Source organism: Vicugna pacos, chromosome 6 (genome assembly GCF_048564905.1).
Source record: "Vicugna pacos chromosome 6, VicPac4, whole genome shotgun sequence".
NCBI classification, from domain to species: domain Eukaryota; kingdom Metazoa; phylum Chordata; class Mammalia; order Artiodactyla; family Camelidae; genus Vicugna; species Vicugna pacos.
In genome coordinates this window covers 90107221-90179309 of record NC_132992.1, presented here as the reverse complement: position 1 = coordinate 90179309, position 72089 = coordinate 90107221, and the positions used below count along the sequence as shown (strand labels likewise).

General features: G+C 46.5%; 1 long non-coding RNA gene across 2 annotated transcripts; it reads left to right on the top strand.

Moving 5' to 3' along the window:
• Window positions 1-26027: 26027 nt before the first annotated feature.
• Window positions 26028-64058, top strand: LOC140697195 (uncharacterized). 2 transcript variants are annotated; one of them, XR_012074044.1, is made up of 6 exons: window positions 26028-26244; window positions 27037-27110; window positions 42886-42995; window positions 51737-51849; window positions 54939-55037; window positions 63751-64058. It is a non-coding gene; the product is annotated as an uncharacterized lncRNA (long non-coding RNA). The 2 variants fall into 2 exon arrangements; XR_012074043.1 differs by lacking the exons at window positions 42886-42995; window positions 51737-51849.
• The last annotated feature ends 8031 nt before the right edge of the window (window positions 64059-72089 follow it).

Here is a 72089-nt window from a genome sequence, read left to right as displayed (position 1 = left end):
GCTGATTTTTGGTTAGTTACGTTATTATTTTTATTTATTCAAGTGAATGCTTCACAAATTTAAATAATATACTTAAATATTTTCCTTTGTTTATCAGCTTTAAACATTACAGATACTGATGCTCCAGTCCTCATCACACAGACAAGGAGGTTGACACTCCTATCATAACTCTCCCTTCCTTCTGATTTTTGATCATTTCAGTGTGGCAGCTGATATACATTTTATTTGATAGCAATATTTTTCCATTTTCCCACAGCTGTGTAGTATTTGTTTAAATTAGTTCATTTAAATTAAATATGATAACTGTCACCAATTTTGCATAGTATCTTCTTCCTTTGTTTCTGGACTGGAAACAGAGTAACTTTTAATAGTTCCTTTTAAGAAAAAAAAATCATGGTGGAGGTAGGGTTTAACTCAGTGATAGAGTGCCTTGCATGCACACCACCCAGTGTTCAATCCCCAGCACCTTCATTAAAAACAAACAAACAAACAAACCTAATTACCACCCAAATAAACCAAAATTTTTTTAAAAGTAAATAAAAAATTTAAAAAAATATCATGGAAATGCTCTTTCTTTAGTTGTTTATGCCTCAAAATAACCATTTGCTCCATATTCTAAAAGAATGTTTTGAAGAGTGTAAAAGTGTTTTCTCACCTTTTCCTGAGGATTCTGTAGACATTCATCCGTTACACTGTAGCACTGAACATTCCGGGGAGAAGCCTAAAGGCAGACTGGTTTTATCCTCTCGTAGGTGAGTTGGCTTTCTTTCCCCTGGCTATAAGATTTCTTCTTCATTTCTGAGGTTTAATAACTCTAGTAAAATGTGCCGCTCTGTTCATGGACCTTCTTCAGCTTGTCTGGAAACTGCTGGTCCTTTTAACGAGCAGATTCACGTCTGTATCTCAAAAATACCTTCCTTATCCTACATCTTGGAACAATTTGAATGTTCTACCTGTTTTGCTCATTGATTCCCGTCACCAGTTTTGCATATATTGGCTCTCCTTTGCCATCTTCCACAGCCATCATCTTCTTTTCCACAATTTTAACCTTTGCGTCACCTGTGTTTTATTCTGTTCCTTGTTCTCAAGTCTGTCCTCCCTGTTCCTGACCATTATTGTGACAGAGTCTCTTTCCTATTTACTGCTTCCAAAATGAACTTTACTTATTCAACTATTTTACTTTTCTCTTCTACTTTTTCTTGCTCTTTGCCAATTTATTTTTTTTATTAATTCTTTTTACACTTTTTTTGGGGAGTGGTTATTAGGTTGATTTATTTTATCTTTTAGAGGAGGTACAGGTGTCAAACACAGAGCACTGTGCATGCTAAGCATGTGCTCTGCACTTGAGCTATACCCTCCCCCACCAATTTATTTTTTATTTTAGTCTCTTATCTTTCTTTTTTTAATAACTGCATCCTTATATTTCTACTTCAATCTTTTGTTTTGTAGAGGTTATTATTCCTTTTAATGAGACAGTGCTAAGGCACAGGTACTTTACTGAACACCAATATCTTTCTGAAGTATCTTTATCATCTCCTTTTGCTCTGCTGTGTTTCTTCTACTCCCAACCTAGGATTTTGGTGGAGATCCTTTGTCAGTTCTTAGTTTTCCTTACATTTGTAGATGGGACGTTTCTTCCAGATGAGCTCTATACTGCTGGCCTACGTGAAAGAGAAGGGCCAGGAGTGGGTGGTGAGTGAGGAGGCAGCTTGCGGTGGGGAGAAAGTTTGCTTGCTGATCTGCTGCACCATCATTGCCTTACTTTTTAAAAAATCTGTGGTCTCCTGACTTTGCCACACTGGGTATTGTGTTTCAACATATTCACTTAAGGCTAGTTCAATTTTCACTTCAAAATATTTCTCCCGGTTTTCTTGTATATGTTTATTTTTATTGCCATACAGTCAGTTTACAGTGTTGTGTTGATTTCTGGTGGACGCATAATGCTTCAGTCATACATACAGACATTCATCTTCATCTTCTATTTCAACCTGAGTTGCTACACGATATTGAATATAGTTCCCTGTGCTGTATGGCAGAAATTTGTTTCTTAGTTATCCCGCTTTATATTTAAAAATTGCTATTTACACATTTTTATTTGCATATTTCCAACAACATATCAGAACGCAGCGGAATGCTCCCTTTCCATAAGTCCCCTCCCCCAACATTAAAAGGAAAAACAAAACCAAAACCAAAACATAACTCCTGCTCATTTGACCAGTATTACAGTAAGTTTTATTTTATTTGTTTATTTACTTTTAGCTTGGGCTATTTAAAAGTGAAATGCTTTTTTCTTTTGTGTGTTTGAGTTCTCTGTCCATCTCCTTCACCTGCTATTTTATGGACTGTTTTTATCCTTATCACTTTATAGGAGTCTTTAAATAAAAAGAGTGGTATCTTTGTCACATTTGTTATAATGCCATTTGCTTGAACTTCATTTATTTATGGTACATTTTACTTTAGAATTTTGAAATTTTTATGCAGCAAAATTAACTTTAAACATTCTTGATGACTTCTCCTTTGCTTTTAATCTTAGGACTCTCTTCCTTATTCAGAGATTAGATAAATATTCAGTGATTTCTTTTAGATTTTTGAGAATTTGATTTTTAAAAAAATGCTTTATCCTTTATTTCACATGGACTTGTCTACTTGATTTTGTACTCTGTGTACTTAATATTATATTAGTCACGTACCCTGATGATTAACGATATTGTAAGGACTTTATTTTTCTACACAGTAATCTCTCAGGGGGCTGTGTCATCATTTATTTGACTCTATTATTGGTTGTTTAGAGTGCTTTCAAGGTCTGTATTATTTTAGGGTATTTTTTGGTAATTAAAAGAGAACTGCCAAATAAATATTTTTTCATCATTTGCATTCTTTCATTCCCATAAAAAGTATAATCACTAGGTCCAAAGTTACAAATCTCGTAATCTCTTGATACAGATGGTCTTCCGAATGGGTTCTCGTATGTTGTCACCTAAGTGACTGGTGATCTCATGTTGTCTTTTAACAATTTTAAGTCTGCAGAAGCTGTCTCTTCTTGGCAGCCATTTATTTTCTCATCACCCACAGAAGAAAACACTGAGGCCAAGGGACGTTCAACACTGAGCCCCCGACACTGACAGAGCCGGACACGGGGCCAGCCGGGGCGAGAGGCAGGTTTTGGGCAACGTAGCCCCACGTTCCTCTCTCTGCCCCTGTTTCTTAGTGGTGAACATTGACCGAGTGTCCAAAGGGGAAGGTGATTTTCAAGCCGAGACAGATCCCAATGCCTGTCAATAGTTCAAGAGAAATCGCAGCTGGCAGTCTGTGTGAGAGCAGAAGCGGCTGGAAAATTCCTGGAGAGGGAAGCCATCGTCTGCTGCCCCCAAAAGTACCTGCGATATTCAAGACATCTTTCAGCGGTTGCTTCTGAAAATTTTGTGAGGCAAAACCCCGAGAATTTGGCCTGGCTTTAATCAAATATTTATGACGCCCTCATTAGTCTCCAGTCCAAGGGTAGCTCAGGCTCTCATTTGAATTTCCGAGTGGTAAGGGGGTTTTGAAAGGAAATGTCATATTATATGCACTGTTTATACAGATCAAATATGCATGTGTTGGTTTTGCAGACTGGTGTCGGCGCTGCTGTTATTTACAGGGACGGTGATAATGAGGTGCAGCAGGAGCTCCCGAGGGGGTTCTCGGGGAGATCTGGGCTGTGGTGGCCCAGGGAGGCCACCTCACGGTCCTCGAGGCTTCCATGCGGCCGCTGGGACGTGAAGAGGTGTCTCTGTCCCTGCGCTGCCTGACAAGTTTGACTGGTGTGGGATGATGAGGCGACATTCACACCCAGCCCAGCAATGAGAAGGGGAGGAATATTCCAGGCAGAGAAAGCCACAGAGAGCAAGGGGTTTCTGTTCATTGAAAGCTCAGTCTGGCTGGAGACTGTGATGGGAGGGGTGGGGGTGACTGGAGGTGAGCAGGAACAGAAGGTGGAGGCTGGGATGCGAGCAGCCTCGTAGGCCCCAAGGTGGACTTTAGACATTTTCCTCGGGGCAACGGGGAGGCGTGTATGGGTTTTAAGCTAGCGAGTGACATCATCTGGTTATGTCTTAAGAAGATTACTCTGGCTTCACTGCAGAAAAAGGATTGTCAGGAAGCGAGACTGAGGCAGAAAGACAAGTCAGGAGGCTGTTTTGGAAATCTTGGAGACAAATGATGAAGGCGTGGAGCTGAGGGGCAGAGAGGTGGATGGTCATATTTAGGTTTTAGAATCGACATGATTCAGCGGCTGTTTGTACGTGTGGAGTGAGGAAGAGGGAGCCTCAGGGTTGACTCTGCTTGTCAGTTTAGGTGATGGTGCTCTGGGGACCTACAGAAAATGCGGGAAGCCTGTTTGGAAGGGATGATGATGAGTTTGTCTCAGAGAATCTGAGTCTGAATTGACTGGCCGCTGTCCCAGTAGAGATTCTGGGTCGACAGCTGGATGCAGTGATCCGAGACTCCAGGTTAAAAGTGGGAACGTATACAAGGTGACTGCAGGTTTGGAGGCTGGAAGTTGAGAGTAATTTTTAATCTCAGGGTTTCTATTTTCTCTGAGAGGAATAAGGAATCTGCTGCTGGTGAGCCTACGAATCTTGGAAGGCAGAGAGATGTGTGGTGAGAGCTGGCTTTAGAGGATGCAGAGATGAGAGACACTCAGCATCCTTGTCTTTAAGGAGCTTGCACTTCGGTTGAGGCTATAGGTGGGTGAGCAGATCATGAGACCAAAGACTAGGAGAGAAATGGCAAAGGGGGGAAAAGCAGACTACGGGGGGCACCCAACCCCACCTGGAGGCTGGGTGGTGGGAGGCGGGAAAGGACTCTTTAGAAAACAGAGCAAGACTGATGTTTGATTTGAAACCTACAGGGCGAGCAGCTGCTACCCCGGTGGAGGAGGTGTGGGCATTCCGAGGGAGGAGGCTGTGCGCACCGGGATGTGAAATGCAGAAAGAACATGGAGTCTGCTCACCTTGGAAAGTGCGTCACAGCACCTGACTCAGCACCCAGGAGTCAGTAAGGGCTCAGTGTTTATGGGGAAGGAAGGAGGGATGAAGGGAAAGAAAGAGAGAGGGAGGAAGATGAGACAGGGAAGAAGGAGGGACAGAGGAAGGACAGAAGGAAGGGAGGGAGGAAAATGAACTAAAGGCTTGGCTGGGATGAAGGACAGTGAGACAGGGAGCTGCAGGGTCATGATGATGGAGGGCCTGGGAAATTGAGGTCAGGGGTTTCGACTTGACCTGAGGTCAGGGGACCCTTGAGCAGCGGTATCCAGAGCGGGGCGGGTGAGCTCTGCGGGGCTTGCCCACCCTTTCACAAAAGGGCTGGGGCTCCTCAGACCACTTCCTGAAGAAGGGAAATGTTTAGATTTTGCTGACCTGTGTCTCCAGGTCTTTGATGCAAGTTCAGCAAAACCAGGCTTCGGTGAGAGCTGAAGGTCTAAAGCAGCTGTCACGAGGAAGAGGCTGAGGCTTCCCAGGTGTGTGGTGGGAAGGACTCCCTCGGGCACCGGTGGCTCCACACCCTCCTTTCTCAGCTCCCCCACCCACCCCGCTCCCAGGGAGGGCCCTGGCAGGAGAAATACAACAGAAATGGGAAAATGAAGAACACGCGGAGCTGGGTCCCTCCCTGGGGCCCAAAGGGGTCAGAGCACGCCCACCCCACCCTGGCTGCCTTGTTGGGGGGGTCTGGGTTGGGGGATGCCCTGGCGGGAGGAGAAATGTGCTAGAAAACGTCTTTCTCCCCACTTCTCTTGTCTCTCTTCGTCTTCCTTTGTATGAACACACGCAGTGAGGGGCAGCGTGGAGCGAGGGTGCCTTTTCCTAGCTGGGCCCTCCTTGGGCAGCAGAAAGGACGTAAACTTTGGAAACAGGTATCCCTGATTTTTCACCCCAGTTTTACTGTTCTTACCAGCATGTGGCTCAGAGCCAGTCATTCCACGTCTCTCAGCATCCTGTTCTTAAATAAAAGCTGGTCCTTTGCTCCATCACAGTGTGGCTGTGAGGATGCACTGCCTAGTGTTTGGTGGGCATTTAAGGAATATTCATTCTTGTCTCCCCGATCCTGAGAAGTACTTTTGAATCTAGGGATCCAAGAAGGTTCTAGAAAGAGGATCAGGAAAGTGGAACTTTTAGAAAGGGAGCAGTTAAGGAGCCTGGATACAAGTTTGAGCCTCGCTTATCTGTGGGGAAGAGGCATCAGAAAGTGCTTCAGTATCTTGTAATAAACTATAATGGAAAAGAATCTGAAAAAAAATAAATATATATTTATAAAATATATATTCAGAAAAGAATCTGAAAAAAGAATATATAAATATGTATATATTATAAAGAATATATATATAAATATATGTTATATATATAAAACTGAATCACTTTGCTGTCCACCAGACACTGACACAGCACTGTAAATAGCTATACTTCAATTAAAACAAGTGAAGAAGTAAGCCACGCATAGGAATGAGGGGCTTGCACTTGGACAGAGCACCCCTGGGCTAGCCTCAGAGGGTCCCAGGTGTGATGGCAGGTGGACAGGATTGTGGGTTTCTCTTCCAAAAGAAGAGAGGGAACCCCTGATGGCCCACCCCCACCACCCCGTAATATATTGAGTTGGGTCCTGTCCTGTGGCTCCAGGCAGAGTGTCCCAGTTGCACAGAAGGAATAAAGGCTGCTGACAGTTGAATGATGTGCCCAAGGAGAGATTTACGACTGATCCAGGGACGCAGAGCCTGTGTCTGGTGCAGAAGGATGGAGCCGCGATCAGTTTGGGAGGGTGCGTCAGTTTGAGATCTGTTATCCCGCTGGCCATCTGCTTTGGGAGAGGTGACTCGTACGTGAGTCTTTCTGTTGGTTTCAGGATTAAGACACGCAGAATATATTCCGCGTGTTACTTTGTGTCATTAGGAATAATTCTTGTATAAACTGCATCGTCATACAGGTGTTAGTGTCACTAACTCCAGTGAACCCAACCGAACTCAGACCTCTGTATTGGGGTCTTCACTATGGTCTGGACACGTGGCCATGAGAATCAACAAAATACGAACAAATAGGAGAAGATTCAGCGCCTGACCTAGGGATCTGCCACCGTAGCTAGCAGACAGTTGTAAGAGTTTCCTCCCCAAGATAGCATAGTTCAATGTCAAGTGTATACAATTAGAAGTCGGTCCTCTGAGAGTCCAGAGGGACAAAGACCAATGAGTGTGGGCAAGATGGGAAGATTTCACAGTCGAAGGGATATTTGAGTTGGATCTGGGAGCAGGTGAGTGGAGGAGAATATTTTGGTGAAGAGTGGTCAGGGTCATGAGATTCCAGACCTGGTTGCTAACTCCATTTTCCCTGTAGACATATGTTGAGCACACGGGGGGAAGTTAGACTCATTATCGCTGGTTTCCGCGTCTGCAGCGTGTAGATCCAAGTCTCACTGTCTGCAGCCTCCTACTCCCCACCCCACGCTGGGAAGAGGGACTGATGCTGCAGCGGACCTGAAAATGCTTCAAAAAGTCCATCAGGCTGTCCGTGTGCCCAAGGTCTGGTGGGACTTCCTCTTGCTAGGCCACCCGGGTGCCACCTCAGGCCCATGAAGGAAGGTATCTTCATCTTTGCTCCACAAACCCACAGACTCTGTCCTTCACCTTCCCAATGTACCACCAATCTCATTTGGGTTCACCTTCCCTTGTGACTGGTTTAGAGCAGGCTGCACGTCTGTAAACTCCATGAAGACCAAGCTCTTATCTGTAGTTTTTAACTCTGTGTTCCTCAAGTCTAGCTTAGAATCTGGTGGGAGTTAGGAATCTTTAAGTCTGAGGTGAACGGATGAATGAGTGAGTGGAAGAAAGGATGACTGGATGAATGCAGGCAAGAGGTAAAGTTGACCCTTCCGAGCTACTTTTTCTTACAGATTTTGAAGATAAGACCACTGTGTTCTTTTACCTTAAAAATGTATGTATTCTTTATTTTTCCTTTACTTTCTGTAAGATGTAGAAAATTTCTACACATCCTAATACACTAGAAATTTTTTAAAGGGACATGCATAGAAAAAAATTACCCCTAATCTACTAAACAGGGGATTAAAATAGTTAATATTTTGATAGCATTTTCAATATTTCCTCTACATGTATCTGAATAGTTGCCTACTAATAATCAATAATACACTGGTCAGTGTATTTAAAAAATGAAATACAAATATTTATAAGGTTTGTTTGATATATATATATATATATATATATATATATATATATATATATATATATATACATACATATATATACATATTTATTTTACTTAGCATTATATCCTAAGCTATTACTATGTTAAGCACTTTTTTTTAAAGCAACTTAAAATTTCATTGTATGGCTATATAATTCATGAAACCATTCTTATTTTGTTGAACATTTTTAGGTGATATTCACCTTTTAAATACTATTAACAAAGAGAAAATAAATATATTGCAACCTAAATCTTTGAGGGCAATTTTGGTTGTTTCTTTCAAATGAAGTTTTAGATTTAGACTAATCAAGTTTAAGGCTTATGAAGTAAATTGCCAACTTATTTTTTTGAAAAAGTGCCTCAATTTACAAAATTTTTGGTAGTGAGAGTGCTCCTCTTAAAGTGTCATTTTAAGTCTGAAACCAAAATTCACAAGCAGGTTGGATTTAACTCTGAGTTTTACTGACTTTTATCCTCATTGCCGGTTCTTAAATACCGTCATTCGGCTACTAATCTTGATTGATTTCCATACATAACTCGTGCATACTTACTGAATTAGATTTTTGGAGACAGGTTTGTATCCATACATGTTCTGACCTCTTGTGTGGCTGAGAATAAATGACTTTCTTTTGCAGTCACACAAATAATAAAGAAGTGATAAATAAAGCCTGATGGACTTTTTGAAGCATTTTTGAAGCATTTCCTGAAGAGGTGTGGAGAAAAGGGAACCCTCCTACACTGTTGGTGGGAATGTAGTTTGGTGCAGCCACTGTAGAAAACAGTATGGAGAGTCCTTAACAAACTAAAAATAGACTTACCTACCACATGATTCAGGAATCCCACTCCTGGGCTTATATCCAGAGAAAACTATGATCCAAAAAGATACATACACCCCATTGTTCATAGCAGCACTATTTACAATAGTCAAGACATGGAAGCAACCTAAATGTCCATCGACAGATGCCTGGATAAAGAAGTTGTGGTATATTTATACAATGGAATACTACTCAGCCATAAAAAAGAATGAAATAATGCCATTCGCTGCAACATGGATGGACCTGGAGATTGTCATTCTAAGTGAAGTAAGCCAGGAAGAGAAAGAAAAATACCATATGATATCACTTATATGTGGAATCCAAAAACAACAACAAAAAAGAGACAAATGAACTTATTTACAAAATGGAAAGAGACTCACAGACACAGAAAACAAACTTATGGTTACCAGAAGGGTAAATGAGGGTGGAGGGATGAATTGGGAGTTTGGGATTTGCAGACACTACTACATATAAAACAGATAAACAACCAGGACCTACTGTAGAGCACAGGGAACTATAATCAATATCTTGTAATAGCCTGTAATGAAAAAGAATATTAAGCATATATATATGTATAAGTCAGTCAGTTCGTTTACACCATAAACTAACAACAGTGTAAACCGACAGTATTTCAGTTAAAAGAAGAAAGATACTTTTGCTAGGTCTGATTCTCTTGGGGCACGAATTTTGCTCACCAAATCTCTGTAGATATTATTTCATGATCGGTTATCATTTAATCTCAAAGAAGATGGAATCTACCTGAGTTTGTCCTTCCTAAGTCATCTGTATTACATGCTGTGTGCTTGTAGGACTTATTTTTTCTTTCTTCTTGTAATAATGTAAATTTCGCTAGTATTTGCCTCTCTTTGATTTTTTTCTTCCTTAAATAGGATCAGCCTTTCTGGTTAAGATGGTCTTGTCTCTTTTTAATCCTGTTGTCACTTCTCCGGTTGTTCTAACTTCTTACTCATCATCATTTTTAACTCAGATATTTGACACCTTTCTTGATGGGTGTTCTTGTTACCTTCTCTCACCTTTTTCTAAATTGTTTTCAGTTCCTTGTGTTGTGCTGTGGTTGTTGTTCTGAATTCAGTGCTCCCAGTCACTGATTTTATTTTTTTCACGGTATCAGTTCTGCCCTTTGCAGACCAGGGGCATCTTCAGCACTGGTCCAGTCCTTTCTCACCACACTCATCTCCTTTTTCTTCTCCTGTAGCTGTTTGCTTTGGTGTTGTTACTATTCATGACTTCCAGTTGGCTCCACTGGCTTTGCTCAATCATGCCCGACAGTTTTCCTTTAAAAAAAAAAAAGCATCAGGTCATTCTCTGCCTCCTGGCTTTTCATGGTCTGTTTAAGGTGATGTGGCTTTCCCCTCCTTTTGTTCTGCAGGGTTGTTCTTTCTAATAAGCCCCGTTCCCTGTTGACTCAACTTCACGTGAGGAGAGAGTTTTCCAGACTCTGTGTTGACCAAAGCCGGGATGTGCTCCCCCTATGTGCTCTCTGTCCCATTTGCCAATTTATAGATTATACATAGTTTAAGCTCCTCAGTACCAAACGTCCTCTATGCTAGTGACATGAGTAAACACAATAGGAATGGTGACACCACCTGTTTCTGATTAAGGATGAGCACGTGGCAGTCAATACGCCGAGTGCTATACATACATGAATTGTTCTTTTCTTTTTTTTGTAAATACTGGTTTATACAACATTGACTGCTTTCTTTACATATTTGCAGCAGGACTTCTTGGAGATTTTTTTTAGCTGAAGGATAGTTGCTGTACAAAATTATATAAGTTATAAGTGTACAATATTATGTAAGTTATAGGTGTACCATACAGTGATTCATGATTCTTCAAGTTTATACACCATTTATAGTTATTATAAAATATTTGCTATGTTCCTCATGGTGAACATTTTTGTAGCTTATTTTATCCCTAATAGTTTGTACCTCTTACTCCCCTACCTCTGTAGTGCTCCTCCCGCTCCCTCTCCCCATAGGTAACCACTAGTTTATTTTCTGTCTCTGTGAGCCTGCCTTTCTCTTTTGTTGTGTTCACTAGTTTGTTCTATTTTTAGATTCCATAGATAAGTGATATCATACAGTATTTGTCTTTTTCTGTCTGACTAATTGCAATTAGCATAATGCCCGCCAAGTCCATCCATGTTGCTGCAAATGGCAAAATTTTGTTCCTTTTTATGATGGCGTAGTATCCTCTTTATCCATTCATCTGTTGATGGACACTTAGTTTGCTTCCATACCTTGGCAATTGTAAATGATGTTGCTATGAACAGCATGTATCTTTTTGAGTTAGTGTTTTTGTTTTTTTAGATACATACCTAGGAGAGGAATTGCTGGGTCATACGGTGGTTCTATTTTTAGGCTTCTGAGAAATCTCCATCTTGTTTTTCACTGTGGCTGCACCAATTTTCATTCCCACTAACAGTGTAGGAGTGTTCCCTTTTCTCTACATCCTCGCCAGCATTTGTTATTTGTGGTCTTTGTGATGATGGCCATCCCGACAGGTGTGAGGTGCTGTCTCATTGTGGTTCTGATTTGCTTTTCCCTGCTAGTTAGTGATGTTGAGCATCATTTCATGTGCCTGTTGGCCACCTGCATTTCCTCTTTGGAAAAATGTCTATTCAGTTCTTCTGCCCATTTTTTAATTGGGTTGTTGGTTTTTTGATGTTAAGTTGTCGGAATGTTTATGTATGTTGGATATTAATCCCTAATTGGCCATATCATTTTATTCTCCCAATGACTCCACAGTATCTATTGTAGTAAATTTCCCAGATGAGGACACTGGGGGCTGGAAATGTGCATACCTTGACTGAGGTTGTCCAGCTGGCCAGGACTGCAGAATCTGGCTAAAGACTCACCATGGAATATAGGATGGGTCTGGTGCCATCATGGAAGGTGGCTCTGCACACCCAAGATGCCCGTTTTCACAGTCCCAAGGTCAGGCTCGGACTCAGTGAGCACACAGGATGTGTGCAAATCTACCATTTCCAGGAGGAGCCACTATCAGGACCATCCAGCCTCTATTCCTGCTTGATGTGCCTCAAATACAGAGCCCACACCTTCCAAGACCTGCTATGCGAACATCAGGGGCTCTTGGCTTTTGATCCATTTCTTTTCTGAGTGATGCAGTCTCTTAAAAACTAGAAAACAGTGAGCTGGGCAGGAAGGATGGGAGCCGCTGAACTCTCTGGGGCCTGTGATGTGCTCTGTACTGTGTGAAGTGCTTTACTGAATTAATCCTGTGAATACTCACAAAACCCCTGGGAAGAGGTGCTGTTAGTTAGTTGGAATTCCAGTTTTACAGCTAAAAACACTGAGTCAGAGCTGTCCTGATGCCTCTACCCCTTAGACACTAAGGACAGGAGGAGGGAAAGCAGCCATGAGGTTGCCTCTCAAAGCTGTGCTGATGTTAAGGTGAGAGGGAGTGAGAGAGCTCCTCGCTTCCTGCTTTGGCTGCATCTTGCATTCCTGTCCCAGGGACCCCTGAGGGTGGGCTCAGGGTCTTTCTCCCTAATCTCAGGCAGGCAGGCTTGCTTCCTCAGCAGCAGTAGGTCAGGGCCGGCCAGGGACGTCCATCTGTAGCTTTGTCCCCTGAGCTCTGCACCCAGCCTTGCTCCGGCCAGGTGTTGGCCCTGGGCTGATGGCAGGCCTCCTTGTAAGCGGTGATTCGGTGAGCTTTCGTGCTCCATCCTTCAGCGCCTCGGACTTCTCTTCAGTAAACTAGTAACTTTGCTAGTACTGCCCTTGGAGGGTGATGGTGAAGTCTAAGTAAAAATTATATTAAGCCCTTATCACATCATCTAGGTCAAAAATATCAGGGCTCCAAAAAGTTTATTGACTTTGCCATTATAATTATGTGTTCAGAATTATTGTAGTAAGAAGGAGCAGGAAATTCTATCAGATGCTGCTAGTTTGATGCCCTGTTACAAGGTGAACCAGCACAGACTCTTGTGAAAGTATATGTTGGTGAAACAAAATGAAAAGACAACCTACCTATTAGGAGAAGATATCTGCGAATGATGTGACTGACAAGGGCTTAATTTCCAGAATTTACAAACAACTCCTGCAACTCAATAACAAAAAGACAAACAACCCACAAAAAAGGGACAGAAGACCTAAACAGACATTTCTGCATCCTTACTGATGGCCAGTAGGCACGTGAAAAGATGCTCAACATCACTAGTTATCAGAGAAATCAAATAAAACCTGCAGTGAGGTATCACCTCACACTAGTCAGAATGGCCGTCATGAAAAAGTCCACAAACGAATGCTGGAGAGGATGTGGAGAAAAGGGAACCTCCCACACTGCTGGTGGGAAGGTAGTTTGGTACAGCCACTATTTTAACCCTATGGAGATCCCTTAAAAAACAAAAAATAGACTTATATATGATCCAGCAATCCCACTCCTGGGCATATATCCAAAGAAAACTCCAACTCAAAATGATGCATGCACCCCAGTGTTCATAGCAGCACTACTTACAATAGCCAAGGCGTGGAAGCACCTAAATGTCCATCGACAGGTGACTGGATAAAGAAAACGTAGTGTACATACACACACACACTCACACACACACCATGGAATACTATTCAGCCATAAAAAAGAATGAAATATTGCCATTTGCAGCAAAATGGTTAGACCTAGAGATTATCATACTAAGTGAAGTAAGGCAGTCAGAGAAAGACAAACATCACATGATATCACTTATATGTGGAATCTAAAAAATGATATTAATGAACTTATTTAAAAAACAAAACAAAGAATTTCACAGACATAGAAAATAAACTTACAGTTACCGAAGGGAAAAGGGAGGGATAAATCAGGAGTCTGGGATTATGAGATACAAAATACTACACATAAAATAGATAAACAACAGGGTCCTACTGTACAGCACAGGGAACTAGATTCAATAGCTTGTAATAGCCTGTAATGAAAAAGAATATGAAAAGGAACATTTATATAAACATATATGCATATATACATATAAAACTAAATCACTATGCTGTACACCAGGAACTAGTACAACATTGTAAATCACCTATACTTCAATAAAAAGTTAAGAAATATATATATATGTATATATATGTGTACATATATACATATAAGCACGCACACACACACGCACACACACACACGGGTGTGTGTTCATGTTGACTGTAGACTTGTGCTTGTGGACACGGGGAATCGGACGAGGGTGCAAAACAGCAGAGTCAGCAACATCAAAGCCAGTCGTGGCTTTCCCAACCTTCTTCCTTAGATGGTCCCTGCGACCATGGGTTGTCTTGCTCATTTATCTCAGGCTCTGCTTCATCCAAGCTCAACTCTTTCTGAGACCTAAGCACTCCGGCCACCCTGGGCCCATTCCCCCTGGGCACATCCCCCCTGGGCACATCCACCCAGGCACACCCTAAGGCAGCTCATCTCACTCATTCATTCATCCATTCATTCCTCCAACAGACACTTACTGAGCAACCTCCACATGCCAGGCCTGCCGCCAGGTGCCATCGATATGAAGATGAACAAGGTACAGGCCCCGCCATCTCTGTCCCCGTGGTCCCACACACCTGCTGCAGCCCGCAGGCTGAAACACTCTGGGCGACTCAAGCTCATCGAGGTGCTTCCTTGCAGAAGGGCCGGACAGGTTTCAGGTAACTTCCAAAGTGATACGCCACCTGTCCCACCAGGCAGCGTCTCCTGGCATCTTTCGTCAAAGCGCATAAAAATGCAGAGCCCGAAGCTCTCCTGTCTCTAAATCAGAGAAGTCACAGCGTTGGCCTCATTGGTCTGTTAGTAAGGAGGTTGGTCTCAGCTGTGTCACAGCCCTCTCCCACCCGATACCCCCTTTCCTCTGGATTCCTCCGGGTTTTCCTCTGTACAACCTGCGCCCATCCGTGCTTTCAGCGGCTGTCGGTGTAGGAGAGAACTCCGGTGTGACAGGCTCTTTCAGAGGGGAGATATTTTTAAAGATTGTCAGGATCCCGCCAGGAGCCCTCATTACTGAGAACTTCTAGGCTTTTCACGGAAACCAAGTTGGGTGCAAATACCTTTCTAGCGTGCCGTCCGCCCTGACAGAGAGTGTGCTATTATTACTCCAGGAGGTTACCGTCCCACTGGGTTTTCAAGATGATTCATTACTTTTTTCATGACTTGTATTTACTTTTCAGCACCTGTGAAAAAACACGTTGATATTTCAATACCTGCCCTCGTGGGCCGCCTGTTGTGGTGGAGCACTTGCTTTCCTTGAAGGCAATTTTTTTAAAAATAGGAAGTTATTTAAAAATTTAAAATCAAAAGTGAATTTATATCAGTCCTTTTAGCATCTGACTTAAACAGGTGTTTTTTTTTTAAACTTTCATCCTAATTGAGCATTTGGATTTAAATAGTTCAAAGATGTGATTTTGAATTTAAATGCACAATAAAAGAGACTGGATTCTATGGAAGTGAAAGAAATTTGCCCCCAGTAGATCTCACCTGGCTGAGCCCTCGCTTTTCCAAACATCCGCTGGGACTCTCTACATGGAAGCCCCGCAGACTGATGCAAACTCAGCATGGAGACGGAAAAATCATTTTCTTTCCCCCCCAATCCTATTTTCCCTCCTGTGTTCCCCTGGTCTTCGTGTTAACCACCTTTCCTGTCCAGTGTCCAGGGCAGACGTCCTCAATTCATTTGCAAGCTCTCCTGCCTTTCTGAGCTTCTTTATCACAGCATCCTGTCAGTTCTCCCTCCCTGTGTCCCAGGAGCCCGAGGTTCTCCAGGTGCGGATGCCCTGGCCCCATTTAGGGATCGAGGGTTGGGTCTGGTGATGGGTGTTTCGGGCACACGCCCAGGGTTATGCTGACACACCCCAGGCCATGAGATCTCTCGGGTCCTCCTCTTGGGAGCCCGGTCTCAGCGCTCCCCGCTTCTAGTTTGTTTTCCGAATGACCCACCTCGCCTCCTCGCTCCCCGCTCTGAACTCCTCCCTCTTTGCACTCTTTTCAAGATTTGGTCACATTGTTGCTTGCCTGTTACAAAAGTCAGTGGGACTCCATGCCTCTGGGATAGAGTCCAGAAAAGCTAGCCTGGCGTCCGGAGGCTCCAAGAGCATTTTCTAGAGTCCCACCCCGAAGTTTTCTCTCACGTGCCCTCTGCTTATTCATATAACATTCCCGTGCTGGCAAGAAGACAGCACTGAGGGCAGGTTGCACGGATGCAAATAGAGTTTCTAAGACAGGGGAGTGACCGTCCTGCTGATCAGAACACGTCGAGGTTAGGGACTCAGTGTGGGTATTTTAAATGACATCTGGGCCATTGGCATTCCCTGGGGAGTCACAGATAAAGTGATAGGACTTACAGGGAAGTTGGTGCAAGTGACAGTATGGTCCCTGGGGACCGCTGGTGTGCCAAGGAGTCTCGCACAAGACGTGAGAGCTGCCTTCAAGTATGTGAAGAAGGCTCGGGAAAGCGGGCTTCTGTTCTCTGAGGGTAGGAGGTGGGGCCAGTGGGTGGAATCCGAGAGACTGTTTTCAGCCTCATATAAAGCTGTCCAATCAGAGCGCCCCAAGGGTGGGTGGACTTCATCGGGAGGTGATGCCCTCTTTGTCACTGAAGATACGCAAGTGGGCATGATGTGGCCTCCCGGTCACTGACGAAGCAGACGGTGTTTAAACAGCGCCTGGCCCACTGCAATCCTTAGTTTTGTTGTTATTATCATTATTAGCAACATCATCCTCGTCGACTTAACGCAAGGGTTAGAGGTGTGTAAGGAGCACGTGATATTTAAGCCCTCCTCCGACAGTGGGACTTTGTGAACCTGCACAGAAGGTGGGCACAGTGGGTTACAGCCACGGTGGAAGAGCCCCCGGCTGTCTTGGAACCAGCAGCACTCGCCCTGCGTGTAAGCTCCCCTCGGAGCCAGCTCCATATTCAGAATGAATTTATTTTCGTGACCGGAAATAGCTTTTACACAATCTCCCCGTGCTGTTTCATTCCAGAGATTTACCCCTCACCTACCTTACCTGGTGTACTTCCTGAGACACCTGTGACCAACCTTTGCAACAGCAGGCACCAAATTCTGCTTGGAAGCCAAGTAGTGAGACCAATTCACAGAGAGCCACTGCCTTGCCCGGCAGCCGGGATGGACCAGGGAGCTCGCCACGCCATTTCCCAGCGCTGATGCTACTTACAAAACTACAAGTGAATTCTTAATAACACTCCAGCCTGCCCTTTTCTGAGGCATCGCTGTACACAGAGATCTTGTATTCTTCTGAATCTCCACATCCTGCCTGACAACAATTTTTATTAAAGGTGCAGCCAACATATCACAGAGTTAGAAAAACAAAACTTACTACATATGGTTGCCAATAATTCTGGCTTCTATTACTCCAAATATTCTTCTCCAAATTATGTCAGGATGATTGAGAAATTCAATGGTGAATGGATGGCTTTGCACACTTGTTTTCATTTCTGTTTCTTCCTTCATGATTTTGCAGCTTAAAAAATCTCTGGGTTATTGTTTAGGTACAATCTTAAAACTGAGAAATTATTGATCTCCTTGGAACTCTCGATGCACAGAAGTATGCGAGCACACCTACGTGTGTGTGCACACACACACGCTTATGTAGATTTCATAGTTGAAAATGGTGGACTCTGCCACACATCCAGAATTCTGTCTGTGTGTCCCCTCCCTCACGCCTCTCTCATCTCTCTTTCGCTCTGGAATACATACAAAACTTGAGATTACTTTTTTTTCCTGCAGAGCCCCATTTTCCTTTCTCCTTTCCCAAAGTTACCAATTTTCAGGCATTCTCTGTGAATCCTTTTAGTTCATGCTTTAATGTGTTATTGCATGTAAACCCATAAGAAACATGTATTTTTTTTGCTGTAAATAGTAACTAGATTATTTTGTGCCATTAAAAAAATTTGAGCTGAATGGAAGAACACGGTGCTTTCGTCCTGCTCCTGGCTTTTTACACTCAGAGGCAAGTTGGAGAGTGCCACGCAGGCTTACTCTCTTTTCCTTGCTCTGTAATACCCCGTGCAATGAGCACACCACATTTATTGCTCCGCCCTTTCGTTATTTTTCATTTTTAGCTGTCACGACAGAGCTAGAATGCACATCCTTGAGTATGCCACCTGGTACACATGTTTTTTGTAAGGCAGGGTTTTATAGAATTTAGGGGTTCAGGACTTGAAAGAGAAAAAATTGTTAATCTTTGCTTTTACTGACATTTACCGGAAATCGAGCGTTTCTTTCGACTGTGAAAGTAGGCAACAAACTCTAGGGGCATTGCCGGGGCTGTGATTTTGCTGTTGATGGGAACTGCAGTTTCAGACCACGCTGCAGCTGCTGAAGGCACCTCGGAGTATTGCTGAGAGCATCGGCACCTCACATTTACAGCAAGTAGGGGAATATTACCAGATTTTTATTTTAGGGGCTTAAGAAAGAACACTTCTATTACCATCTAAAAATTTGTTTTTTCAACATTTATAACTGCTTTCAGTATAATTGGTTTCCTTTACAATCCTTGTGTATATTTATTGTACACATTGTAATACTGTACATTATACTATACCACACATTATAATACTACATACTCTATATGTATAATGTACACATTGCATAATATATGCACATATGCATACACATAAACATATAATAAACACAGTATGCCTATAATAATGCATGTGCATGTCTGGGCATGCATATATACACACGATCACATATGTATATATATGTATGTGTGTGTGTGTGTGCACGCGCACACACATCACAAGACTGTCGACAAGGTCCGTGACAAAAAAAATGAACAAGCCCTTCTCCAAGGTGTGTGCTCTAGGACACAGTTCCTAGGAGGCATGTTGTTCACAATTTCCTCCCTGGGAGAAACTGGCAAGTGTGCTAATGAAGGGCGCTGCCTTTCACTTGACACGCCCGCTTCTCATGTTTGCCAATCTTTTGATTGGGAAAGAGTGTCTCGCCATTTGCATTTGCGCTTCCCTGATTCCTCAAGAGACAGAGCTTCTTTTCAAATGCTTATTGGCCATTTCGGTATCTCTTCTGTGAACTGAGCAGTACTTCTGTTAACGAGACACTCCTCAGAGATGTGAAGAGCATGGAATTTTGGAAGGTTTTTTTCCTTTCTGGTAAAATTGCACTTGTAAGCCACCTGGAAAGCTGTGTTTCCTACCAATGGTCTTCAAAGCGGGCTGTTTGCTCGTAGGGGCACCCAAACGATTCATCGTGGTAACATGTTCGAACTTCTATCTCTATTCGCTGCCATCCAAAAATATAAGAGAAAATTAAACTTTATTAAAACAACATACGTATTTGCTAATACTTACACATGTGTAATTTACTACATGACTTATCAACACGTAGACATATATTGGGAAGGCAGGCTTATTATTTCCAAAAAACATTCTGATATCGCTATTTAAGACAATGGGCACGATGATAAAAATGGTTACCTTTATTGATCACCTACTACGTGCCAGTGGCTTTGCAAGCATTATTCAGTCTAGCCCTCATGGTAACTCTATACAGTAGGCACAGTCAGTTTTAGCTAACCAGGAACCTGAGAATAAAGGATGTCACCCAGCTGGTCCCAATGTTGCTTTTAGTAGATTGTGGAAATAGGAATTTCATTTGTACCTTTGTTTTTCTGAGCCCATGGCTCAGTCTCTTTTTACCAAGCCTCCCTCCCTCCTTGACTCTCCCTCCCATCTGCTCTAGTCTCTGCTCTACCTCCAGTGCCCCAGGCAGCGCCTAGCAAGCTGTAGGATAGAAGTCTATTCTCATTTAATGAATGATTAAAGGAGAGAAAGGAGAGGGGAAGGGAAGGAAAGGGAGAGAGAAAGAGAGGGGAGAAAGAGCAGACACGGGGAATTCACACACACACACACACACACACACACACACACACACACACACACACACACACAGAACACAGGGAATTCACATGCCAGCGTGGGAAACAGAAGAGACAGTTGGTAAGTGGGACCCTCTCGGGCGTGTACGTAGCGTGGAGGAAGCATGGAGATGGCGTGGTTACCTTGATGAGGGCTGAAGCAGGAAAAGTCTCCTAAATGGGCCAGGTGGGAAGTCCACTCCCATCATGGAAGCTAACATTTATTAAGTGTTCTTGCACAACAGGAGAGGGAGTGGATTAAGAGACGGGGCACCGGGGCTGACCACAGTCTGGGGTCTCGCTCACGTGTTTTCACAAAGCAGGGAATGTATACCTGCAGCTTTACTGAGGCTCTAGAGTGGGGTCCCCCAAGACATTGCTGAGGGGATGCAGGGTAAAGCGTTCTGCTGGTCCCTTCTTTCTGTTTTGGAACCTGAAGCCATTGTGGAACTGGGCATTGAGGTTACTCTCTGAGCAGGCAACTGGGAGGAAGAGTTAAGGTTCTTAGCCAGCAAGCATCAGGCACCAAGCCAAGTTCTGTGTGGTTTGAAATGAGAGATACGAGACGACATGATCCCCTTTGCTTCTCAGGCTTCAACCCCAATAACCCTTTTGCACAGAAAGTCCCTAAGGCAGCACTCCTTCTGTGGCAGCGAGCTGGGGTGAAGGGTGGGGCAAAGATACTCATATGACAGACAGGACCAGCCCTTGGTTAATGATAACCCTTCAGGTAGACTTTCGTAGACTCTCATGGAGAGGGAATCCTCCAGAGGAAACAGCGGCTGACGACAAAGCACCAAAGGGGAAGTTTCGCATTGATGTACACAAACGATCCTAGATGTTTTGCAGAACAGACTGAGGACCCCGACCCAAGGGTAAGAGCAAGTCAGCCAGAGGGCGCAGGGCAAGAATGCAGATGAGCCCAGGAGACGTGCACAGGACTCGCTCCACACAGAGAAATCTTGGTGACACTGCAGGGGAGCCCCACTGACAAAGGAGGCAGGGCGGGGAGACCTCCTCTGGAGCCCGTGGTCCGTGTCTTGATGAAGTTGGTGCTGAGCGACCTGAGTGGGGAGGACACTCCGGGCTGTGAGCTCATTCATCCATAAGCAGTCCCGTGGGTGTGTTCATGAAGTGTCTAGTCACAGTAGCTGGGAGCATGTTTTGATAGATATATTTAGACCCAGCCTGAAATAGTGACCATGATTTTGGTGCCTGGATTCAACAGAAAAGGTGGTAGTTCTGTTGGATTAAACTGTGGGTTCCGTTTGATGGAAGGAGGGGTGTGGAAGCTCAAGAGGGCTCCCTTTGGCCGTGGGCATTGTGTTGCTCCCCAGACTGAACTGCGTGTTACATCTTGAGTAGGAAATACTTCAGTGCACTCTGAGCCCCACAGTCTTGGTGGTATCAAACTGATGCTCAAGATTTAAGAACCAGGAGCTTCATTAAAAGACAAAAACAAAAACAAAACAAACACTTTTGAGAGTAGCAGAGGCTGCTGCAGTGGCAAACCTTAGACCAGACAACCTTGACCCTGTGTGACCTTGAGGAGGTCACCTCAGCCTGCTCCTTGCCAAAAGTGAGTCTACTTGCTTTCCTTGCTCCCTGAAGACTGAGGAAAATAAGCGGGGTCGCTCATTGGGTTTCGGTTTTAGGTGGTGGGAGGAGCCTAGAGGAGACAGGACGATTTAATGATGAGATTTGCCAAAAGAAATTGGCTTCTTGCTCATTAGAAAGGCTTTGAAAATGGGGCTACTCTCAGTAGGAGCACTGCGGTTAAACCAATAACGCGAACATCCTATCGTGGCAAAGAGAATTGTTTGTTTTTCCATCCTTCCGCACTTTGATTTATTTTTTCCCCATTTGGTGCTAATTGGACTGCATTTGCAAAAATTGTTGTGACCTGTTATCCTGTATACTTGGCCTAAGAGACTCTTGAAGGGGCTGCGGAGAAAAAAGGAGGTGAAAGTTGATCTGACTTTTTTTTTAATGTTCACAAAACCGGAGGCAAAACAGTTCAGTGCCGTCCCAGAAAGGGGCTTAAAATAGAGCTGTTTTTCAGGACTGCTAGCGACAGCAGCCAGCTTGCTCTGCTCCTCCTGGTTTTTGTTAGTATTTGTCTTTTCTTCCTTCTTCTTCTTTTTCTTCTTCGCCTTTTTTTAAAATATACCTGAAGACAAGTAAGCAGCTGCTGTTGGCCATTCTGAGAAAAATGCTGATATTCTCCACCCAGCAGCCCCATGTAGCAGTTTAAAAAATATTCACTTAGCTTTAAAAATATGGTTTGGTTAAAAAGAGTTACATTCGCCTCATGCTTTTGCTGCAGCCAGTGTGAGTGTGACAGCAGCTGGGAGAAGGAGAGGCTTGCTTCCCTGTGGGGTGTGTCTATTATCGCACCGCATTACATTATATTTGGAGATAAAAGATCCTCTGCTGAGGGCAGCGGCGGGGACTCTGCTCACCGCATCCCTCGCAGGTGCCCTCGGAATTGCGTTATCTTCAGCTCCTGCCAGCTCGGTCGTGCCTGGCCGGGCCGGGGCTGATGGGGACCACCTCTGGCATGCGGATGCAGTGGGGAGGGGCCGGGAAGACCCCGAGTTCCAGGCTCCTCTCAACCAAGAACACTTTTGAAAATATTAAGAGATTCTATGAACTTACAGAGCAAGAGACCATAGTTGGAGTCTAGTACGTATTCGTGCTCATCATTCAATAAACATTCTGAGTTTTTTTGTTTTTTAACCAATCTCTGGATGGGATGCTGAGGACAGGGAAACTCACAAGGTATGGTCCCTGCCTTAGCAGCACTCACCGTCTAGATGGGAGACAGAAGTGAAAACAGATAGCCAGACAAATCTGGTAGCTCCTAGGGTAGAAGGGAGGAGATGCTATGGCGACTCCAAAGAGGTGTCTTATTCAGGGTAGAGATGGTAGGGGTAGGTCCTTCATTCATTTAGTATCTATCAAGCATCTAAAATTTATCAAGGTGTTAGGGAGTCTGAGGTGCTGAAAATAGACATGGCTGTTCCACGTTTATTTGAATCAAGTCCGAAATAAATGATGTCATCTCTTTCCCATCTCTCTGATGTACAGACGTACACAGAGAGACATCCCCTCACACAGTAGCTACAACCTCTGTACTTATGCAATTGTCAGTCTAGAAAGAGTGTGTGTGTGTTTGTGTGTGTGTGTGTGTGTGGCTGAAATCAAAAGGGTTTCTGGAGCAGTGGAGTCTCAGCTAATAGCTGATCAGGTGGTACTTAATGGAGAGGAAATGGGGACCAAGAACACACCTCATCCAGGAGGTGTGGGGTAGCTTTGGAGGACCCAGCGTGGTTTGGTGGGTCTGAGGCTCAGAGGCTGAAACAATCAACAGAGAAATGGAGGTGGAGAGGTGGAGAGACCAGCACGGCCAGCTCAGGAGCGATGGGCTGAGGGCTGGGGCAGGGGTGGCATCCCCTTGGTGATGGGGGAGGCTTTTAGGGGAGAAGTGTGGTCAGACCAGATCTCTGAGTTGGAATAATCACGTGTTCTGCTCTGTGTGCTAAACTTCATTGCTCCCCAACTCCCTTCATCCACACCTCCCTCCCCCCGCCACCCCTTGGTCTTGAGTTTCCCTTCAGACATCTCCTTTTTTGTTCCTTGCAAGCAGAACTAAGCAGGGCGAGGGGCTTCTCTGGGGCGAGAATGGGATTGAGCTGGGGGCTGCGTGACTGGCAGGTGCATCCTTGACCCCGATAACATCCACGACAAAAGCTGTCCAGACCTAAGCCCCACTGACTTGCCTTAGCGCCCTGGGAAGGCGTGGAGTTGAGTGAATGGGGAGGTGGAGGCAGGCGGAAGCACCGAGTGCCTGGCCAGCCTCTCGTCTTCCTCTTCCCTCCCCACCTAAGACCTCCTTGGCTTTCCTAGCTTGAGCTGCCTCGCCAGCCTGGCTCCTTCTGCTTGAATTGCCTCCTGGGTCAGAATGAACACAACTGGGGCTTCCTGACTTGAGTCGAGACCCAAGAGTCCAACAGAAAAGCAAGGGGACGAGAAGGAACTAAACTGGAAATGAGGAAAACTAAAAATCAAAGGGAAAAAACCCTACAAACATTAGGTTAAAATACTAGGGCAAAGAGTGCCTGCTGGGCAGGGCTGCCGCTGCCGCTGCCCCCTGCATTGGTCAGCAAATCGGCAGAGAATATGAAGCCAAGGGTCTCCTGACCTGTCTTGGTTGCATGAGTGCGAGTCTATTGATGACAACTTATAAATCATTGTTCAGATTTGCACACTGCTTTGTCCAAGCAGAGGTGGGCTCGGGTGCCCATGATGAGCCAGCTTCAGTCTGCTGGAAGGGACAGAGTCAGCCTGGGACAGTCAGAGGACACAGCAGTGTCTCACTTAAGGATGAGGACTTCTATGTGCTGAACAGAGCGAGAGTCCTAAGGAGCTGAGGCATTCAGATTTGAAGGGATGGGGATCTTCCAGGAAGAAGAGGACCTGAAAATAGCTCTGTGGGGGTCTGGCACCCAAAGATCTCAAGCAAGATGCTCCCAACTTCCCTTTCCCAAGTGGAGAACTAACTCAGCAGGTGACTCCTAAGATCAATGGAACCCCCACACTTGAGGTGTCCTGCTGCACGGGTGGTCCCCCTTCCTTCTGAGGTCTGCACGCGCCCCAAGGCACAGGGAGGTGAGAGCTTCCTGGAGGAGGAGGCAAGCGCTTATGGAAACAGGCTTCCCTTCTCTGCTCCCACGCACAGCTAATCCTGATTCAACGAGATTTTTGAATTCCTCTTTCATTACTCTGCAAACGGTTTTCTGCTCCCAAGTGTAATTCTGCTTAAAAACTACTGCAACTGTAGACAAGTTTTTGGTCAAAGTTAAGTTCATACATATTTGCCTATTAAAACAGGAACTTTAAATCTCCAACCTGGAGGATAAAAAAGTAAGTGAAGTCTTCAAATGCACGTATACAAACTTTCCTGTATAGCTGAGATTTTCTGCAGTTCTGTTTTTTATTTATGGATTTTTGCAGTTGATTTTGGACAGGGAGATTATTTTTTTCTCTGCCAACGCCAGCTGATTGATTCAATGCACCTGCTCACTTTCAGATATGGCCAGAGAAGCTATGGCCTAAGTTTATGTCTGTATTTAAAATTGGGAATACAAAATGGGTTTAAACTTGAATATTTCTTCAAGACATTGCGTTTTACAAGTAATTTATTTTGGAAATGCAGGCTTCTGCCTGGGCAGTGTAGATTGTGAGTAACTTGATGCTCAGACTCAATGCTGAATATTAATATGATTGGGGCTGTGCACACTTTGAGATTTCCTCCTATCAGTGCAAGATACTTAAATAGCCATGAAGGAGATGAAGTGATTGCTTTTCTCAACATTTATGTCAGGATATTGGTGTATCCATGTGATGACTTTAACTAGTATAATCTCAGACAATAAGACAACAGCAAAATTTAGAATGGACAACAACGCTATTCATCACAATAGACATTGAATACAAGACTTAATCACGCTTAGGACCACAAAAGTCATGTGTGCTGAGTAAACATATGAGTTTTCTTTCCTCATCAGCTTAAAAAAATAAATATTTTGTCGATATATTGTTAAGATGAAAGCTTTAGAAGTCAGGTTTCACAAAGACTTAGTCATGCTCAATTCCATTTCTCATCAACACATGCTGATTTGGAAGATGAAACTCATGAAGTTCTGAAAAAAAAATCTGTGAGGATTGATGGATCGCAGGAAGGGAGATTGGTTCACATTGGATCCCTGAGACCCTGTGATCCTTTCCTTAGAGGTTAATTTCCCTTTCTGTTGTCTTTGAGGGCTTTATAATTCTCAGCTAAAAGATGACCTTTTCATAAAATGAGAGAGTGGGAACCTGGCGTGAGGGTGCAGAGGAAGACGGTAGGGGATGTATGGGTTTAATTGTGTCCTCAAAAGACTTATCAGACTGTGAACCCCTAGTACTGGTGACTATGACATTACTTGGAATTAGAATGTTTGCAGATGGAATCAAGTTAAGATGAGGTCATACAGACTTAGGATGGGTTCTAATCCAATAAAACGGTGTCCTTATAAGAAGAGGAGATGAGGACACAGGCAAGCACAGAGGGCACATGGCCACGGGAAGATCGAGGCAGAGACTGACGTTCTGGTTACCACGTGCCAAGGAACGCCTGGAGCCACCAGAAGCTGGAAGAGGCCAGGATAGTCCTTCCCTAGAGCTTCTGGAGGGAGCGTGGCCCCCTGACATCTTGAGTTTGGACTTCTGGCCTTCAGAATTGTGAGAAGTTTCTGGTGTGTAAAGCTACTTGGTTTGGGGTGCTTTGTTATGGCAGCCATAGCAAATGAGCACAGATGTAAAGAGCGTCATGATTTAAGCAAAGTAAGGGTGATGAAAATAGGATTGCAGAATCATGTGCAGGTTAAATGAATGATCTGTGTAAAGTGTTCAGCACAGGTAAGTAACTCTATGTGCCAGTGTGTGTCTAGGATTACCACAATATACACTGAGAATTTTGTTTGCCAATGTTAAGAGCTACAACCCTGATGGAGATGAGCTCTATGAGACCAATACAGACTGGTATGGATCAATAAAAATATTTCCATCATAATTAAACAAGGCACCACTCTTTCAGTTCTCTGACGGCCCCATATCCCCACAGGCAGCCCCGTGCCGTGGAAGGGGCACACAACTGAAAGTCTGAAAATTTGGCTTCAAGCCCAATTCTACTGCTTTAATAACAGTGTGACCCTGAGAAAGTTACCTGATGTCTCTGAGCCTTGCTGTCCTCTGTTAAATGATATTAATAATTAGAATCTCACTGGTTTGTAGTATAAATCAATGAGACAGTGGTTGCAAAGGGCTTATTAAATTGTAGTTTCACAGAAGTTATGGGCTGTTATTGTTCCTAGAACTTAGTGTACTGCCTGGCATGGAGGTGGCTGTATAGAAGTAGTACCCATGTATAGACTCCTACATGGGGCTACTCAATGTTTATTCAATTGAATTGAATTCGTCAGAGTATCCTCTCCATCTAATCCTTATGGATTTTTACACATGATTTTCTTGAACATAATTTCCATTAGCTCTGGTGACAACACGTTGACCTTCATGGACCAATGATGCTGATCTTACCTTGATGTGAAGTGACTGCTTGCAGGTAAACATACGTATTTCTGGTGGGAGGTCTTGAAGAGCATGGAGTCCCTTTAGTAGCTAGGATATCTGAAAATGGAGGTGAGATTTCTGAACGCTTTCAGTGGATCACGTTCTGGATTAGCGTGTAATGGAACATGGCGGCGCGGTGGCTGGGGCGGAGGGAGGTAGAGTAAATCTTCCAGAGTGCGTGTTAGCTGAGAAGGCTGCCTGCCAGAATGTTCTCAGAGCAGAAAGCATTTCCTGTCCTTCCCCTGGCCTTCTTCCCCCTCCCAAGCTGCCCCTCCAAGGCCCAGGGATTGAGGCCATTTAGTCTCTGTAAACACTAGTTTCATCATTTTAACCTCTGAGAGATTATGTTTTTTGAGTAGAATAACTGAAGCAGAAATCTTGAAAACTTTAATTACGATGGACCTGCACTGTTTGCATTGTTTGAGACCAGATCCCCAAGTCAGGGAATCTTTGTGGCAATTTCGAGGGTGTAGGCGGTGGGTGATGCCTCTTTTGCTGGCTCCTGGGTTCTCCATGTCTACACCGGCCACAGCAAGCCCAAGGGCTTCATGGCAATGGGAGATGCCGCCCTGTCTGGCTCTGCTCTGGGAATTGTTTAGGGGAGAATTGAAAGCTGACAAATAGGCAGGATTCTGACACAGGTGGGGCTCAAAAACTAGCCAGCAGCCTATCCGCTCCCTGGAATTTTCCAGAATGGCAGTTGACAAACACACACAAGATATATCATACCTTCCCAGGAGACGTTGACCTAGGTACCACGAAAATTCTCTCAAGAAAGGCATCTCTTATGTGAGGACCCAAAAAATAATTTCGGAGCTGGACAATAGTCTCCCAGGAAATGGTCTTGTTTTCTCTCACGCAATAATTCCACAATATAATCCTGGCTTTGGCTGCCAGTGACTCAATACTCAGCCCCAGATGACTATGGCAACCGTTTCATCCAAGAGCCTCCATGGATTTATCTTTCCTCCCTTTAAAATGACTCCTGATTATTCTTTTTCTAGTGGTTAACAAATGAACTTCTTGTATATCTAAATGTCATCACTTCTTGCACATAGATTTACAAATAGGCAAGATCGAGTCCTTAGAAGGCTTCTGAGAAAGGTTTTATACTCTATCTTGGTGGCTTGACCAACTCTTGACCGCAGGATCTCCATCATTCACATAGGGGACCCCTGGTGCTGACCAGTTCCTGGAAGTGGCCTCCAGCCTTGGGCCTGTCTGGTAACTGTGCTCATGACCGTGGCCTGACTCCTGTCTGACCACAGATCCTGGCTCTCTGGCCCAGCCTCCTTGCACTGTACTTTTGTTGGTTCTGTCCCTGGGTTCTGCCTGGGAATACCTGCCCCGGCCCCCTCCACGCCTGCCTCCTCTGCTGGGCTTGGCCACACCCTGGGCAGAAACCTCACGACCTCCAGGCTCTTGGTTTCTAACATGGAGTCAATCACATCTCACTCGTCACCCCATTGTTTTTGGGGGGCATCACACAGACTAGTGAGTGGTGGGATGAGCTAGTTCTCAGACACGCTCAGGTCTTGTCATGTGAGGCTTCTTTCTCTGGAATTCTTTCCTCGTATCTGTGCACAACACCCCCCTTCACATCTCCCAGTACCTGCTCAACCGTCATCTCCTCGGAGAAGTGCTCACTGACCTCCTGCCCCCAGTATCCCAACTGACAAGTCCTGCCCTGTCGCCTACCGTGCTTCGTAGTTTCCTGTAACTCTGACCACTGCCTGAAGTCCTGCTATTTACTGATGTGTGTTCTGGCTTATTGTCCATCTTCCTTATCTATCTTTTTTTAAAATTGAAGTAGAGTCGGTTTACAATGTTATGTTAATTTCTGGTGCACAACATAGTGATTCAGTTACACACATCTATAAATATTCCTTTTCATAATCTTTTTTCATTATAGGCTATTATGAGAAATTGAATATAGTTTTCTGTGCTATACAGTAGGACCTCATTGTTCATTTATTTTATATATAGTAGTTAGTATCTGCAAATCTCAAACTCCCAGTTGATCCCTTCCCACCCCCTTTCCCCAGTAACCGTAAGATTGTTTACTAAATCTGCAAGTCTGTTTCCTTTGTAGATGAGTTCATTAGTGTCCTTTTTCTTTTTTTTTGATTCCACATATGAGTTATATCATATGGTATTTTTCTTTCTCTTTCTGGCTTACTTCACTTAGAATGATGATCTCCAGGTCCATCCATGCTGCTGCAAATGGTGTTATTTAATTTTTTTTTATTGAATAGTAGTATTCAATATACTGAGTAATATTCCATTGTATAAATATACAGCGGGATTTGTCTAATTCTCTGTCAATGGACATTTATGTTGCTTCCATGTCTTGGCTGTTGTGAACAGTGCTGCTGTGAACATTGTCCCTCACCTCTTAGTACTCATCACTGTATCCTGGGCATCCTCTGATCGCTGCCTGGGACAGAGAAAGTACTCACTAAACATCTGTTAAATGCATGGGCAAATGGATGAATGGGCATTGTGACCACTTATGGTCCAAAGTCAGCATGGAAAGAGAAGATTGCACAAGGCCAAAATCTCCTGAAATCCATTGGAGGCTGCCATGCTGGAGGCAGATGGACCGTCTCTCAATCACCCCCTCACCTGCTGTTTTTCCTTCCTGGTGGAACATGCTGCTGTTTCTTCACTAGGACATCAGAGGTGGGACTAGAATCAAATTTCAGATTCATGTTGAATGAGAAATACCCATCTTTGAACACTGGAATCACACTCTCCATGGTGAGATGTTCACACATGTTGAAACTGGGACCTATTTATTGTAAGAATATAGAAGTCACACTTCCCAAGTCATGCTCATGTTGGGACAAAAATTCTCTTTGAGCAGAATAACAGAATTTCCAGCACTATTTAAATGATGCACTTTCCCCTCCATCTCCCACCCCCAACCCCCACCCCCAGATGCTTATAATGACTTTGCCCATAATATTGCTCCATTGTATGGACTCTTCACAAGTCCCCCTCCATCCGGCCCTTAGTGTTGTTTATGGCACAGTCTGGTGACAATGATCTTGGAAGATGGTCTTAATTCCTCCAATGAAACTCCTCTGTGCTTCTGAAATCCCTCCTCTCCTAGACAGATGGACATCTTTCATTAGCATTGAAGCCTTATGCTTGGGTTTCACTTCATATCCTAAGTGAGTCATCCATCGCCACTGACTTGTGTAGAGCTATTTTGCTATTTTTCTGTATTTTTTCCCTCCTTTAAATTGCAACCTCTGCTGAAAAGACCCCCAGGCACAGAGACAATAACATCATATAACATCATTCATTAAAATATTTAAATCAGCCACAGCAGCATTGATGACCAAGATGAAACCTTGAAACACAAATTGCCTGTAACAGAAGCACCTATTTTGCCAAAGGAGCTTGGAATAATCTACATTTGGGGTGCTGGCAACAGCTAAACTCTTGTCAATAGAAAGTATCTTAGATTAACACAAGGTCCCACATTTGCAGACTGAGGCCACCATCCCTAAAGCTTCCCAAAGATCCCTGATTCTGGAATTTCCTAAGATCTCTGCTTTTGGTGCCAGAAAATATAATTCTCACGGTAAGGTAAAAACTGTTATCTAAGATTAAAATTACTTTCACTCAACTATCTGACAAAGTATCACAAATAATAATTGTCTTTAATTTTGCACAAGCAGAATAAAAGTTCGCCATCCTTCCCCAAAGCAAGTCACTGCCAGTGGATAGAATCTGGGATTAGCACAGAGACCCTGGAAAATCTGGTTGAGAAATAAACATGACTTGAAAAGTAGGAAGTATGTGAAAGCACTTTGAAAATTGGATAAGGAGCAAAGCATTTAGTGAAGGCTCAGTACTCTGAGGCATGCTGTTAAAAATGGTAAAGGGCAAAGTCTCGGGGGAAAGAGAGACCCACTGGTGTCTTACGAGCCGTGTGACCTCAGGGAAAATGGCTTAGGGCTCTGAGTCCAGTCTTCATCTCACAGTGGGGAGAGCACCCCAAGCTGCCTCTCTGTGCCCTGGCTCTGAGTTTCCCTGACCCAAGTCTACTCCAGCCTCTGGGTTCTGAGAGCACCACCACCCCTCTCTCTGATGGTGGTGGCTTCCAGCTGTGATGAATCCATCAGTTCTCTCATGTTTTAAAATCTGACCCTCAGGTCTCCTAAGAACTACACAACCAGTCCCCCGTATTAGACTCCCTCCAGTTGAAGCACCTGGTGTGTGGTTTCTGTTTCCCTGGCTGGAGCCTTCTCCCACCATCCTTCTTTTTTTGTTCTTACTTAAATTCATTTTAGACCCAAATCTATATGGTGATCTTTTAATTGTATTCCAAGACCCAGGTCTTATTTCCTAGTTGAAGCTTTCTACGGCATCCCCAGCAGAAATCATTGCTCATTCTTCTTTCCTGCTGTGTCCTCTATTCAATGTATCTCTATTTTATTACAAATCCCATAGATTCCAATGGTTTCTTTTCTTTTCCTTTTTTTTCCTTCTAATTTCTTCATCAGACTGTGTCTTGTTCCTCTTTGTGTCCTTAACTCCTGATGCAGAGTAAAAATTAGCCTATTTTTATTGAGTTAATTCAAGCACTATTACACATATGATCCCAGAAGTGGTGCATTCAGCACCAAGGAAACTCAGAGGTCCCTAGTCTCATAACAACCCCCAAGTCCCTGGGTGCTCAGATCCTCAGCTGGGGAGCTCTGGGTGATGCCATCTCAGACATACCTTCATGCCCCACCAGCCATACCTCTGCCATGATTCTCTTATTTTCTGCATGGAACAGAATCAGCAGTCAAAGAGGCTGGGGCCTAGGGCTTGTCTGGCTGCATCGCAGACTTGCTGCCCGACCCTCCCTTTCTGGATCTGCTTGATTCCAACACCTGTAAAATTGGGCCCCAGGAGATATCTCTCACTGTGTTGGAGGGCCTTCGAGGTGTTCCTGGAGGGCTTCAAGTGGCCTGTGCATGTTGGAGATTATGAGAAGCGTGCTGGGTGTGTACACACACGTTCACTTTCCTGGGGAGAGGGCCCAGAGGTCTCCTCAGTCAGAACGGCTCACTTCAGTCCTGCTATTTCGTGAGTGCGGAAGCCCCTGACCACCAATGTGCGGGCCTCGAGGGTGACCAAGAGTGGCCGGTGAAGGGCGAGGATCCTTGCCTTCCTGAAAACACTTCCTCATTTGCTGGAACCAGTGGAAAATCTTCATGGTGCTGCCTTTCCCCCCACCCCACCATTTCACAAAGCACTGTATAATTCACAAACTATCTGCCTCAATAAGTGCTTATGTGAATGCTGGGCAGGGAGCCTGTGGTGTCTCCATGGAAAACGAATCATTTTCTAACCTTTGATGAATTATTATTTATGGGACTCAAATAAGCCAGTGGAGCTACCTTCCTCTCCCCTCCCCCTCCCATTCCCTTTTCGTTGGAGGAAAAAGAAAAACAAATCTCTCACCATCCACCCAAGCCAGATCCTAAGAAATAAGGGTTCAGGCTGTGAAATTTCTGTGTCAATCAACAAACCCTGGGAAGGGATGGACTTACGCCAAACCTGTGAAGAAAATCAGCATGATCTGAGCCTCTTGTCCTCACGTTTCATGCGGTCAGGCTCCCTCATGGGTGTGGGGCCTGAGGACCATCCTTCAAGCAAGGGGTCCATACCTGCCATACAGTTTATCCCTAGAACTAGTCAAGTATTAAATGCTTTAATATTTTTTTCCTTCATCTTCTCGCATTTGGAAGAAATAATCAACACTAAACAATACTTCTGATCACTAAGCATCAGTAACTCCGATATTTGAGAACAGAGAACAATTTCATTGGAGTTTCCCAGGGCACAGACACAGACTGTCAAGGTCTCATGCTGACGTGGAGACCCCTTACGAAGCTGTGACCCTCACACAGGTTTCAGCAGACCTGGAGCAGGTAGTCTGGCTGCTGTATCTTGAGTCAGACCTGTTTGGGATGTAGGTAGAGTCATTAGAGTGAGACTCGGCTTCAGGTGTGGTCTGGAGGGCACAGAGCGAAGATGCACCTTCAGGGGTAAGTGTAGGTGAATGTAGCCCCTGGAAACCCACCATCTGTGTGGGCAGAGAGGGTGGCATTCTGCATCAGTCTCCTCCGGAAGGAGCAGAGGACACCATCCAGCCATGGCCTAGGGGAGAGGTGAGTGTATATATCCAGCAGGTGGGTCGGCAGATTGCAAAGCAGGAGGTGGTGATGGGGGCGGAAGGGGGTTGAGCTGAGGCTGTCCCACTCGGGGAACGCTGGCTGGAGGAGAGCTGCTAGTTCCAGGTAGTAGGCCGTGGTGCACACAAGGATGCTCAGGGCTTTCTGTGTCATTCTGACACCTCTGGATACCAAGGTCTTCCATTTACAAAATGGCATAGATGAACCACATTTTTCTCCTCTTCAAAATTAAACAGTGCTCGAGTGCAACAAGAGAGAGAATAATCATTGGAGCCTCAAGGAGATTCCCTGGATCCAAAGTAGCTTTCTTTCTGACCTTTATAACCAGAAGGGCAGGAAAGAAGGCAGCTCTGGGTGAACGCAACCTCTCTTTCAACGCTGTCCTCACAACATGAGAGGCAGCGTGTCCATTGCCTCTGCTGACTACATGACTTTTGGAGAAAAAAGAACATTCCTCCAATTCTGGAGACCTCTTCTCCTTCTCTTGTTGATCAGACTGTTGTGGGAACCACCCTTCTCAGATGCTAAAAAAGGTTTGCTCGGTTTTTATTGGACAGTGTGTATCACAATTTCACTGGTAATGAATGGCTATTTCTTAAAAAAATCAGATAAGTTTTTGAGAGGTTACATTATGGAGTGGGAGAGGTCAAAGTCTTAAGCATTCTCCTCTTTAATATACACTTGCTTGGCGCACTTCATCTGACTCTCCTCACTGTACAAGTACTCATCTCAGCACCAGCTTTGTCATGGTGAGGAAAGGCAGTTATATTCTGTAAACATTCCATTTGCTATCAGTGCCCAGAATATATCTTGGTTAACCCTACGTCCTTAAAAGCACCTTAATTTGAAGAAATTCAGTGGACGAGAGGATTATATTAGGGTCCACTCTTTGAGGGTTCATGCTGATGGCTGGCAGAGCCTGACCGCCACCTCCCCACCCAGATGCAGTCACGCTCCCCTTCCCATGCCAAGTCTAGTCCGGGACCAAGCTGAGTGTGAGCACAGAGGCCAGTGCATCGCTCCCTCTGCAATGAGCCTCGGGTCAGCTTTTGCATGACTGTTCTCTGTTTCCAGTGTGTTGCTACAAAAGATGAGGCATGGTTGGGAATCAGAGGAGGATTCCTGGAGTCAGTGGTGACTTGTTTTCATCCCTGTGGGATGGACAGGGTTTGGACGGGCATTAAGTATGAAGAACAGCAAAGAAGTGGTCCCTCGTATAAACACTGCTAGTCATCCACAGTCAACTATTAGTCTATTGGGAAATGAGCAGTTTAACCAGATCTGGCATTGGATTGTCCCCTTCCCCCCATCACCTGGAGTAATCTCTGAGGGTAATCCAGTGTGATTCTAGCAGGAATTTGTAGGCGATTATCAGGACAAGCCCAGGATGGTGACAGGAGTGCAAGTGAGGAATCTGGCCAGAGCTTCTCGGCCGGAATGCTGGGACGACGGCAAGGGGAGGAGCATGAATGGGAGAAGAATCTTGGGTTGGGAGGTAGGATGTCTGGGTTCTGACATTGGCTCTGCCACCAGCTTGTTGTGTGGGGGACCTTGGCTGAACACCTGGCCTCCGCTCCCCTCCTGGATCTCCTTGGTGGAAATAATTGGCCCAACTCAGGATCTCACGCTTGATAGTGTGAGTGGTAGAGTCTGGCTGCTGCAATTCTGTCCTGCTGACCTCTGGCTCAGTCTCCTTGGCTGCCTGCCTCGCTGGCCTCAGCAACCTTAGGGCACGATGCTCACACAGGTCGATCGGATCAAAGTGGGACTGAGTGTCACGCCACCTGCCCAGCGCAGAATGGCATCATTCTGGCTTGACCATCCTTCAGCCTGAGAACCACTGGGAAGCAGGCCTGTACCGCCAGGGTGGGTGGCAGTCGGGTGGGTGGCGGGGGTGACTCCACTCTCTCAGAAATGACACCTCACCCTGCTTCCATGCTGTTCCCACACCATTGCCAGCCCCGCCCTCACTCTCCTGAATCACAAGTCACCCTATGGAATACAAAAACACAGACTGTCATGCAAATGACATAAAATCGGCATCTTGACCTGATTTTTCCCTCTAGAATGCCATGCAAATGCAAATTTGCCAGCATTCTTCCCCATATGTGATGCAAACAATGTTGTGGTTTTTTTTCCCCCATCTGGAAATTATTCCTTTCTGATTGAGAGGTTCGAGTCCATTCTGCTTGTAATAATATTATTATTTATAATTTATGTTCTTAATTTTTATAAATAGTACTCAGTTGCCATGGCAACAGAATCTTCACAAATCATTAAATTAAATAATGAGTAGTCATGATGCTTTGCACTTATGTTCATTTTCTTATTAAAAACAAAACAGATCTCCAACTTCTTTAAAAAGTACTAATTAATTGGGCCCCTCGCCCCACTGGTGTTTTCCAAAGGTGGGTGTGGAAATAAATGCTTTTCATCTTTCTGCTGCCTCTCTCCTGGAGTCAGGAGAGGATGGGGCGGAGGACCTCAAAGGTCATCTGCTGTGATGTTGCTCGGAATGTGGACCCCAAATTCCTGTCTAGGGTTAAGGGCTGTTAACGTGAAACCCAGTTCCAAGCCCACCCTAGACCTACTAAAACAACCCCTCCAGGAGCTGCAACCCAAGAGTATGTATCTTAACCGACTGATCTGGTGATTTTGCAGGATGATAAACTATCCTGCCTGAGACTGTGATCCCAATTTGTCATCTGGCCTGGGGTTAAACACCCCTAGGGCAGGGTTTCTCAGCCTCCGTCCTGTGGAAATTTGGGGCCAAACGACTGTTGATGGTGTGGCTGTCCTGTGTGCTGGGGTGTTTTGCAGCATCCCTGCTTCTCCCCACTAGATGCTGGGAGTAACACCCTCCACCCCAGGGTGACAACCCCAAGTGTTGTCAGACATTACCGAATGTCCCACGGGGGCCAAAATTGCCCCATGGTTGACAGCCACGGCCCTAGGCTTGGAGGACTCATTCTAGACTTTGATGGTCCAGCCATCATGTTTTACTTTATTACTCATGCTATTTTATTTTATTTTATTAGTTTAGTTTATTTTTGTCAGCTCCCTGAGGAAGTTCTCCCTCATGTTGAACTGAAACCTGATTCTCTGTGGGTTCTGCGTGTGGGTCCTGTGGTCACCCCCAGAACACAAGGTCATGTCCTCTCTCTCCCAAGGCAGCCCTTCTGATTGGAAACCAGTGACCTCAGGCCCCTTGAACCCCCTCCTCCTTATGGTAAACTCGGGTGGTCCTTCCACCCGTCATTCTGCTGACTTGATCTTGAATTCTCTGTCTTACGATTTTGATAACACTGATTCACTTTTAGATCAGATTTAGGCCTCTGACTTAGATTAGATCCATTTTTTTCCGATATCTCTTTGGAGGGCTGGTGCCCAGATACGGAAGCAACAATTCCCTAGTGACATTAATTGAGCATCTAGTATTTGCACAGCCTCCTCCTCCTGGGGCTGGGACTGCAGAGATGAACTTGCTAGAAGGGGCGGGAAGCTCTAGTTCAAAGTCGGCAAGTCTCTGTAAGCACGATGTCCTCTAAGGTGGGAGCAGAAAGATGAGAGGATTTCAAGGCCCCCACGGGGAGAGGGAAAAAAGTTACATTTTAGCAAAAAGGGAGACTGAAGGAAGCATTGATGCTGCCTGTGGGTGCAGGGGGTGGTACCTCTAGGGACAGAAGGTGGCATTTAGCTGGCTCTGAAAGACAGGTGAGCAGGGAGCAGGCAGAGGAAGAGCTGGAGCAGCGGGAAGAGCCAGGGTGAGGTCTGCAGGGAGCTCCGGGGGCCTGGCTGCTGAGAGTAAGCACCTGCCCTGTGAGGGGGCCTGGATCCAGGGGCCAGCTCCTGCCTGCACGTCTTTTTGTTTGTTTGTTTGTTTTTGCGGGGGCAGGGAAAAGGTAATTAGGTTTATTTATTTGTGTTTAGAGGAGGTACTGGGGATTGAACCCAGGACTGTGTGCATGCTAAGCATGCGCTCTAGCACTCGAGCTGTACCCTCCTCCCTCCGGTCTGCACTTCTGAGTCGTGGCAAAAGCAGGAGTCGCGTAAGAGGTACTGGCCTCTCTGCCATTCAGAGGACACGGTTGATGCTTTCCTGAGACAGCCCTGGGCTTCATGGGGTGACCTCTGCGGGGACAGCAGACGGCTGCCGCAGGACCGTGTGCTGAAGTCTCTCCACCTGCAGACTGAGGCCTGCCTTTTGTCTCTTGTTTCTAGAGAGGCTACTTGTTGGGGACAATAAGGAGACTGTCCCTGGAGCTGTTGGGAGATGTGGTTTAGAATGACTGTGCTGAAAACTAGCCCGAGACCCGTATGCGCTGCTGCTCCGAAGTTCACGTCACCTGCAAAAATGGAAAACAATACCTGCTGGCATGGTTGAACTGTGTCCCTTTAAAGTTTGTGTGTTGAAGTTCTAACCCCCAGGACTTCAGAAAGTTGCCTGACTTGGGAATGGGGCCATTGCAGATGTCAGTAGTTCAGATGAGGTCACGCTGAAGTAGGGTGGCCCCTAATCCAATGTGACTGGTGTCCTTAGAAAAAGGGGGCATTTGGACACAGACAGGTGCACAGAGGAGCTCCACGTGAATGAAGATGGATGAGGAGATCAGGGTGTTTCTCTCACAACCCAAGGTGGCCAGCTGACCACCGGAAGCTGGGAAGGAAAGAGGCAGGGGATGGATTCTCCTTCAGAGCCCTCAGACGGAACCCACCTTGAAGACACCTTGATCTTGAACTTCCAGCCTCCAGAGCTCTGAGACGATGTATTTCTGCTGTTTAAGTCCCCGACTGGTGGTTTTTTGTTTTTATTACAGCAGCCCTAGCAAATGTGTACACCCGCTTTATGGAATCGTGTGCAAATAAGATGGAATCCGATCAAGGCTGGGATGTGAATCAATTAGCGCAGGGCCTGCCTCAGGAGACCAGGTTACGAGCTGAGGGAGGCAGGCGGTTCTGGAGGGGAGAGCCTGAGACTCACTGTAGCCCCTGGGAAGGGAGGGGCGGGGGCTGCAGAGAACAAGGCCACAGCAGGAAGTGGCCTCCAAGGCTGCAGGGGGCGCCCTGCTGAAATGTAGGTTCTGGGAGCCACTCTCACGCCTGTGTCTCAGTGAAGTGAGCAACGGACCTGGAGTCAAATTAAGAAGAGCTCGCATTGGCATAACATTGTAAACTCACTATACTTCAATAAAAATAGATACATAAAAAAGGTGAGCGCCCATCCTCAAGCGCCTACGAGGGACCGGAGGCTGCGCTCCGTGCTTGACATTCACCATCTCTCCGTCTTACCACAGTATCTCCCCAACAGCATCTCCCCATCTGGCCTAGAGATGTCAGCCATGTCCGCCGGTCCGGGGCAGCCCGGGGGCCGAGGTTATTCACGTTTGGGTCTCCAGCACCTTCCGCATTGCTTGGGACTAGACGGAATTTGCCTAATGTTTGTTGAACGTTGGATGAAATAAAAAAAGTGGAGGAACTTGGATTCACACCTGGGGTCTTCCCCTCCAGAGCCCACCGCGTTTAATTTCCTCTTTCCCGCCCTGCTAGGTAGCAGACGGCTTGCAGAGCTGGACAGCAAGGGATGTGAGCCAGCCGCTGACTGTCCAGACCTCAGCTGCTCCGTTTGTAAATTAGGAGTCATAAAATGCATTCCAAAGACTCTTTCGTTAGGACTAAATGAGCTACTTTAACTGAGTGGGCTTTGCAAACTGTAAATTGCCACATAAATGTGAGGAAATGAAATGACAGCAAAAACTGTCCACCAAGACTCTGCCGGCACCCAGGTGCTCTTATTTTGAACACAATCTTTTGCTGTTAATGCACCAATTTACTCCCAGAAAATCCACAGTGTCCCTGAACAACTTCACCCAGAGCCAGCCACTCAATTAATAAGTCCCCATTACCCCGCAAAAAACCCCAAACAAACAAAAAGCCATTTTCTAGTGCCTAAACAACAGGATTTTCGACAGAATACAACGCCAGCCTAATTAACTAATTAGATGAGAAAATAAATAATTATCCAGTGTATCAACGAGAGAAAGGGAGATGCGTTAAAAGGTTACCCAGACTCATTGTTTCCTCTGGAAAGGGATCAAGCCGCTTCAGCAGGGCCGGGAGAGTTTCATTTGTGGGTTTCAGTCAGAGACCTCTCCCGAGCTGCTGGGTAATTACATGCATCTCCCGGTAATGGCAGGGCCTGTACGTGCAGACTTTCTGGGTGATGAGCAGTTCCGTGCCTCTGCCTGGGCTCCCACCCCTTTGCATTATGCAAGTCTCTTTCCCAATTCTCCCCCTGGAACAAACCTATCAGAGCTGTAATATCTACAGAGTGGAAGAGGACGGTGCCATTTATCAGTGGAGCCACACAGACGCGGACACATCTTGGGCCCCCTCCTTTGTAATCCTCCAGCCAACGGCTTTTACATCACTGTGATTCTGGGGTAAAGGCTGATGGGCCTTTGATCCCGTATTTCTGGAAGACCAGAATCTATGCAGGTGATCTAGATTTATTTATTAATTTTAAGAAGCAAGCACCAGTTGTGGGGGTTGGTACCGCACAGTGGCTTGGCTTTCTCTGACACCCCTGATGAGTGTGCCCTGGCGGAGTTGATGTGTTGTACCCAACAGAGGCTGTCTCCACCTTCAGGGATCGTGGACTTGATGATGCTAGCAAGTGAAATTAAAAAAAAAAAAATCCCCAAATGAAGGAAACAACCCCACCTTGCAAAGATTAAGATTCCAGCTCTCAAAAGGCTGCTGGCGCTTGAGGGGGGAGGATGGCCCTGGACATGGGGCTGAAGGTTATGATGAGACAGTTACATTCTCAAGGGAAAGAGCAAGATGGATCTTGGGTAACTCAAGGAATTTTCAGCCAAAACGGTTCACGTGGCTGTAGAAGGACTTGACTTTTCACTCGCATCCTGCGGAAGGAATCTCTCCTTCCTCACTCTCTTCCTTTCCACTCTTTGTTTCCATCAAGATCCATGAAATGGTTGCCACTCAGCAGACGCCATGCAGGCACTGAGAATTCAAGGGTAACAACCCCATCCGTTTCCCCATGAAACTTCCATTCTTGCCAGGGAGGCAGACGTTACCCCCAGTTATGCAATTAGTGATTTAATTAAAACGGTGATTGATGCTACAAAGGAGACGCCTGGGAACTTTAGTAGGGTATGAGAAAGCAGGCCTGGCTTGTGCCGTGTGGGGGAAGAAGACTCTGAGCTGAGATCTACGTGGGTCAGGAGAGGCAGGCAGGGATCCGCTCCTGTGGCGAGTAGGAGGCTGTGATTTTTATCTGGAGACCAGTGGGGAGTCTGATGAGCAGAGACTGGAGGGAAAACTCTGGGGTTCCAGGAGAGAGCCGTGCGAACTTGGGCTGCGGCGGCAGGAGTGTCCATGGAGAGAAGCAGACAGATGTCGGCTTGTTCAGGCTTCCGTCCGCAAGGTTTGCTGATTGATCAGGTTAGGGTGGCGGTGAGGGCAGAGTTGTCCACACCTGACTCCTAGAGTTTAGCTTCTGCCCCTGGATGAATGGTGATGCCTCCACCAGGGTGGTTGGTGCAAAACTTCATACCAGCACTCGGAGAGTCAGCCTCAGTCTGCTCAGCTCTGGAAGGCAATTCAAGGCCTGTGCCCTCTGCCCCCCAAATGGGGACCAAAGCGCACAGAAGGCAGGAAGGCCGCAGGAGGGCCACGGAGCGCAGGAAGGTGCCGAGGGAGCTGGCCACAGGCGGCGCGGCTGGGTATGGAGGCGGGGCGGGCGTGAGCACGGGCTCTGGAGAGAGGCAAAGCCGGGCTTGGATCCTGGATCGGCCACTGCCTGGGTGAGTGGCCCTGGGCATGCATCCCAACCCTCTGAGTCTCTCCTCGGCACTGTGAGTGGAACGATGGCTCACACCTCAAATCAGACTGGATAAGACCACGGGATGGAAAGCCAACAAGTCACGTGTGACACATCATTAACTGCTACTGTCGCTATTATTTCCATCAGCAGAAGAAATATCAAGCTCAGTACCCAAGTGGGGCTGAAGGCAGGGGTGGTACTCACGGGAGGGTCTGAGGCCAAGGGTCTCAGGACAAAGGACTGACACAGCCCTGGGCAGGGACCAGTGCAGGAGACGGGGGCTCAGCATCTCCCATTTTTGCTTTCTGAGCCCAGCAGCAAAGCCCAGTCTGCATAGTCACAGAAAGCCAAGGGCCAGCGTCTTCCTACAAGGAGCAGCAGTTGTTCAGCTGTGCCCTGGCTCTGAATCCACACTAAGTCTAACGTCGGCCAGAGCTGGTGGCCTTTGTCAGGTCTGGTTTGCAGATGTGTTTGGTTTGGCCCACACACTGTTTCATTAAAATAAAAAGAAAAACTTCGCAATAAATATTTAAAGCTTGGATTCTTCGTCCTGTTAAAATCAGAATTTCCAGGCTCTACTGAAAGAGGGGAAGATCTGACAAATCTTGGATTGGCATCCCAACATGGCCTCAGCCACCTGGACCCAAGAAGGGGACATCTTTTTTAAGAAGACACCTGCTCTCCAAAATCCTGGGGGTGATGCTTGATGGTTCTGCGTTGGTTTTTTTTTTTTTTTTTTTGCATCAGTCTCTCCTCCTTGACATCCCTGAACCTGGCAGACTTAGGATTTGCATTCCTTATTGAAAACGATGGGTGACTGTGTTCCAACTAGAACACTATTTCTCTTTGAACTGGATAAGGGGATCAATAATAATAATATTGATCATACGGGGTATTTTTCAGATTCACACAGCCAAGCACAACGGCATACATGTGTTTACACTGAGCGAAGCTAATTGCTGGGAGCTTTTTTTTTTTACTTTTTCTCCAGAATTATTCTCTAAAGTCTTCAGCTTGTTTATACTAGAATCTGGCGTCAGGGTCTGATTTAATTCACATTTCTATCTTTGTTTTTTTTACATGGAAGGCATCTCTATTTCACAGGTTTTTCTCCAGGCATTTTGCTACCTGAACGCTTTTGAGACACACTTGGCCAAAAGTTCTGGTTGCAAAGAATCAAACCTCTCCCAGGCCCCGAGGGAAATCTCTTTTGATGATTCCTCTCAGTCCTTCCTTGATGAACCGGTGCGGTGATAAAGAGACATGTACGAAGAAACTGCCTCTTCGATTAAAACGAATTTTACAAAGAGGCCATAAAGTAGCAGACAGGAAAGGTATTTGCCCCAGTAGCAAAACCGGCTCCTTGCAGAATTTCATTTACCCTAGGATAGCATGTTTTCTCAAATATTCCATAGTGATTATCTGGGAAAAATCTCAAAACATTTTTTTTAACCCAAGTTATCTTTGGTCAATAAATACCAGAACTGAAATGTCCTGGGAGTGGAGATTTATGGTATAAGCACACCAAACAGCCCTGTGAATCAGGCCGAGCGGGCGCTCGGGTAGCCGGCTCTGCACTTCCCGGCCCGCCGCCCAGGCCACGCGGGAGCCCGTGTGTGGGGGCCTGGCCGGGCCGGGCCTCTGCCCGGTGGTCGGGGAGGGACGGCCCTCAGAGGCCCCGTTTATTCAGCCATACAGGAATGAACACCTCTGCCTTTGTGTAGATTTTGCTCTCTCCGATCTGCCTTCCCTGGGAATCGGCCCTTTCCCGTGGCTCACAACCCTTGCAACGTGGTGAATGGAGTTTCGATCCCAGCTTGACCGTGTATGGCGGGTGAGTTTGGTCAAGTCTCTTAAAAGCTCTTATGTGAAAACTGCGGTTAGTAATGTCCGCCTGTTAGGATTAAATGAGATAAGGGATGCGTGTGCTTAGCGCACTGCCTTGTGAGTGGAAAGCAGCTAATAAGGTTTCATTTTTAGGGTTTAATGTGCATGGCGCATGACACAGTGTAAGTCTTCCCTGAGTAACCCTGGTCCCTCCAGAGGTGCTGGTTTAAGGGACAGAGTAGACGATGCTCCAAAATAAATACATTCCCCCTCCCTTCCCCTCCCCTCTCTCTTCCCCTCCTTTCCTCTCTTCTCTGTGGCTTTCCTCCCTCCCTCCCTTCCTGTCAGGCTGCACTCCCTCATCATCTTAAATGCCTCTGGGTTTCAGTTTCCTTCTACAAATGCCCACAGTCCCAAACGATGTACGTCTCTCCCCTCCCTCACTTCCGGATGCCCCGTACCTGTGTCTAGTTAGACTGTTCACCTGATGTTTGCACTAAGGGGTTGGTCTCAGACTCAACGACAGCGTTTCCCAGACATGCCCCTCGATCTTTCTTCACTGTTTCAACAATTCATTGCAGCCTACAGGATGCGCCAGGCCACGTGCTGGGCGCTGAGGGGGCAGCAGTGAAAGTGGGATGAAGCCCTGAGCTCATGGAGCTCACACCTGCTCAGCCTCTGGACCTTGACACTGTAAGTGTCACCAACAACATACCGGTCGCCCAGGTCCAAAGCCTGCGGGTTCACTTGCACACCTTCCTCTGCCTGCACGTGAGCCTCCACCACGTCCTGCGGATTCCACTTCCTAAATAGCTTTCTTGTTAGGTTCTTCCCTCTATTTCTGTGGCATTTCCGTGGCCTCCATCCTAGGCAAAACCACTCTCATCTGTCACCCGGATGGCGCCGCAGACAGCCCTTCACTGGAGCCCCGCGTCTCCTTCAGCTGTCTCCCAGTGAGCAGCCAGAGCAGCTTTAAAGATACAAGTCTGGGTGTGTGGTTCTCCAGCTTAAAGCTCTTTTATGGCTCCCCATGGATCTGAGCATGAAACCCAACGTCTTCATACGGCTTACGAGGCCCCGCCCACCCGGCCTCCCTCCCGCCTGCCTCCCCAACATGCTTCCAGCTTCTCTCTTCTTCCTGGTTCCCACTAGACTTGTTGAAATTCTTTGAGTGTCTCTATCATCCTGTGATCTCCCCGGCCTCCCAATCTTTCTTCCATCCGTTTCCTCCGACCTGTTCCCCATTCTCAGGTCTCCACTGAAACAGGACCTTCCGGGGGGAGGTGTCCTTTTAAACGTCTACCTTTGGTTTATGCCCTATGCCACCTTGGGCTCTTCTTTATAAGCTCCTGGGCACTTGTAATTGTTCAGTCAATTCCAGGATGCAATGGAGCCCAGGGCCAAGATTTCTTTATATGTGGCTTGCAATAAATATGTGAAAATGCAAATTCCTAGGTGTCTCCAGACTTAATCAGAATTCCTAGGCATTGTCTATTTTTAATAAGCTCCACTGGTGATTCTTAAGCACAGCAGAGTTGGAGAATGGTCGCCGTGAGTCTGTGGCCCATGGAACAGGAGGGTCTCCCTACTTTCAGCCCAGTTGGGCAGAGAGGCTGGGCCGCTGGGTGGGGCGTTCCCAGCCGAGGCACAAACTCCCAGATGCCCTGAGAAGCTTCTCCCTCCTCAGGTTCTCAGCTCTAACTGCGCGGCTCAGATTTCCAGCTGTCTCATGACCACTTGACAAGCACATATTTCACAAAAAGTGGAGAATTTTCTAGAACTGTCAGCATGAGCAGACTTCCTATTTCCTATCCCGGGGGGTCTGCCACATAGATTACTCTGCTCCAGCACTCTTCTGACACATCCGTAAGCCTCGATGACAATAAAAACCCCGTTACCCAAAGTTATGGGGATGGAAGGGGCGAATGGAGAGGGCCAGTGTTTATCCATGAGATCTGACTTCCTTCAAGGATATTTCTGTCTGTGCCATCTCTTTCACTGTTCTTTGGAACAGCTGCTGAAATCTGGGGGTAGCGCAAAGAGCAGGGGTTGTCAAGTCAGACATCGCTGGGTGATTACGTGACCCTGGAGACATTTCTTTAACATCTCGGGAATTCAGATTGCTCTTCTGTGGAAAAAAAAAAAAAAGACAGAATGCTCACCTGGAAGGGGACTGGAATCCATGAGGAGCTGGACGCAGGGAGGCTCCCAGGCATGGTAACCACTCTCCTCCCACCTTCTCTGCCAGATGCTCATCAATCTTCAGCGTCCAAAAAGGCCAGCTCTGCTCTGTCACCCCTCCTCTCAGATTTTAAATCGTATTACTGTCACCGCTGAACCAGGTGGTAACACTTCTTGCTCGAGTAAAGGACTCTTAGTGAACTTTTATCTTATTTTATACTTTTTCCAAGACTGACAGGACACACAGCCATTCTCCAAAGGAGGAAATTCAGAGACTTAGAATCATCAGGCTTTCTTCCTGTGATGCACTAGCCGTGGACCGGGACTCAGACTTTGGCCTCCTCACTGGGCTAATTTGGCAGCCTTCCGAATGGTCCTCTTCCTCGAGTCTCATTCCAGGAGTCAGCAAACTACAGCCAGTGACCATATCCAGCCCTAGGCCTATTTTTATGGCCCTCAAGCTAAGAATAATTTTATATCTTTTAAAGGGTTGTAAAAACCAACCAACCAAACAAATAATAAAAACAAAGAAGGAAATGCTACAAGGACCACAAAGCCCGAACCGTTTACGATCTGGCCCTTTACGGGCACCGCCTGCTGACGCTTGCTCAGGGACCTTCCCTGCTTTGCGACTTATCTGTCTTCCTCTAGCTCCAAGGACCCCTCCCTGACACAACTCAACCCGTAGTGTCCCAACCCTGCTCAAAGAGCTTTAAAACACCCTGCCTGGAGGTGGTCTGAGAAAATCTAGATTCAAGCCCCAACCCCATTTGGATGCGTTGTGTCCCCCTCCACAGCCTCAGTTTCCTCATCTGCACAATGGGTGAGTGGTCGTGCCAACCCACGGATTCTTTGGGGGCCCGATGACAGTGAGGTGCGTAAATGCCTTTCAAGCTGCGAAGCACAATTCTAAGTGTGAGATTGTTTCATAACGCTTCTGTCCACGGGACAGCGCAGATACCCCAGTGCCTGCTTGGAGGGCTGTCCCCTGGGCGACCCCAGTGTCCTTTTCTGCCTCATTCCTTGTGATCTCCCATGTGACAGGCCACCCACGGGGCTTTGCGCTCACTCCGCCTTGGCTGACACACGCTGCATCTCCGTATCCTCCTGCCTTCGAGTCCTACCTGAAGGTCGAGGTTCACGCCGAGGAGGCATAAGGCGGGGGGCGGGGGGGATGAGCCTTGTGTGATTCCTGGAATCTGTGCGGGGGCATTTGGAGAGAGGGAGGCTGCGACTGGAGCGCTCCCCGCTCAGCGGGCCTGTGCTCCAGGCCCTCGAAGGCATTAACCATTTCAGTCTGTGAGCCAGTCTTAAATCTCCGCCTCCCTTTCTTTCTTTTTTCTTCTCTCTCTTTCCAACACTGCAGCATGACACAGTGCCTGCTGTGCAGTAAAAATATTTTGGCTGTCTCCCTCTTAAAAACTTTCTAAAAATACACAGAGGCATCTCGCAGGCACACATGGCTTTGGTGGGTGCCTTCCAGGTGACAGAAACACAAGGCAAGCACACATCCCCCCTCGGAACCAGAGGGACAACCCCTGGCTCAGTCTTCCAGACAAGACGCTAGTGAAGAGGCAGCCGTGATTGATGTGGGGCAAAAATTCACCCTCTCTGCTGGCCATTTGGAATCTGCAGCAATCTTGTTTGCTTGGAGAAATCAGGAGGAACATGCCTTACATGAAAGTAAAATATGATCCATCCCTTCTGTGTTGTAAGATCTGCTCAAGGTAATAAAAATAAAAAGTTCTGAAATGTTCCCCTCTTTAGAACCCTGGGTTTCTTGCCTGAACTTGGTTCAGCCTTTGTCTTGCTGATAGAGAGGCACCGTAGGGTCCTGGAAGATCACGGAGCAGAGAGCCCGTGAGACACCTGCCACTAACCTCGGGCAAGTCATGGGTTGTCTCTGAACCTCAGTCTCTTTTGCTAAAAATTGAGAGGCTTTAATTAAATGACTTATCAGACCTCTTCCAGCTCAGAAATTCCCATACTCTATCAGCTGTCTAATATTTAAGACGTAATATGGGTTTAGAAAACAAGACAGTTTCTTTCACTGCTAATAGTTACAACTTGGCAAAATGGTACATGTGGTTTTCATTCAGTGTCCTCTTCACCACTGGGGTGGTGGTTGTGGAAGAGAATATGTACTTATTCAGGGATCCCTGTGTGTTGGATGTTTATAGCATGCCATTGTGGTTGATACCATTCCCATTTCACAGACAACAACACTGAGGCTAAGTGATGTTGAAATTAACATTCAAATTCGTATCTATGCTACGAGCCCATTCTACTTACAGGGCCCCAGTCTCATTAAATAGTCCAAAATTAAGCAGGCCTTCCATTTATTGGTCTTTCAGGAAATTCTGAGATATGATGCAAATTCTTATTTATGTATGATACATTCTTAAGTAAGAAATTTGGGTGGCAATTGTTTTAATATATTACTTCCTGTGATGTCTTGGTACTGTCTTAGAGTAAAGTTTCTTGCTTATTCTGTTCCCTGACATTAGTAAACCCTCATTTAGGACTCTAAGGAAATTCAGTCTTTTTACAAAATCGAGATTCCTCAATGTGTGCCCTGACTCACTCATTCTGGTACATCTTCGTCACTACGGTAAACAGACTTCCATGATCAGTGCGTTTTGGAAGTATGAGATTAAACAAAGTTACATCGATGTCCTTACAGCAGGGATTCTCAAAGCCTGAGATGCATGGATGTGTATTTGGAATCTCCAAGGAGGTGCCATAATTCGCTGGTTTTCCCAAAGTAATTTCACCCTAGAGCCCTTCCATCAGGGCACTGGTAACCACAGAAATCAGCGCCACCCCTGATTAATCTGCGCTTCTCTTGTTGACACTGAATCCGCATTTTGCTACAACGCTGAGAGAGAATAAATAAGGACATAGTTTAGACACCTTATGGTTTCCAAAGCGTTTATCTTTCTCGGTTTTAAAACAACCCTGAGAGATGGCTATGATTTCTCCATTATATTCACGGAGCAATGAGAATTTCAGTTGAAGATGTACACAGAATAAACACTGTCACCTTCCCTTACTTCTGTGAACACAAGGGGAAGACAGAGAAAGTACTAGGACAGCGTGCTGCACACACAGCAGTCCTCTGAGGCAAGCACGGGGGGGTCCGATACCAGACATGGAATATTTCCCGAAAAGAGGTCACTTGTGGTGCTTGGCGTGGTCGGAATCCCTGAGGCCCAAGGAGGTGCTGGGAAGAGTCCAGCCACAGATGTGAGGCTGGGTCACGGCTTTGAGTCCTAGAAGGGCTGGGGCCACAACTGAGGTCTGGGTGTGGCTGAGGACTGCACTTCACCCATAAATCTGCAGTGAGGGCTGGAGATCTGCTACCTGACCCTCGTGTCTGGAGTCTGCACTGCTGCCTGTCTACCCAGGCGTGGGTAGCTTGAGCCCTCGCTAGGGACCTGAGCAGTGCCTTTTGCCTGTGGCAAGGTCTGGAGCCACCAAAGACTGTCCTGAGATAAGTCCAGCCATGAGAGAAGGAAAGAAGGCTATGGAGGAAAAAGCACTTTGAAATTATAACGGAGGGTTAGGACAGAAAAGGCAGTGATCACTTCCAAATATAAGAATATATTTTTTGAAAATAAAAAGTACCTTAGAAGATGCGCTTAACAAAGGAAACATCCAACGTCATAATAGGACAGAGAGAGAACAAGCTAGAAGAGTTAAGAGCCAGAGATGAGCTGTCCAGAAGCCACAGCATCTGTCCAGTAGGAGTTCTAGGAGGAGAGACTGGGCGGGACGGAGCCCAGGACGCGTGTGCGGAGTGCAGAGGATGCGCTGCACGGACACTCCAATAGCTGACTGACGTCCCCTAGAAAAACCTCTAAACACAGCAGATAAAGAGAAAACCTTACAAGATAGCAGAAGAAATAAAAAAAAAAAGTAGATTTCCAACAAAAGGGTGGACACCACATTGACCTCAGCTTTCTTAGCAGCAGGACTGGATGCCAGAGTTATGATCCAGTAATATATTCAAAAAGCAAAGAGCTTTCTGTGATGGATACTTTACTCCTTCCATGTAGTTTTCAAGGTGAGGATAATAGAAAAGAAAGAGATGTAATGGTATACACAGACTGGAAGCTGATCCCAGATCCTCTCTGGCAGAACAAGATGTCCTAGAGTGGGGGTCAACCCAGCATGGCCAAATCCAGCCCACCACCTGGTTTTGTATGGTCTGTGGGCTAAGAATGGATTTTATACTTTCAGATGATTGAAAAGAAATTGGAAGAACAATAAGATTTTGTCACACATGCGAATGATATGGAGTGCAAGTTTCAGTGTCCATAAATAACACCTCCTGGAGCACAACCATGGTGTCTGCGGCTGCTTTCAAGCTACAGAGGCCGAGTTGAACAGTTGCAACAGAGACCATATGGCTTCTAAAGCCCCAAATATTTACGATCTGGTCTTTTATAGAAAAGATTTGCCCACCCTTCTTTAGCAAGAAAAAATAGGCACCCAGGAAAAAGGAATTGGCTGCAAGACATGAGAGCAAACAATCTCATTGATGAATATTATAAGAAATCTAAATAAACACTATTAGCTAACAATCAGAGCATAATAATAGTTCTTTTTAACATTTAAGATGTGTAGAAACAAGCTGAAACTACATTTCAGACAACAATGTAACGGGGTCAGGGGTTTTGGGGAAAAAAGCAAACAATCTATGCAGACTGTCTTGCTTAGGACAGTGGAGATGATGATGATATTTGTATTTTTCAGAAAAAAAATTAATATGTACACTGAAATTTTTGAGACATTAAAGAATAAAAAGAATGTAAAACTGCTAAATTAGTAGGAGTAAAACAAACAAACAAAAGCATTAAAGAGGCCTCCATCATCACTTACATGTGGAATCTAAAAAGGAGACACAGATGAGCTTATTTACAAAATGGAAACACACTCACAGGCAAAGAAAACAAACTGATGGTTACCAGGTGGGGGAAGGGGGTAGGAATAAATTAAGAGTTGGGATTAGCAGATACAAACTACTGTATATAAAATAGATAAACAGCAAGTGTATACTGTGTGGCACAGGAACTGTATTCAGCATCTTGCAGGGACCCATAATGTAGAAGAATAGGAAAATGAATGTACGTGTGTCCATGTATGACTGAAACGTGGTGCTGGGCGCCAGAAATCGACACAACATTGTAAACTGACTACATTTCAATTAAAAAAAAAAACCTCCATCAATAAAGAGAGAGAGGGGGAAAAATAAGAAAGCAAACAAGGAGCATCATAGAAAGTATAACAAAGGCAGAAATCAGCCCCAAACTTGAGTAATTTCAATGCAGAACAAATTAAAACTCACCGAAAATGGACCCACCAAAATAGGACAAAATGCGTTTTACAAGAGATCCGACTAAACAAATAGCTCCGAAGACTAAAAGATGGAGAAAGACATCCAGGCAAAACTCTCAGCTAAAGAAAGCCGGTAGATCTGTATTAACACCTGGAAAAAAAGGAATTAAAGGGGAAAAAGAGGACAGAGAAGATGCTACTTGATGAGAAAAGGGCTCATTCGTAGTGGCACTCTTAAAAATGTGAAAACCGTTTTTGCTCTACAGGCCTAACAGAAACAGCCTGATGGTCTGGATTTGGCCACCTGCTCAAAGTCGTCACTGGGCTGCAAAGTCATAGAAACTTCATTCTCCAGAAAGAAAGAAATTTGGGAGCGAGCAAGGCGCCGGTGGGAAGGCAGGTGGAGAGGGAGAGACGCGTTTTTGCTCTGAGCACCGTCCCCACCAGGTGTTCAGCTGGGACGACCTCAGCGCAGCTCACAGAGAACGTGGGTCCTGCACCACGATCCATAGGGACAAGTGAAGAGCCTTGAAATTCTACTTTCTAATCCACAGGATAAAGATTCACCCAGCTAGAATTTTTAGATGCAAGGAGGGTGTGGGTGGCGGGGGCCCCTGCCTTTGAGTCCCAGCTCCGCTCCATCCCGGCCCTGTGCCTGCAGACACGGGATTTCCAAACCCTGCTCCTTGGCTATCTTTTTGCTGCTGGTCCCTAATTGTGCTGTGGCTGTGGTTTGCATGATACCTATTTTGGGAGGAGAGGAGAGGATTAGATTTAGTACATGATCAATTCTTATAAATGTCCGTGTGTACCAAACGTAAAAGATTGGTGTTTCCTGTCTGCTGGGTGTACACATTTTCCGCATCTGTCAGGATTTCTGTCAGTAATACCATACCTGTACATAGGTGTGCTGGACATCAGCAGTTCGACAGCGATATTCAGCTCTGCTGTATATTTCACTTGTCCTACATCTGTTTAATCATTGCTTTCTTTAGATATGTTAGAGAAGCTGATTTGGGTCAGGGATTTATCCTTTTCCCCCTGGAAGTGCAATTGAGCTTTTTGTTTTTGTAACTTGGGAGTTATATTATTAGGTGCTAGGAGGAAAAAAAAAAACAAGAATTTTCTTTCCTCCCAAGATCCAATCCCCATACCTTCCTAGTAGAACCCCTACATTGTTGGAAGGAGAAAACACCTAACTTAGCAATAATATTTCCCCCAAAACAGAAAAGAAGAAGTGTTGGTGAAGATGTGGGGAAATTGGAATCCTTGAGCATTGTTGGTGGGAATGTGAAATGGTACAGCCTCTGTGGAAAACAGAATGTCAGTTACTCAACAAGGTAAATGTAGACTCACCATAAGACACAGCAATTCCACTTCCGGGTCTGTACCCAGAAGAACTGAAGGAAGGTTCTTGGACAGATCAGCCTTGTACATGTTCAGTGTTCATTTTCAAGTTCAGTGTTGTGCAGATCAGTGTTGACATGATGTACAATCTTGTCCATCAGTGTTCATAGCAGCCTTATTCACAACAGCTGAATGTGGAAACAACCAAATATCCATCAACAGATGAATGGGTAAACAAAATGAAATAATAGTCTATCTCTAGGATGGAATATTATTCAGCCTTTAAAAAGGATGACATTCTGACACATGATAAAACATGGATGATCCTTAAGGACACTATGCTGAGTGAAATAAACCAGACATAAAATGACAAATATATAGGATTCCACTCAAATGAGCCACCAAGAATAGGCGCATTTGTAGAGACAGAGAATAGAGCAGTGGTTTCCAGGGGCTGAGGGGTGGAGGACATGGAGGTTAGTGTTAAATGGGGGCAGTGTTTTTTGTTTGGGATGATGTTAAAGTCCTGCAGATGGATGCTGGTGATGGTGGCACAACATGGTGAAGGTACTTAATGCCATTGAATTGTATGCTTATAAATGATCAAAATGGTAAATTTTATGTTATGTCTATTTCACCAGAATAAAAATAATATAAAATCATATTTCCCACCATCTTGGCCAATAGGATGTAGGCAAAGGTAGTCGGATGAGGCTTCGAGGAGAGGCCCACTCCCGGGCTTTGTCTGTCCTTTCCTGTCTGTCTTTCCTTCTGTCTCTGTGCACATCCCCCTGGAGTGAGGGGCCACCACTTGGGATCCCTGTGTGTTTCCCCCTGCAGAGCTTGTGGCGGGACATCCAGGTGTTCACTTGGCTCAGGAGTCCTGGACCAGACTCTGACATGAGGGACATGAGGAGCGTTGACTCAGCTCTGCCTTCCCTTTGTCAGAACTCCTTCACCGTACCCCAATCTCATGATGTGGCTTCCCTGGAATGCAGCAGGGGCAGCGGCACGTTAGAGAATTAATTGCATTCGGCTTTAAGGCCTGGGACTAATTGATACGCAGCTCTAAGTGCAGTGCCTGGAGACGAGGTATCGCAGGGCTGCTGTGGGGAGTGACTCCTCCTGTGACCACTTGACTTCCTCCTGACTTTCTCCTGGACCCTCCCCTGCGTCACACTCCCGTTGAGGGATCATTAACCCCAGGGGCTGGTTTGCAGCCCCAGATGACACACCTCTTAACAGACAGAGCTGAGAGCCAGACGAGGATCAGTCAGCTTTGAGTGTCTTTTCTTTCTGAATCTGTTCCTCTCGTCCAGGAAAAAAAAAAATAATCTACACTCGTTCTTAGAATTCTGCTCTTTTGTCCCCAAAGGACGGCTCAGAGGCTTATTCTTGTTAGAGGAAGAAGGACGGAAGGTGTGCATCTTTTTCAAGGGGAACGTGTGCCTGCTCAGAAGCTTCCCAACTGATGCAAGTTTGGGGTGGCAGGCTCTCTGCCTGCTTCTAAAGTTAGCCCGTTTCCTAATATCCGGCCTCGACCTCCATGGGAGGTTCCAGATTCTACCAAACAGCAGGGACCTTTTGTTTGCAATTTTGGGTGCCCCTCAAATCACAAAGCTCTGGTCCCCTTTCTTCTCTCCTTTTTCATTGCCTGGATGAATCTTAATTGCCACCTGAAATTCTCTAACAAATCATCGGTAATGAGATCTGCATTCATTGGAGAAAACAGTTCTGTTCGGAGCACTGTGCTATTCACGGGGAATTGTGAAAACAAAGTCTTCGTTCTTCACCAGCTCACAGTCTGGTAGAAAGTGTGATATATAAACACATAATGATGATTAATATTTATTAGAGGCTTACTATTACATACGTTGTCATTTAATCCTTTACACGGTAACCTCATTTAATCCTCAAATCAAACTACTGTACAAGGAACGTATCATTATCAGCCCATTTTGGGGATGTGGGGGTTTCAGATGAGAAAGGAGGAGGTACAGATGGATTCCCTCCCTGATCCTGGGATGGCAAAAGCCACGCTCCTACAGTAGGTGATGAGACCACTTGCATTAGGATGTAAAGCTTGCCTAATTAAAGGATGAAGGAGGGTGGTCTAGATTGTACCAGTGACATTTTAGGGCAGGCTGCTTAGAGTAAACTAAACTAAATTTTGAAGGATGAATCACAATTCACCAGGGAGAGGATAAGGGAAGCAAAGATCCGCAGTCCCAGTGCACCTTGGCGTGTTACACAGGTGCAAATAGCTTAGCATCACTAATACTGTTAGCAAATTTGGGGGGCAAGTGGGGTGCAAGGAGCAAAGGTGGGCCCAAGTTGAGGGTGGGAAGCAAGGGGACCAGGTCACGGGCACCTTGCTAAAGGGCTTGGGCATCTTCCTGTGGGAGATGGAAGATGCAGACATGTTTCAGCAGGGGCTGGTGGGATGGCTGACCCACGTGACACCATTTCATGGGGCTGGGCACATAGTAGGTGCTCAATTCCTGCCTGTAAAACAAACCGATTTGCTCTGGAGTCATCTCTGAGTTTTCAGTTTTGATTGTTCATTAACACAAGAAGGAAACTGCAGTAAAAGCCAACAATATGTCTATTCCATGCCCATGTCTGTTTTAGACCATTCACGGAATAATTATCGGGGTGGCTAACAATGGATGATTTATTATAAATATCAGCTTTGCTGCTTGTTAATTCAGAACCAAGATATTTGCCCATTTCCATCCCAAAGGGAGAAATCTAGTTAGTTTGTTCCCCATATTATAACTATGAAATTAAATTAAATGAACTGAATGAAATGCATGGGGGTAAATAAACTATTCAATTTAATTCAAACGATGAGAATAATACTGAATACATCTATAGTTGGCTAAATAAACCAATTAACTGTTTTTTCTTTAGATAGCACACGCCAATAGTGCAGATACGACAAAAGGGGAAAAAAAGGATAAAAGAAAAATAACTTGTCTTAATTAGATGCCATCCAATTGGGTCTTGGGTCATCGTCCTGGCTGGTCACCTTGGTTGGTCCTGACATTGGCTTCAGGCATGTCTCTTTCTTGCCTTCCAGGATTTTATCACTAATTGAGAGAAATAAGCTGATGGCGTTGAAGACAAGGTGGCTTCATTCCTCTAGCACACGCCTGGAGAATGACACGTCATGGGGAGGGTGAGCACAACCAGATGTATTATGCTAAAAGGGTTTCGGGCTCCAGGGTCGAGTGGACCTAGGCTTCAGTTCATGGCTAGGTGGTCTTAGGCAGGTTACACAGCCTCAGTCTCCTCATCTCTAAAATGGGAACAGTAACAGTGACCATTTCCTGTGACGGTGCTGAGCATTAAACGAGGCAGTGATATAAGACATAGGCCAGTGTCAGGTGCGTGAACGCCACATAGCTGGCTCTGCTTCCCGCTGGCCTGGGCTTTAACCTGCCTGGGACTATGGAGATGCTTTGTTCTGAGAGTCAGGAGAACTAAATTCTTTCAACTCCTGTTTCCTTTTTTTAAAATCTAGTTTTTTATTGATGTGTAGTTGATTTACAATGTTAGTTTCAGATGTACAGCAAAGCGATTCAGTTATATATATATATATATATTTATACACACATATATATATTCAGATTCTTTTCCATTATGGATTATTACAAGGTATTCAGTATAGTTCCCTGTGCTCTGCAGTAGGTCGTTGTGGCTTGTCTGTTTTATATATAGTAGGGTGTGTCTGTTAATCCCAATGATATCACTTATATGAGAATCTAAAAAACATACAAATTTTATATGCAAACCAGAATTAGACTCACGGACCTAGAAACAAACTATAGTTACCAAAGGGGAAAGGTGTGGGTGAGATAAATCAGGAGTTTGTTATCAACGACTGTTTCTTGAGTACCTACTGTGTGCCTGGCTTTTGACTCAAGATAGAGGGGGTGGCAGGTGGATGAATGAGACCCCCAGGGGTCTATAGTCTAGCAAATGAGTTGAGGATGGGTCTAAACACATCACAGAATTGGAATTTGGCAAGGACCTGCTGAGTGGGGGTTCAGAGGTTAGCCAGGCTCTGATTAATGTCTTGGCTCGAGAAGTCACTGGTGGCGAGGGTCTCAGGAAGCTGGGATGTATTCTCTGGCTGTAGTTTGAAGCCCGACAAAGCAAGTTCCTGCCCCTACCTGACATCGATTCTTGGTGAACTGAAGTCAGTTCAGGGTACACTCGGGGAAGAGGGGATGAGGGCTTCTTCAGGTTGGCCCAGAGGTCAGGATCGGCAGAGAGGAGAGTGAGAAAGAGAAGATCTGCCACCAGCAGAGGCAACCAGGACCCATGTTGGGATCCCAGTCCAGTCCCAGCAAGGCACAAGAGCTTTTCCCTGCTGGGGCCTCAGTTTCCATACCTGTGAAGTGGGTGCAGGTGGGAGATGTTTGCCTCCAGTTCTGAGACCGTTTAGGGAGAAATTCTTGAGCTATGAGGGCAGCTGTGTTCTCCAGAGAGAGAAAATTAGCTATGCATTCTTTGGACCCGACTTTGTGAGTGCCGGCCGCTGCGTGGACTGAAGTTGGTGCAGGGTAGAGCGAGGCTGAGCCCAGAAGCCTGCAGTCCAGTGGGTCACAGAGAAACACAATAATACTCATGGAAGATGGACAAGTGCCAAAGTGTAGAGCACTGGGCCGGGGGCAGTAACCATGATGGAAATGGTACCCAAGCCAGCCTCAGGCAAATCAGCAAACACTTTCTGGAGGAGCTGGAGCCTCCTATGAGTCAGGAAAGACACACACAGATCAAGGGGGTGGAAAGTGTGAAGTCGCCTGGTGTACAGTCTAAGCTCTTCGGTGTGGCTGGAATAGAAAGACGCGAGGACATAGAGAGAGGCCAGGTCCAGATCGGGAAGGCAGTCTAAGTTTTGCTAAGGAACTGGGACTGGGTCCTCTGGATGCAAGGTGACCTTGAGGGTGAGTAGAAATTGTAGTGTTGCAGAAAAGGAATTGAGAAAACTTGAGAGAACATCTTTAGGAGGCTGGGAATGCAGGAGAGGGAGTGGTGGCCCTACTTTCTGTCTTGAGCAACTGGGGGTGGGTGGAGGTACCCAAACCACAGGGGGCAGAAATCGAAGGAGGTGAGAGCGGCCGATTTGGAGCTGCAGGCGTGAGGAGCTGGGAAGCTTCCAGAAGAGAAGAGGGCAAGTTGTAGGTCCAGAGCTCAGAGAGGGAGAGGCTTCAAGATGGCTTCAATTTGGATGCTAAGATGGCCCAAAAATAGCAAGAAAGGAGGGACACAGAACCAATGGCATTTGGTGCTTCACTGGAAGATGAGCAAGCCCTCTCTCCCTCTCCCCACCCTCTGCTGTGATCTGGGCACCCCCAAGCGGCTCCAGTCCTCCCAGCCTTGGAGAGAGAAGGGCAGCTCGGGGTCTGTTCCCCTCGTTCAGTTTTAATCTCCATCTTTAAACAGAGAAGAAAATCACTAACGGGTGAGGAGACAGCGTTTGACTGAAACCTGATAATCCTCCCCCCAAGTGCCCTGCGGACACGTTGTCCTTCCCCCAAGTGCCCTACGGACACGTTGTCCTCCCCCCAAGTGCCCTACGGACACGTTGTCCTCCCCCTAAGTGCCCTACGGACACGTTGCTCTTCCCCCAAGCTCCCTTAATTCCACGTGGACGTTAACGACAGCGTGTGGAGTGAGCTTCTCCAGAAGAGCCCATCTGATCTCCGGAATGCCAACACGCGACGTTGTGTGGGTTCTGCTGAGGGTCCCAGGGTGCCCGGCGGCTGCCCCTGCCGGGCGTCCTCCCGGGGAGGGAGAAAGAGGGGGTGTGGTGTCTGGGCCACTCCAGGAGGATAGCGAAGGGCACTGCACACATCGACGCCCGACACCTCTTCTCCCCTGTGCCTTTGCTGAGAAGCTACTGCATGTTTTTGTCTCTTTGCTTCTGTTTTAAATCAGGGAATTTCTCTTTCTTAATATTTGATTAAAGCAGAGTTGATTTACAATGTTGCGTTAGTTTCTGGTGTATAGCATCGTGATTCGGTGATACATGTGTATGTATTCTTTTTTCATATTCTTTTTTGTTATAGGTTATCACAGGATACTGAATATAGTTCCCTGTGCTGTACTGTAGGACCTTGTTGTTTATCTATTTTATTTACAGTAGTTTGTATTTGTTAATCCCAAACTCCTAATTTATCCCTCCCCACCGCCTTCCCTTTGGTAACCACAAGTTTGTTTTCTAGGTCTGCGAGTCTGTTTCTGCTTTGTAAATAAGTTCATTTGTCTCATTTTTTTAGATTCCACATACCGGTGATGTCATGTGATGTTTGTCTTTCTCTATCTGACTTACTTCACTTCGTATGAATATCTCTATGTCCACCCATGTTGCTGCAGACGGCAAAATTTCATTCTCTTTTATGGCTGGGTAGTATTTCACTGAATATATATACCACATCTTCTTTATCTGTCATTTGTTGATGGACATTTGGGTGCTTCCATGTCTTGGTGATTGTAAGTAGTGCTGCTATAAACAGTGGGGTGCATTATCTTTTTGAATTTGAGTTTTCTCCAGATATATGCCCAGGAATGGGAAATCTATTTTTGGTTTTTTAAGGAATCTCATACTGTTTTCCATAGTAGTTGCACCAAATTACATTTCCACCAGCAGTAGGAGGGTTCCCTTTTCTCCACAGCCTCTCCAGCATTTGTCGTTTGTGGACTTTTGAATGATGGCCATTCTGACTGGTGCGAGGGGACACCTCATTGTAGTTTTGATTTCTATTTCTCTGATAATTAGTGATGTTGAGCATCTTTTCACGTGCCTGTTTGCCATCAATCAGGGAATTTCTGACTCTTCCTCAGAAGCGTTCACTAGCTCTGAATGATGCCCTGATCTAGAGGTTAAACCTGGCTTCCAGAACCTCATAGCTCCCCCTTCACTCCACTTCCAATTCTGATCTGTCTATCCAGACTTAGGTCTTGATCTGCCCTGTGACAGGAGCCTGTCAGCTTGGCCCAGGGGACAGGGAGGTTGGGGAGGGCTGGACCAGTCGCCTCTTCACCCCTCCGTGTCTCCCCAAGCCTCACACGTGTTCTCACGTGTACAGGTGCTCATAAGGTTTGCTGAGACAACACTTGCTTCCCCGAGCAAATCTCCTTGCCTTGTTCACGTGGCGACCCTGGCCTCGAAGCCCCTTCCCCCACTGCTTTTCAAACATCTGTTCCCTCATCAAAATCCAGCTCCAAAGTGCCTTTCTCTAGAAGCCTTCCCCAGTGTCCCCACCACGGACCCACCGTCAGTCCCTCAGCACCAGGCCCCCGAGTGTTTCTGAGTGTATTCCTCCTGTTTCTAAACCAAGCCCTCCACGCCCAGGACCCAGAGGAGGACTGTGTGACCCTTGGGTGCCCCTAGGAACATCTTTTCAGCCACCAGCTCCTCTCCCACGCTCTGGGTCTTGCAAATACTGTGTCTTGCACAGAGTTGTCGCAGGGACGCCCACTCTCAGAGGGTCCCGCAGGCTTAGCTGGAGGTGCTCTCTGTGTCAGGGCTTGTTGCCGTGACCCCCTTCTCCAACCCCACGCAGGGTCGCATTTTCACTCTACGTCGCCTCTGGCGTTTTGCAGCCAGCATTTCCCTTGATACAACACCTTGGTGGAAACTGTCAATTTACTGTTTCCACACGAAGGTACTGGTCACCTACTTTTCTGCAAAAGAATCCCCTCTCCAGTCTCGCTCACCGCCCAGTGACATACAGCTAGTGCACAATCAGCCATCAGAGGATGGCTCTGGCTATCACGTCAGTCTGAACGTAGTATGACGTGGCAGGCGTGGCTCGGTGAACTGGAATGACAAACTCTGAGTGGTCTTCACATGACAGCTTAGCGACCTTGGACGTGGTGTGGGGGCTGCCCTACAAGCACGGGACCGGCCTGGGGAAGGGGAGGTGGATTAGCCCAGAGACCCTGCTAACCACTGGGCAACCATCATCTCCTGGGTTATGTTGCCTGCACCCCAGACTCAGCTGTGTGCCAGGCTCCCGCTAGGTTCTGGAGTTATAACCAGGGGTTCACTAGTTTCCTTACCACAAATGAGCCAAGTCTGTTGGAAGACACAACCATGTCCACAGGTCAAACGTCACCCAGTGGACACTACCTACATGGACTAACCCACCGCACATTTAAGAAGACAATGCCAGAGATTTTTCTCATCTGTCAGTTGAAGTTATCTTTTATTTGACTTCTACAGACACAGCAAGAAGCTGGGAGAGTGAGGCAGCGAAAGGCCCATGACTTTGACCTTCACTGTCTACGTGACCATGGATGCATTATTCCACCTCTTTGAGCCTGTGGTTTCTTCTGTGAAGTGGGGACCAATCTGCCAGCTTGTTTAGAGACTTGATGCTCGTGTGTGTGCAACGCCGGTCCATAAAAGCTGGCCTTCCCTGGATGCTAGTCGTGACCCCAGTTAGTCTCATCCGCAGCTGGCAGTCGACCTGCAGAGTGACAGACGATGGGCAGGCATCCTGCACAGGAGACGCTGGCTGCCGCCTGTGTGTTCTTACTGCTGTGGGGCCAGAGGAATCGGAGGCGCTTTGTCCCATTGCTTTTCTAACTCTTGCTCTTTCCTCTAACATGATGTCCATAGAAGCTCTCTCGGGACCTTTGAGAAGCTCCACTTAGAGTCTCATTAAATCTCCGCTGGTCCCACTTAAAGGACCAAAGCAAGAGGAAGTGGCAGCGTGGATGAAGATCTTCCACTGGTCCCAGATGGCACGCTGGCTGCTCGTTCAAGGGATGGGGGCCTTTCTGCAGAGCTGCAGATGCAGGAGGGGTCTGCGCGGAGCCAGGACGCAGTGCTTGGGACCACATAGGGCACAGCTCGGTGGATTTGCCTTTGTGTCCTTGGGACCTGGGGGAGGGCAGGGACCTAGCCTTGATGACCCACCCAACATGATGCTACCTTAGCGCGGGTCACCCCTCTCCTGAGCCTGACCTGGGGTTGTTCAGCCCTGCCTTAAATATTCCAGAGGAAAGAAGCTCACCCACCCCAACAAGCATCCATGACACAGAAATGATAAAAGTCTCCTTCACGTTGCACCAGTGCTCTTATTCTTGTAAATTCCACAAATTCATTTCATGTTGAGGGAAGTGTAATTGAAATTTGGACTCTGGAATCTGACAACCCAATTGTCTCTCCATTTGATGAGCAACTTAAAAACAGTGACTGGTCTTGTCTATATTTATATCACCAGTGGACAGAAGAGTGGCCGTTGGCTGCCTGGTCAAGGCTAGAAACAAAGCCTGTTACAAATGTGACTGAATGAATGAATGAGTGAATGAATAAATTGTGGGTTGACTCTATCTCCCCAATTTCTTGCTCTGTGATTTATGCAAGGCACATAACCTCTCTGAGCTTCAGTTTCCTATCTGAGAAGCAGAAATATGGCCACTCTCATAATTAATTCTTTCAGCCCTCCCTCCATTCATTCAATTATCATTTCCCATTTCTGTGTGGCAGGCTGTGTGCCAGGTGCAGGGAATTCAATGGCGGGGAAAGAGAATGCAAAGGAGGCCTTCATGAAGCACCCCATGTCACGGGGACACCACCAGTGCCCCACCTCCCACAGGGCTAGGAGAGCAAAAGGAGGGTCAGCACCCAGCACAGCATCATTGTGCGTGAGTGCCCAGACCTACAGTCCCCTTCCCTCACCCAGCCCCACATGCCGCCTCGTTGGATATCTGGAGGCAATGATCCAAGTGTTTGATTCCAGACCCCTAAACCTCTGTGTGCAGGATAAGAACTACTTTGGATGGGGGCTTGGTACATGCCGGAAACAGCTGCCTGGGGCTTGGCATGGGTCATGGGCCCAGTTTCTTCAGGACAGGCACTGGCACAGGGGCCTTTCTGATGGCTCCCAGGGGTGCCACCTCCACTCCCACCTCTGTCCATCACATCACCCTGCTTTGTTGTCTTCACTTCCTTTGATTTCACATTACTCAAGAAAACTCCCTTTTCTTACTTCCTCTCATATCATCCATCCATCCACTTACTTAACTACACTTTACATTTCTGCTTCCTCCACCAGAAACAGTGCAGAGCAGACTCTGTGTCTGCCTTGCTCTCACTGTATCCCCAGTGTTTACCGCAAGGCCAGCCCCATAGATGGCCTTCAATAAATGTTTATTGGCTAGACAAAGAGCCCACAGTACTTACAGCTGTTACTCTTGTGCTGTGGTACTTACGTCTTTCACCTGGTTCTCCTAAGTCTACTTAACAGCTCCTCCAGAAAGAATCCTCATCTCCACTTGCAAAATTCGACAGGCTTTGCATCACACCATCCTTGCATTCTGTGTATGTCTTCATTTCAGCTCTTAATGCAACACAGTGAGACAGCCTGTGCATGCCTGTCTCCTCCACCCCGTCCCCAGAGCAAGGTCAGGGCTTGGTCATGTTCACTTACCTCCATGCTTGACAGAGCTTAGCCCATGGTATGTGATTAGTAAGGGCTTGTTGAACAAGTGAATGAGTGGCCTGATTGGAATTCAACTTTGGACAAAACTGGAAAAAGTCTGAAAGGCTCAATAGCAGGTTGAAGTCCAGGTCTATTTGGGGTGTGGGGAATTTCCAGACATAAGTCCACCTGGCATCTTCCCAGGACAACACAGAGATATTTTCTATTACTTGGTTTTCTAAAGGCTGACGGCAGAGCTACTGAACGTGGCTCTCCAACAGTCCTCGAGAAACTTCAGTCCAGTCATTTTGGCTCTTTAGCCATCAGTACACTAGGCCAACACCCACCATTTTCTTTCATCTTCCATCAATGATTGATTCATATTCATTGGATGAGTCTCACATGCCTGGACTTGTGACAAGGTACTTTACCAAATTAAAAAATATTAATTCTGTCCACCACTCTGAGTGATGGATATTTTATCACCATATTCCAGGGCTTAAAAAAAGGCTCAAAGAACCTACATAATTTGACTAAGATCAAGAAATTCATCCCTAATGAATCTGCCCTGTTGTTGATTTGACTCTAAAGCTCTGATGTTATTTCACTAAGAAGGCACAGAATCATAGTGGAAGTAGGAGATCTTAGATGTCATCTGGTTCCCACTTTCCACCCAACGCAAGGACCTCTTAACGTTTTTTCCCAGAGGCAGCTTACACTTAAGCTGTTACCATTTTCTTGTCTTCTTTCTCACCACTTTCTCGTCATGTCATCACCCCTTTGGCCATCTTTGGCATGTTCGCCATTTTGTCTGGCTGAAAAAAACCTCATAGCTTGTAAGACAGAGCTAAGACATGAACCCAGAACTGCATTGACCACTGTGATGCTCTGCCTTGTATTTCTTAGATTGGGAAAGTCTCCTTCACAAGACAATACATCCTTTTTTTTTTTTATGCCAACTGTAATGGACAGAAAGGTCTTGAATTAGTACATAAAGGACCAACCACTTGAATGGCCCTGGTTTCACTCTGTGGATAAAGTTTTAATTCCTCTGTACACCAAAACCTACTCCTTAGATAATTGACAGCAATGCTCAGTAGAACCTATTTTTAATTTTGTAGTTATTTTATTTAACCCCTCTTACCTGAGCCACACCCAAATTCATCTCATCCCTGGTAAAGTGTGCTGACACAAAGTATAAACTCTCCTCTAAGATGAGGTCTGATATGGGAGCCCCTGTAGACATGGACATAGCGGAAATTGGAGGCGATGATACATTGAGCAGTGTTGTAATGGTGAGCTGGAGAAACTTCTGATGGGTAAAGTTTGGGGGTGGTGAAAGGGTGGACAGTCACTTTGGGCAGTATGTGCCCATGGCCAAAGACTGGGGCAGACAGGCCATGCCTGGGGCACTATCCTCTTCATAAAATGTGAACATTTCTGACTTAGGGTGAAGTCATGTGGTGGAGGAAACAATCATCCCACTCTCAGATCACTTGGATCTAGTCTCAGCTCTGCCGCGAACTTGCTGTGCAACCTTGGCCAATTCACTTTCCTTCTCTGATCTTCAGAGAGACCATCTTAAAAAGAAGAGTTGGATGTAGTGATCTGCATGCTGCTTCCATTGTGAGATTTCTATGAATAGAAGGAGTCAGAGGGAAAAAAGCTAAGATAAACCAAATGTTGATCCCGCCAACCAGTCAAGTGAGCCATTCTTCTCAACCACATTGGAAAATAAAAGGAATGCTACACAGTGATTCTGCCTAAGGGTTTCAGACTTATTTAGAAATATGAGTTTTAATGTAAAATATGGGCATAGCCTCTTTAAGGACTGGACTTAAAAGATAATTAGACAATATAGTTGACCTTGTTACTTGGTACAGTGTCATTTTGATATCAGCTTGAATTTCAAAGGAAATTTCATTGAGTTAGTAAGAATGGTAGGCAATGAACTTATTGCTTAGAACAGTGACCCAGAGCCCAGATACCCTGTTCTGTCTCATACATTGAGGAACAAGGTGAGCTCATGCCTACCATGCTGGCTCTCAACTTTCACCAGACCCCAGCTTATATTTTGAGGCAGATTATTACCATGTGGGGTTCATAGGAAAGTAATGCTTTACTACATGAACTTAATCAGTACCGAAATGATCACAGACAATTTATCAGATGTTCTTTAAAGGAGTTACAGATCACATTCTGTTCTTTACATCATGACCTGATCATGTTCAGTTTCAAACTGGATGAAATGTGAAGCCCTCTGGAACAGTGACGATGTGTCAGCCACCTAGATCTGCATCTTACTTACACCATCTTTGATACCTCGCAGAATAAACTGAGGTATACATAAAACCAAATAATAAAGTTAACACTTTTTCTTTTTGTCACAATATCAAATGAAAGTGGCCAGACAGATTTCTGCACTCTGGGTTTGAAGAGCTGAAGGTAAAACTCGTGCTCTGGAGCACAGGTGGCACTCACTTTGGAGACCCTGATGGTCTTTCCGAGAGGCAGGCAGCCCCTGCTGTCCTTGAGGTTTGATGACAGATACATGGGATGGCTTATCAGGAAAGACGGAAGTGTGAATCTGCTGTGGACAAACAGGATGCTCAGTGGTTCCAAGGATGGGTTCCATGTTGAAAAGCATAAGGACAAAACTTTGAACTTCATTTGAGTCTTGCTTTGCAATGAGATCAAATCTGCTTCTGCCAGGGCAACAACCCGTTCAAGAAGAGATCAACATACTCAACGAGTTATCTTTCTAAGCGATGCAAGGAGACGTGTGGTATGTGAGTTCATACACACGTGACACATTTGCAGACGTGAAGCATGTATGCGATGACGCGTCCGTGTATGAGGTGCGCTTACAGGCTTGTTTACCCTGCTGTGTGTTAACAGCACTAACAACTGGTTTCTCTCAAGGTGACTTAGTTTTGAAGCCCATTTTTTTCCGCAGGAAAAAAAAAAGAAAAAATTAACTCAAATGTCAAGTAGATTTTAATGACTCTATTGATACGGGAAGACAAAACATAAGAAGCTAATTATGACGAAAAGGATTAAAGTGCCTGGTTTACGAACTAAAATGAGCCATCAGGGAAAACCAACCAAATAAGGACCCTCCACACTCCCACCAGATGTGAAGTAGCCCGGAGTCAGGCTGCTCTGGTTCCAGGTCCAGCTGTGCCATTCACCCACTGTGTGACCTTGGACAAGTCCTTGCCCCTCTCTGGTTCTCGATTCCCTTACTCTGAAATGAGCAGAAGGGGTGCTTGGGTGGCGCACCCCCTGTGGCCGCCTCCCCTCCCCTGTCTCATGTCCTGACTCCGTGACCTGTGCTCCCTGAGGTCCCAACCTTTGGCAGCACGATGCGGAGGGTCACAGGTGGCCGGGAGTGCAGGGCGGTGTGACGTGGTGGCGGGGGGTTCCGAAGGTCCGTGTCTCCACCACATCTTGGTTAAGTGATGGTGGGTCTGTAACACTGAGCTCTTGGGGCCTCCATTTCCTCGTCTGTAAAGCAGGGCTATCCCGTGGGTCCCTGGGAAGCTTCCTGAGTTCACTTAGGTCCGGGGCTCCGCACAGTGACAGGCACACAGTGAAATGACTGTTGGCTGGGATGGTTCACGAGCCAGGCAGAACCGTGGGCCACAGTCATCAGCTTCCTGGGGATCACGGGAGCCTTTCAGTCCTTTCTCGGGCTTGGAGGGACAGAGCAGTGAGGGGACAGAGAGAGGGCGGTTGCCCTTTCCCTCCCAGCCCCTTCACGAGGCTCTGCGAAGGCCTCTGCTGTCTTTCTCTGCAGCAATCCTGCCGTCTCGCCTTGACAGGTGGACATCATTATCTCTATCAGGACAGTTAAATTACCAAAGGAAAAAATTTCACCCGGAAGCCATCAATTTTACTTTTGATCCTTCTTCTCAGGTTGAAGCTTTCTTCCAAAATCACTTTTAAAAATAAAAAAAAAATTTTAAACCCCTTTAAATGGAGGTTTTATACAACAGACAATGTTCCCTATTTGAATTATTTCTTTTGAGCCTGGATAACATTTCTGTTGCCCACCGTCCAATAAAACGTGAATCACAGAAATATTGAGCTTTAGAGAGCGCCTTCAAATCTCCATCTCCATGTCAGGCGCTTAGGGGAATGGACAGATTATAAATCTGGAGAGGAGCGCGCTACAAAGCTCACCGCCTTCACGATCCACGCTTAGAAGGCAGAGGGGCGAGGAGCTGGTTCTTACTTCGGGCTGTGTGTTCCTTGGAGCGGGGACAGAAGGCACGCCAAGGCAGACAGGCGCTCGCAGCCTGACTTCATCCTGACACGATCTTCAGGAGAGCCACACTCCTCTTGATCCAGAGCCGTGGATCCAGCGCCGGTTCTGCCGCCTGGGCCCCTTGTTTCACCCCCGTGAGACTCAGTGTCATCCCAGGTCCGTGCGAGGATTTAATGAGCCAGGGACATTATGGTTTTCCCATAAGTTCCCTGGGTTTGAGGACTCACTGTGTTCTAGACACTACCCTGACTGCTTTACACACCTAAGTTTCATTCTATGTGATGGACATCATAATCCTCCCCATTTTGCAGCAAATATTTGATTTTGTAATTTGTTCAAGGTCATATAGCTTATGAAGGCGAACTCCAGATATATGTCCTTATCATAATGACACGCTGCCTCTTTCTATATGAGGTCCGGAGAAAGATGCCCTGTGCCTGGCATATAGGAGATGCTTGAAAGATGCCAACTCCTTGCCTTCCGTTGGCCATTTGCACTTACTGTGTTTCTGAGGGGTCTTCTTCCTAGCAGGTGTAGGAAGTAAAACAATGCTTGCTAGTTAAGGCCCTTGGAAACAACCCCCAGCCAGCAATAGATGGCAAGAGGGTGGATGAATGCCCCAGCTCCCTCACCCCTGGCCTGCGTGTGGGTGGATTCCGGGCAGCTTGTGCCCTGCTCTCCAAGATGACCTTGCTTGGGTAGCTCATCTTTCTGTGGCTGCCTCCCCTTCCCTGCCTCATGTCCCAGCTACCTGAGGTCCCAAGTAAACTCTCTGTTAGCTCATCCTTGTCTCAAGTTCTGCTCTGCAGGAACCCGAATCAAGCCCGAGATCCCAGAGGGCTCTGCCATGTGTGGTTGATCTAGGACGCCCTGGCCATTGGCACAGTGCCTGGCAGAGAGCAGGCCCACAGCCAGTGCTTCTCGAGACGGGCGGCATGGTGTTAGTGAGGAGTGCCCCAGGTCTCGGCTTCGACGTGTGCTAGGTGAGATTCCGGGCCAGCTCCGTATCCACTAGGAGCCTCAGTTTACCCATGGGGATGAAAACCCTCGCAGGGGTATCTCTGGATCTGGACCACATTCACAGACAGCCCCGGACACAGAGCGGGCACACAGTGAACAGCGGTTGTGGTGATGCTTTGTGGAAGGCTCCCAGCTCACCTGCCACAGGGGCACGTCACAGGCCTGTGACACACGGGGCTCACAGCAGTCGAATGGACCGTGGATAACATCCCTCAAAAGGGCAGCCTGAGCTTTTGCGCAGCTCGAGCCGAATGCCTCTGCTGAGTTAGGCTGGTCTTGCTAGCAACTGCTCCCGGGCGGCATCTCTGGCGAAAGGGGTGAAGGACAGTGAGGAAGGGAAAAGAGAAGAAAGCCTGAGTTTGTTGTTTGAGGAAAAGCAACGGGCTCTTTTATCTCAGGTTGGAGGCTGGTCCGTGGAGGTCAGCACATCTGTGCTCAGACAAAGGGCAATTGACTTTGAGGATAAACAGATTTAAATACTGTGGCCTCAGCCTGGCTCTCATCCGGGGAAAGGCAGGCCCCTAAACATTGGACTGACTGGACAGACGTTCACCTTCCTCTGTGATCTTTTTAAATACCCCCCTGACCTGCCACCATTAAATGTGTCACACTCACAAGGGCAATTCTGAAACAGGGTCCGTTACAGCGAGAAAGGTGATTTTTGACAGCCTCAGAAGCCGAGCCGGCTGCACCCTGTTCCAGCACGTCAGTCTGATTTGTCCAAAACTTTTATTCTGAGAAGCAGTAGCAAGAAGGGACACTTGGCATTATCTTAACGTTATGAAAATTGCACTGGGAGAGACTCAGTGGGTATCCAGGTCATTATTATTCTATTATTATTATTTGAACAAAGACATGGGCCGTGCCACCTACATCCAAGAAAATTAAACTCTCAAGATGTCTAAAAGAGGGGTGGGGAATGTGATGGGGGTGGGACTAAGGGCAAAGTTTCCATGTTCCATCTGGTAAGAAATTGCAAATTTCTCAGAATTTCCCTGGGGAAAAACTGTGAACAGAGACTCTTTGAAATGCAATACATGAATCCTCGCTCCCCTCCCCCACAAAAAAATTCCAAAAAGATGCAGTTACCAGTGTGCTTCTCAGAACCGGAGCATTGATTCCACTTCATGCTCTGGCTTTTGCATCTTCTGGCTTCAAGGCAGCCTTCCTGGATTGAGTGGTGTGGACTGGGACGTGAATTTAAACGGCCCCTACCATGGCTGCGTGCGGGATACAACCGCAGTGCGCGCTGAACGTTAAATAGCAGGGCTTAAAGAGAGCTAGGACTGTCCTCTCAGACGGAGGGGCGGCTTTCTCGTAGCAGCGTTAGCTGCACACGTGCTGGGAGATGTGGGTTTGGGAACACGTACTGGGAGGGAAACCAGCGCTGGTCAGCTCTCCGTGCCCCCAACACGTGACTTGAAGGTTACATTGGGTGTTCAGCTCTCACAACAGACCATATATGAAAATTCAATTGACCATATATTAGAAATGTATTTGTCCTTTTTTCATTCTTTTCCATTTAACTATTATGTTTGTCTTTATACCAATAACACGATGGCTTGATTACTGTAGCTTTATAGCAAGCTTCAGTCCATGTACTGTGATTTCCCCCCAAAACTGCTGGGCTGTAAAACCTAAGTTAAGTCCTGTCACGCCTTGCTTTTAACTCTCACAACTCAGGGAAGTCAAAGTGTACACCTTGGCAGTTTCCAAGGCCTTGACATTCAAGTGCCTCTGCTTCCTGTCTGATAAAAACCCAAGCCCTTCACATCAGGCTCTGCCCCCAGTGCGGCCTGCTCGTGGCCCCCATTCCCTGGCTCTTCACATACTCCCAGCGTGGTCCGGCCACTGGGCCTTTGCACCTGCCACTGCCCTGCCTGGAGTGCCCAGCACATAGGCTGGGGCTCACCTTGTCACTTATCTCAGTGGGCCCACGTGAGAGGCCGGCCGAGCTGGGCTTCTCCAAAGCAGAGGCTCCCAAACCTCTCTTTGCCCCAAAACTGCTGTAGCTTTCTTTGCTGCCTGGCTTTGTTACATGACCACCCGGCTTTGCTGATTGCCTGTGCCCCTCACTCTCTGTCTCTTTCTGTGAAAGCAGGGGCTCCATTCTTCATGCCCACCCAAGGACCCCACACCCAGAACACTGTCTGCACCCAGAGGGCCCTGGGAAATGCCGGGTGAAACAATGAATGAGTGACCGGCGGTCCCCTGACTCTTTGTTACTTACATCTTTGCGGCTCACACTGTATGTTACTCTCAAGACGCTGGGTTTGTGCCCCTTAAGTGGGCAGTGGTTGAGCACTGGCACAGTGTGAGCAGGGATCTGGGAGAGGGTGGACCATGGTAGGGGGGATTTGCCTTCAAGATTTGTACATGGAGAAAAGTCCAACCCAGAACTTGATCGTTTCTGTTGGTCCCCCAGTGTTTCTGTAGTGTCCAGAAGGCTCCTCCTCTTGGACTCCATACTGGAATCATCTCTATGGTAACAAACAGGCAGTTGATAAACTTCCCTTATTCGAGTTTGAGGTGTATGAAGGTGTCGTGATTTTCACACGAGGAAGACAGACTGAATTCAACTATGGATTGCGTGGTCTTTAGGAAAGGTGATGTAGGTGGAGGGAGATGGATGTTTTATTATCTTGCATATGGGTCTTCAAGGAAAAAAAAACAAACCTTTAATGCTGCAAAGAGCCCAGGGAGTTAGGAGCCAACAGTCCACGTAAGGAGACGCGTCTGGAAGAAAGCAGCTCCCCGCTGCTCACTGGCTTCCCCAGGTCCAGCCCGGAGGAAGGCAGCAGATCCGGGCCCTGGAAGGTTCCGGACGAGGCACCAAACACTGTTCCTGCCTGACGTGCCTCCCGGGCCCTGCGGAGGAGAGGAGATGACGTCAGCGTGGGTCTCAGCTAAAGAAACTGAGGCTGGGGTGGCCAGAGTCAGCCACCCCGTCACGTTATTGTAAAACGCACACCCCTTCAAAACCGCCCTGTGTATAACTCCGACCTTCTGTGTCTCTGGACCTAAGCCCACAACACAATCTTCTCGTCCCAAGTTATGAAAATAGTCCGGTCCAGCCAGGCCTGGGGGCCTCTCAAGCGTGTGAGTATCCGTCTGTATTTCAGCAGAAACAGACACAACAGCAAATCTTTGTTACTGGGGGTGGAGGTGTGTGGTTTCTGAGCTCCGTGGAAACAACAAATATTAGCCTCCTTCTCAGGCCCGAGTCGTGGGCAGGGAACCCTCCCTGGGTCTTCTGAGTGCTCGGAGTGGCGTGTCCACTGGAGGGCGTGCCGCTGCTCTGGCCAGGCTGGCTGGTCCTCTTGCCATTCTAAAGTCTGCCTTAAGTGTATCAGGAGAGTCCCCTGCTCCCCTCTTCACTCCTTGCTTGATTGCAGGGTCCAAGACCCATGTGACCGTTTATTTACAACCAAATTATTATCCTTGTCCTTAAAGAGTTAAAACACCTTATTGAAAAAGAAAAGACTCACGTACTCATCATTCATGCCCCCATTCTTTTATTCGCTAGGAATGACCTGAGCACCAATTCTTTTCTGCTAGGTTCTGTCTTGGTTTCTGTGCGAAGAAATAAGTAGGAGCCCTGCAAGGCCTTCAAGAAGCTTGGGGTCTCGTGTGCAGCTCAGACAGAGACGTGAATCACTTCAGTGCAGCAGAAAGTGTTGCGAGGGAGGGGATGAATCCAGGGTGGCTGCCTGGCGGAAGATGCTTGACTCAGCACCCAGAGAGGAACAAGGAAGGCTTCTCCAAGCCGAGAAGCTGGGGCTGAAAATGGATCGTTCACTTGGAATTCTCCTGGAGGAGAAAAGTAGGAAGGGAGTTCGGGACAAAGGAACAGCGTGAGCAGGGTGGTGACCTGTCCAAAAGGAAGGTACAACAGGGTCAGCTCTGACTGGAGCACGGGGGCCGGGAACACGGGACGTGAGACACAGGCCCCTCTGGGATGACCTGGGTCTCGGTCCTGTCTGTCGCTACGGAGCTGGGCAGAGCCAGCAGGGCATGGACAATGAAGGGCTGTTAGCTGGTCTCTGCAGGCCCCTCCGGGGCAGGATTCAGGGGCTCCGAAGCTATGAACAGCTGGGTGCCAGGTGGCCCGGGCTGGCGGCCCCTGCGTTCCAGGGTAAATTCGGAACAGCTGAGCGTCCCCGGCCCTCTCCTCACGGCACGTTGTCCACACAGGCCTCCCTGTGGCAGAAACATCAACTTTAGTTCTTGGGAGCTCTGGGGATTTGGGGCAGTCCACAAAGCCTGCCCCTTCCTCCCCTTCCATTCATTAATTATTATCTCCAGAAACTTCTATTAATCAGGCACCGAGCGCAGGTTTTAGGGGGAGATAGCCCCGTGCAGAATGCTGGCGATCTGATACGGCCGGACTCTTAGAGGAGTTGCCGGACCACGGATGTGTGTTAATTAGGAATTCGGGGCCTGCCATTCAAAGACGGCTGATAAACAGCTCCCGAGCATCATTATCTCCTCAACCAAC